The 72,089-nt window shown below is 31.0% G+C and overlaps 6 protein-coding genes and 4 long non-coding RNA genes across 11 annotated transcripts; 6 read left to right on the forward strand and 4 right to left on the reverse strand.

The window, feature by feature from the left end:
• Positions 1 to 2,368: 2,368 nt before the first annotated feature.
• Positions 2,369 to 4,366, forward strand: LOC114196335 (uncharacterized). The gene is made up of 2 exons (XM_028086946.2): positions 2,369 to 2,834; positions 3,732 to 4,366. The coding sequence occupies exons 1-2, from the start codon at positions 2,451 to 2,453 to the stop codon at positions 4,089 to 4,091; spliced, it is 744 nt and encodes a 247-aa protein (XP_027942747.1). The 5' UTR covers positions 2,369 to 2,450; the 3' UTR covers positions 4,092 to 4,366.
• A 2,582-nt stretch (positions 4,367 to 6,948) lies between these two features.
• LOC114163408 (protein RKD2-like) lies at positions 6,949 to 8,086 on the forward strand. The gene is made up of 4 exons (XM_028047726.2): positions 6,949 to 7,046; positions 7,140 to 7,294; positions 7,383 to 7,723; positions 7,841 to 8,086. Exons 1-4 carry the CDS (start codon positions 6,949 to 6,951, stop codon positions 8,084 to 8,086), a joined length of 840 nt encoding a protein of 279 aa, XP_027903527.2.
• Positions 8,087 to 9,976: 1,890 nt separating this feature from the next.
• Positions 9,977 to 15,729, reverse strand: LOC146883496 (uncharacterized). Of its 2 annotated transcripts, none has more exons than XR_014984485.1 (3): positions 15,588 to 15,729; positions 13,775 to 15,418; positions 9,977 to 12,381 (listed from the first exon to the last, which is right to left on the reverse strand). It is a non-coding gene; the product is annotated as an uncharacterized LOC146883496 (long non-coding RNA). The 2 variants fall into 2 exon arrangements; XR_014984486.1 differs by having other exon boundaries at positions 9,978 to 12,381; positions 14,832 to 15,418.
• LOC114162748 (GDSL esterase/lipase At1g74460-like) lies at positions 14,080 to 16,113 on the forward strand. Its single transcript, XM_028046713.2, has 5 exons — positions 14,080 to 14,388; positions 14,526 to 14,656; positions 14,890 to 15,129; positions 15,324 to 15,573; positions 15,684 to 16,113. Exons 1-5 carry the CDS (start codon positions 14,151 to 14,153, stop codon positions 15,926 to 15,928), a joined length of 1,104 nt encoding a protein of 367 aa, XP_027902514.1. The 5' UTR covers positions 14,080 to 14,150; the 3' UTR covers positions 15,929 to 16,113.
• A 9,263-nt stretch (positions 16,114 to 25,376) lies between these two features.
• Positions 25,377 to 26,175, forward strand: LOC146883497 (uncharacterized). Its single transcript, XM_085666063.1, has 3 exons — positions 25,377 to 25,567; positions 25,654 to 25,721; positions 25,876 to 26,175. Exons 1-3 carry the CDS (start codon positions 25,498 to 25,500, stop codon positions 25,999 to 26,001), a joined length of 264 nt encoding a protein of 87 aa, XP_085522189.1. The 5' UTR covers positions 25,377 to 25,497; the 3' UTR covers positions 26,002 to 26,175.
• A 4,077-nt stretch (positions 26,176 to 30,252) lies between these two features.
• Positions 30,253 to 31,666, reverse strand: LOC114162485 (uncharacterized). Its single transcript, XM_085666075.1, has 6 exons — positions 31,439 to 31,666; positions 31,190 to 31,357; positions 31,008 to 31,115; positions 30,836 to 30,911; positions 30,668 to 30,763; positions 30,253 to 30,590 (listed from the first exon to the last, which is right to left on the reverse strand). Exons 1-6 carry the CDS (start codon positions 31,597 to 31,599, stop codon positions 30,498 to 30,500), a joined length of 702 nt encoding a protein of 233 aa, XP_085522201.1. The 5' UTR covers positions 31,600 to 31,666; the 3' UTR covers positions 30,253 to 30,497.
• A 597-nt stretch (positions 31,667 to 32,263) lies between these two features.
• Positions 32,264 to 35,382, reverse strand: LOC146883498 (uncharacterized). Its single transcript, XR_014984313.1, has 4 exons — positions 34,172 to 35,382; positions 33,194 to 33,785; positions 32,879 to 33,109; positions 32,264 to 32,778 (listed from the first exon to the last, which is right to left on the reverse strand). It is a non-coding gene; the product is annotated as an uncharacterized LOC146883498 (long non-coding RNA).
• A 5,722-nt stretch (positions 35,383 to 41,104) lies between these two features.
• On the forward strand, positions 41,105 to 45,132 carry LOC146883499 (uncharacterized). The gene is made up of 2 exons (XR_014984450.1): positions 41,105 to 41,352; positions 44,785 to 45,132. It is a non-coding gene; the product is annotated as an uncharacterized LOC146883499 (long non-coding RNA).
• On the reverse strand, positions 41,446 to 42,626 carry LOC114162244 (uncharacterized). The gene is made up of 2 exons (XR_003599168.2): positions 41,827 to 42,626; positions 41,446 to 41,676 (listed from the first exon to the last, which is right to left on the reverse strand). It is a non-coding gene; the product is annotated as an uncharacterized LOC114162244 (long non-coding RNA).
• A 19,346-nt stretch (positions 45,133 to 64,478) lies between the features above and the next one.
• LOC114163860 (cyclic dof factor 1-like) lies at positions 64,479 to 67,679 on the forward strand. The gene is made up of 2 exons (XM_028048222.2): positions 64,479 to 64,901; positions 66,062 to 67,679. The coding sequence occupies exons 1-2, from the start codon at positions 64,692 to 64,694 to the stop codon at positions 67,295 to 67,297; spliced, it is 1,446 nt and encodes a 481-aa protein (XP_027904023.1). The 5' UTR covers positions 64,479 to 64,691; the 3' UTR covers positions 67,298 to 67,679.
• Positions 67,680 to 72,089: the final 4,410 nt, after the last annotated feature.

Consider the following 72,089-nt stretch of genomic DNA (forward strand, 5'->3'; position numbering starts at 1 on the left):
TGAATAAACTTCAATATTTTTGAACTAAATTGTACTATTTTTAAACCGGATTGCATTGATTTTGAACTGAATTGCACTATTTTTGAACTGAATTATACTATTTTGATCGAATTGCACTAATTACATATGATTGTACTATGCAATAATAATCTAAAGTTTATAATTTGAAACTGTTTAGGAAATAATACTTGAAATATGCATCATACTTCAATACACCAAAATCAAAATATTAATACATCTTAAAACATAGGTTCTCCCCTAAACAACATCAAAATATTCATATATCTTAATACATCTTCAATCATCTAAATTAATTGCACTTGAAGGGCCCACTTCTTCTTGACAAGTTATATCTACAAAAAAAATATTTCATCATTTTTGAAAACTTAAAATCAATTTAAAAATATCAACTATAAAAATATCATCATTTGTTGTAGCATTATCCATAGTGACACTAAGGACGCGCTTCAACTCCCAGTTATTCAAACAAGCCTCAACATGTTTAGCTATGAGCTCCCCTGAATGAGCTGTTGTTTGAGAAAAATTCAAAATTTAATTATTAGATAGCAAAGTGAAATTGAATCTTACGTCGTCAATGGAACAAAGAGCAGCAACGGAGAACAGAGAACGTGGTGAATAGCGAGACAATGGTCAATTGTGAATTGGGCAGAGTTTCTATTATTAGATAGCAGTTTCTAAACAGTTAACTGAACTTAATTTTTAGGGGTTCAATTTTTTAAAACTGAACAATATAATAGTTCAGTTCAGATTTTATTACATATGGTTCAATTATTTTAGTTTCACTTAGTACAAATAATCTAAAGTTCAGTACAATTTAATTAACTATGTCCAGCCCTATATACCATATGTTGAGTGGGTTTGTCATCTTTTGGTAAAAATTCACATTTAAATTTTCAGTTTCTAAATCCATTGCTATACATGATGGATCTACGTAGAAAAATTGTATCCTAATTATACATAAAATTGATTTTCACTATTAAAGTGTCCTTGTCTTTTCCTTCAATCATCAACCTGGATTTAGAAAAGATTATAATATAATATTTCATTTAATTAGAAATTTTCCGCTGAACTTTGGATTCCAATACACCAATACAGAGGAATAGTTAATATATTTAAAATGAACGAAGTTTAAGCGCAAGAATGAAATAAAAAATTGTATAACTAAAAAGATTAAATTAAAACTTGAAATTGAATATAAAATTATGTTGATTTTTATTATATATAAGTTATTTTGTGATGAAAAAATATATAATATATAGGGAAATGAAGCACCTGCAAGAGAAGATGAGAAAAAGAGAGTTCTAGACCAATGAGTTTGTGAGAGGCAATCAATTTGTAGAGGAACCGGTCTTTGAAGAGTTTTGGAGCACACTCAAAATAATATTCATTCAAAGCAGTTTCGAGAAGTGAACTAAACTGCACTATTAGTGGTTTAGCTTCTTAAAATTGAATTATTCAATAGTTTAGTTTAGTTTTTTTTTTTCAAATAGTTCAGTAAATTTAGTTTAAAGTAGTACGGAGCGGTTCAATTAATTCTGCCCGGTCCTACTCAATATACTACAAATTACTCTGTATGAGATCTATGTTCTACAAATTACTTAATAACTTTTATGTAGTTACTATTATTAATTTTAATTTCTTTAAAAGAATTATGAAAGACAAAGTATCTCTTCTATATACGTAATTATAAAATAGATTAGATTTTAAATAATTGCCGACAAAGTGGCAGTTCATTATAATTTTAAAAATCCATAGTAATTAATAAAAATGATATTTTTAACTGTTTTTTTTTTCACATTTTCTTATAATTATTGCAATTAATTGGTATATACATTTATTTTATAATTTTACCCGTAAAACTGTGATAAGTGTCTCACTTGTTAAAATAAAAGATAATCTATAATTCCTTGTACATTTTATATTTCCAGTAATTATATTTTCAAATTTCAATATTTATTATATTGTATCCAACAATAAATAGAAAAGATTGGGGAGATAAACTACACAACATTGCTCCACATTATAATTAAGTTTTCAACATTGCTCCACGTTATAATTAAGTTTGTTTTTTTCTCTTTCGTACAAATTCCTATTCTATATTACTCTCCAAATATCATGTTTATTGAAATTATAGATTATTATAATAATACTTCTTATTTTTGAGATTAAAACGATTGTTTATTCAATTAAAAATCAAATTCAAATTCAGTCTAAATACAAGAAACATAACTTTTTTTAAATTAGTTTTGAAAATTAGTCTAAAGTGGGAGGATTAGAAAGAAGCACTACTAGCACTATCGGGTCATGTACCCTTTCCACTCACACACACCTTGTTAACCTCCAAACTCAATCCCCTATAAATACAGAGTCATACTCTATTCTCAGTAACCATCTTCTAGGGTTTTAGAATTCACCCAAAAACCTCTCTCATGGCAGAAGGGGCTGCACCCGAAGTGGCCGATCCCAACGCCGCCGTAGACATGGATGTCGAGAACGCAGGTGACAACGGCGGTGAGACTAACCAGAAGCGTACCAGGGAGGACGAGGAGCCCCTGGCGGGTGAAGATTCGAAGAAGCAGAAGGTGGATGAGGAGAAGTCCGTAGAGGAACAACGACTGGAGAATAGCAGCGATCAAGAAGGAAAAGGGAAGGAAACAGAGGAAGATAAAATGGCCGAAGCAGAAGGAAAAGAAGAGAATGCAGCAAGTGTTTCCGTGAAGTTGGGATATAAGAGCTTCGGTTCTTCCTCGGAGATGTTCCATTACTTCTACAACATACTTCATACCTGGCCTCAATATGTCAATGTTAATAAGGTATTTTTAATAACCAATGCCTCTCCTTTTTTTCTTTTCTTCTCTTTTTTTTGAAATTTTTCTATGTCTATTAGGTACTTTTTGTGTCCCTTGAGTGCTAAGAATGCAACTAATTGAATTTCTGATTCCCCTTTTGTAACCTACCTAGTTTATACTAACTTATGTCGATTGTTGATTTTTGATTTTCTATGATTGTGATTTCATAACCCCTTGATCTCATTGTGTGTGCGAATGATTGACATTTCATTTTTTGTGATTATAATTTCACAAACCTGTCATCTCATTTGGGAATTATTGATACTTTGGTTTGATTATGATTTCATAAACCCCTTGTTTTGCACGGAAAATATTGATATTTGGGTTTTTATGATTATGGTTTCATGAATCCCCTGTCTGGAGATTATTGATATTTGATTTTTGTTATGATTTCAATAATCCCTTATCTAATGTGTATTGATTGACGTTTTCTTTTCTATGATCGTGAATTCATTTAAGTTTATAACTTTGGTGGTGCCTTCTTGTTGGGTGCAGAACATGTGCAGGCCATCTTAAGTGCAATACACATTGCTATCAATAATATATAGTTTTGTTGCAAAGGCTTTCAAAACTGCATTAAGATTAGCTGTTTTAATGTGGTTCTTAATCACTTTTCAGTGCCACCAAAGTATTTTATGACACTCTTTTGCTGCATATTGGCTTGCTCCGATTGAAGTATTGAATCGTGTAATAAAACTCACTGTTAATTGCAAAATGCCTTCAAATGTTTAAATGAGATTTGACACAGTTCTACCTTAGTATCTTTTCATTTTTCTGTAGCCTGTTTCTGTCTTGGTGTTGCAATAAGTGCAATCAGAATTTTCTTACTCTGAATCCGTATTGATTTGTGTTGTATCGCAGTATGAACATGTAATGTTGTTGGAGTTGCTTAAGAACGGCCATGCAGAGCCTGACAAAAAGATCGGTGGAGGGGTTCGCTCTTTCCAAGTTCGCAAGCATCCTACCTACAAAAGTAGGTGCTTTTTCCTCATCAGGGAAGATGACTCTGCTGATGATTTTAGCTTCAGGAAGTGTGTCGATCACATTCTTCCCTTACCAGATGAGAAGTATTTAAAATCTGGCGCGAATAAGGAATTTGGTGGTGATCGTGGTTATGGTGGTGGAGGAGGAAAGGGTGGCAGAGGTGGGCGTGGTGGAAAAGGGGGCAGAGGTGGGCGTGGTGGAAAGGGTGGGTTTGGCGGAAGAGGTGGGCGGCGGTAAAGGTGGAGATGGCGGAAAACGTGGGCCTGGCGGAAGAGGTGGGCCTGGTGGTCATGGGTGAGGAGGAGAGTGGAGATATTGAATATGATGGTTTTTAACCAAAATGTGGTTTTTTTTTGTATGCTTGGTCCGCGTAATTTCGTGTTTCTTGTTATTCAGATTTTGATGTTATTGAGCCATATCAGGCAGGACTTATCTTGGTTATGTACAGAACCAAAATAGAACTGAATGTTTAGTTTGGTTTGACTTACAAGAAAAAAAGTATATTTTTCATATGGAGACGGGTTTTAACTTGAACGTGTGTTGAATCAGTAGGTACCATTTTTAATAAGGATGTTTTATAAGAAATTGTTAAATAATCTGGTTCAGATCATTTTTAAGAAGTTTTATATTTAGTCATGTTCAATGATAACAAAATTTCCATAAATTTAAAAAATTCATTCTTATTTTGTTTAATCGTCTCAAATAAATGTTAGGAATATCTTTAGTTTTTACTTAAAATGTCTTTTTGTTCTGAATTAACTAACTAACGAAACCCTGTGCTGTCTAAGATCTCTTTTTGATAGTAGATTATTTTGAGATTTGATTTTGTTTCTTATTTAGCATTTACGGGGTTTGGTGCTGAAAATGGAGTATTAATTTACGGGGTTAGAATATTAATCGTTCAGTTTGCTAGTTTGGCATGTTATTATTGTATTCGATAAGTGGTGTGGGAGGTATATATACTCTTTGAATTGTAGTTATACCTTACATTTTCTTTATGGTTTTGAGTTTATATGAAATTCCTTGTGTAAGAAACAAGCGGAAAACTACTAAATTAAAAACATACTAATCGATGATCAAATTATTCTTGATGATGTTGATGGCTTATGAATATAAGAACAGGTCCTGCATTTTTACAATTATATCTCACTTGATTTTGATGCTGAGTACGCATGAGTTACAATTGGTTAAAAAAATGTAGTGATTATGTAAGGAGTATGTTCCTATGGCGAGTGAAAGAGATATGACAATCAACAATGCATAAGAAATTGTTGGAGCATCCAAGAAAATTTTAAAGGCAGTGAAATATTTGACTGCTAAGCTCATTGCAACAAACAAGGTCCCAAAGTTCTCATGAAAACTCTGAAGAAAAACAATAAAGATTAGAAGTTGTTGATGAAGAGACTCACAAATTTAGGTCTGGAACATAATCAACTGCAAGAGGAGCTCCAAAGATTTAATGATAAATTTTTGCGAGGCTTCTTAAATCTAAATTGGAATTAGCTGCCTCTTTAATACTTGATTTGAAAGTTGAAATGGCAACATGTATGGAATCAAAGGAGAATCAAAATTCTTGTAAATTTTCCTCTTGCTGAAGAATCACAAATTTTTTATTTTATGATATTTTCTTATGTTTAACATCCACCAAATCGACACAAATATTATACATAATAAAAATTAATTATAATACATTTACGGTTTTTAAGTTATTAAAAATAATTTTTAATCTCTTATGTCATTGTAAAGTTGACTAAACCGACATTAATTACATCCCATTCAAACTAAAATTTAGAAGTTAATTATTCTCTTCTTGTAGTGCTATGAGTTTTGGGCTATAAAAATGAACACTTTGTTTACCTTGGTTGCTCTAGAGTTCATATAAATACGATATGATAAGAATCAGGAATATAAACAAATCACCTATGAAAGAATTTTTAGAATGATTTATAAAGGAGTTTCATCAGTCATATTTTTAACGATTATTAACAGAAAAAAAAAAGTCTTATTACTAAAAACAAAGTTTACATTATTTATAATTATTTATATTGTTGTTAGAATCAATGTAGATGATATTAATGTAGTAAGATATCTTTAACATCCGTTTAGCAATGTAAAATCAAGTAATATTATATCGATTATAACTAAAATCGATGTAATATTTGTCCTATAACTCAATCAAATGTTTATTAAAGGACATACTACATCACGAATGTTCTAAAAAACCAATATAAAAACTATGTTTTTTAAGTGATATGGTTTATGTGTACATCAACCTACAACTACAAATAAATAACAGCCAACTATATTAGATAGTAAAAAAGTAGAATTCAATATTGGTCTAGCATGATAAATATTAAAATTTTGTTTAAACTTCAACATTTACTTAAATTCACCAAAAACATCATATAGCAAACTATATATGTAAAGTAGTCACTATTAGTAAAAACTAAATTATAATTAGATAAAAACACATTGTCTAAATAACACAATATTTCAAACACAACTGTAATTTGGTAAAATTTCTAAGGAATATCTTTGTAATTTGTTCTCTTGTTACTTTTATTATTTTAAAAAAATATCATAAACTTAACTATTATAAGAACTGAAGGATTAATAATATAGTTTATAGCTACCTTATTTTATGAGAACGAAATAACTGTCTTATCTCTTTGATAGTTTCAATAGTTATTTTAACAATTTTATCAAAAATATGAAAAGTAAATTTAAAGATAATTTACTCACTGTTTTAATAACATTAAATGCTACTTAATGTAATTAAGTTAATTAAATTTAATTAAGTCTGATCATATGGCTATAGAAGAATCACGTATCTACGAACGGTGATAAATTTTACAATATATAATAAATATAAGATTATGCAGAGTTAATAACCAGGTATATCTTGGTAATTGAATTCATCTTGTAACTCATAGTAGCGCACACGTTAAACAATAAATCATTCGGCGCGCACATTCTTCTAAAATTAATTACCACACTACTTTCATTCATTCATCATCATCATTACCATCAAATTCGAATATATATTTCCAATTTCTCTGCTCATTTCACACTGTACTATGGTGTCAACGAAGACATGGAGAATCAGCAACTCACGTTTTGGAATTCTAATTATGAAATTGATGAAAACTCATTTGCACCTACGTGCCAGTTTTCTTCATATGATTATTTAAGGTTAAGAAACTTCTCTGCTTTCCCTTAGTTTATTTCTCTACACATTTCGGTTTCCATGTACGAAAAAGTTACCATGTTAGCATCTTTATGCAGAGGTAATGCCATTGGCAGTGATGGGTTTCATTGGCCCTATGAATTTCCTCTGCAAGATAGCTATTTTGATGTTGTCCCATTCATGAAGTGTTATTATCCCCATGACATTTTATACGAAACTATGCCGCTTGAACCAACCCCACTAAGTTTTCAAGGTTGTAAGTATCAGCATCATGAGTTTTTTGAATCCTTTGTTCTTGTCCTTGTTTTTGATTTATTATATCTTCTGAGTTGCTGTTGCAGACTACGACTTCAGTGATGTTAAAAACGTGCTTTCTGCATGGAACGAAGTTGACGGTTCGGATCATAGACCTGCGTTTTCATCAAGCAACGATGGTGGAAGTGTGAATGAGATGAGGGATGAAGTGAAGGGTAAACAACGCAGAGAAGAGAGAATTAGTAGCAGTGCGAGAATGCTATCGAGGAAAACCGTTTCTCAGTACTTCTACATGCCTATATCACAGGCTGCGAAAGAGCTTAACGTTGGTCTCACACACTTGAAGAAAAGGTGCAGGGAATTAGGTATTCAAAGGTGGCCACATAGGAAGCTAATGAGTCTTCAAACCCTAATAAAGAACATGCAAGTAAGTTCTCAGTGTTTGAATTCCTAATAACTGCAAGGTTTTAAGCTATTTTTCTGCAATACTTGTTGATTATAAAGTCAAAGTTCGTTATTATAGTGAATTGGGGGGGTGATGCAGGAGCAAGGAGAGGCTGAAGGACCTGAAAATGATGAAAAAATAAGGATTGCTATTGAAATGTTGGAGAAAGAAAAGAGCATGGTGGAAGAAAGACCAGATTTGGAACTTGAAGATAAAACAAGAAGGCTTAGACAAGCTTGTTTCAAGGCTAACTACAAGAAGAGGAAACTCATGAGCATGAGGTTCATGGAACACAATCTTCCCTTGGTGCCCTATCCCACAAGTATTGACAAAAGGGGTGAATAAAATTATCATCAACCATATATATATATATATATATATATATATATATATATATATAAACTATAAAACAACTATAACTTTGGTTCCTCCTTCTTCTTTGGTACAACGTAGTATATATGTTTGATTTCAGCCATGTATGCTGTGACAGTTCATGCTATTTATTTTCTTTCTGTTTTTATTTCAGCCAGCTATCATTGCTGAGTATTTTTAGTATTACGTGCTTCCAGTACGATCAAATTTCTATAACTATTCAAAGTTTTTCTCCACAGAAGTAAGGTGGCTCAAACAGAAAAAGAAATAATGTTTTCAATATTTTTCGGTCTAAACCTATGATTTCATGGAACATATCCTCTCTGATTTTGAAGACGAGGAGGAATGAACTTTGCAGTGTTTTTAAAGAACTGTAGGTATTCTTAAGTTGCCTTAACGCAGCTGTTATGAAAATTTTTGAAAGATTAACGATTGAGTTGTGATCTGACTGTAGATATTGTAACCATAGTTTAAAAGTTTAAATGTTGTTTCAATGATCAGATTGATTGATATAATTAAAATCCCCAGAGACTCTTGCGTTGCCATGTAATGATTTCATTTTATCGTTACACAATACGTAGTTTTTTTATTTAAACTTTTCTATTATTTATGTCCAGTGCATTGATGACAGGTTGATAACCATTATGACCAGGATAACGATATTTTAATTTAATTATTTTTAGATATTTTTCTACATCAATAAAATAATTAAAGATGAATAAAATGGTAAATTAAAAAAAAATAAAAAAAATAAAATATCATTATTCTTTATTTACGTGCCTATACATCTCGATTGACCGAAACAACAAATAACAGTACTTATTAATTAACTAAATTAAGTAATAACCACTTATTTAGTATAGGTAATACGATCTTCTACTAATAAGGTCCATCATGCAGGGTTTGTGAGTTTTCTTTAATTTTATCTCACGACTTTCTCACACCTTTATCATTTTTGGGTTGGTAATCCAATCATAATTTGTTTATTTCTTTGGCACACCTGTAACCCAAACATCAAAATGTTTGGTCTATGTGAGATTTATCAGAAAAGTTGAAACATTGGGTTTATTTAAGCAAAAAGGTCAAATATTTGGGTAGTAGGAGTCATTGCAAGTAAGGAATGCGGTAAGAGTGATTGCAAGGTTGGGAGAATCAAGTTTTTTTAGTGTTGTTGTTGGAATCCTTCCTTCGTCGATGTTCATTCGTTGTGGGTTCTGTATGTGGGGAGTAGTGTTGGAATAAGTGGGGAATTTTTCTTAATATTATGAACAACACTAACCATTTTTTTAATGCAAAAATAAGAAACTTAATCCACAGGCAAAAAGTGCCTGAATACTACGATTTATTTGTTAAAAGTTAGTTGGTGCTGTAATTTGTTGACATTGTCAACCATTTTGAAGTGCAAAATTATGGATGGATTCAAGATATGTGAACTGAAAAGTTAATGCAATGCAAATTGGATGGCATTACTGACTTAAAATTGTTTTTCGTAGTCATTTGTATAAGTGCACAAAATTATATGGTAGATCCCTAGTAATTTTGATGGGTCCCCACTTCGACGTTAGACCTGATGTCGAAGTTGTCATGAAAAGAAAGTTACAACTCTGTTGTTTGTGTATATTAAGTGCAATGTTAAGTTATGCAGAATTATATGTTGACAATAGCAGGCCTTGTGTTTTGTGGAATGATTGAAATATGGATAGACAAGTTTATTTGATGCCTTATTAGATGAAAATGTAAGTCCAAATTTCTTGTGTTTATGCTTTAATAAGAAGAATTATTATGGACATTTAATTATTATCAATATGGAAGTAAGGTTCTTTATATATTACTTGTGATGAATATAGGGTTGTTAAAGGATGTGGTGATGTTGAATAAAACTCCCCAAATAATCCTGCAGTTGTTCCCAAAAACCTTGAAATAGTGGTTGAATAGTAAGCCAAATTTTCAACTCTTGACCTAAAAATCCAATATAACTCTCATAAGAAAATCCAATACAACATTACTACCCACAAACTTCATAAGAAAATGTTGGCGCTTTAATTTAACAACAACAGTAATGAACAAAATATCCTTTAGAACTGCCCACTTTAATCATCTGTACTACCCACTAACATTATAATTCAATTTTGGGACATTTTAAAAAAAGGTCACCCAAGCACGTAACCTAGTTCTGCAACTTTTTTGACATGAAAATTATTTTTAACTACATTTAGGTGAGTTTGAGGATTTTGTGTTCACAATTTACTTTGTCTTCCATTTAAAAATTGCAAAAAATGAACAAAATATTGATCATGACTACCCATTTATTTAATCCATACTCCCCACTTATGTAATGAGTCATTGATGAACCATTTTAAAAAATCACAACGAATATCATAATCCAATATTCTATGTTTTGGTAATTGAAATAATTTTTTAGAAAATCAGGGTCACACTGTAAGGATCATTTTCTGACACCTAATTTTTCACTTCAATGAAATACTGCGAAAAAGTCTAAATATTTATCACCACTCCCCACTTTTTTAGTCAGTAGTCCCCACTTATGTTATCAGTTATAGATGATTACTTTTACAATAAATCCAAGTAATGAACATAACTAAAAAGTGAGTATTTAGGTAGTGGAAATCAATTTGTAATACATTAAGGTCATAATGTTTTGTGGGCAATAAACTTTGAACCCCATTTTTGAAGTGGAAATTAGACAAAAATCTTCAACACCACTCTCCACCATTTTAGTCAGTACTACCCACTTATGGATTCAGTTATTGATGGTTACTTTTATTAAAAAAACCCAAGTAATGAAGATAACCGAATATTGAGTGTTTAGGTAGTGGAAATCAATTTCTTGTACATTAAGGTCATCATGTTGTGTAGACAATAAAGTTTGTACTCCATTTTTAAAGTGGAAATTATTAGACCAAAATATTCTTCACCACTCCCAATTTTTTAGTCAGTACTCCACACTTATGGATTCAGTTATTGATGGTTACTTTTATAAAAAAAAACCCAATTATAGAAGATAATCGAATATTGAGTATTTAGGTAGTGAAAATCAATTTGTAGTACATTAAGGTTATCAAGTTTGAATTCCATTTTTAAAGTGGAAATTATTAGACCAAAATATTCATCCTCACTCCCCACTTTTTTAGCCAATGCTCCCTAGTTATGTTATCAGTTATTGATGATTACTTTTATAAAAGACCAATGTCATGAAGATAACCGAATATTGAGTATTTAGGTTGTGAAAATCAATTTGTAGTACATTAAGTTCATCAAGTTTGAAGTCCATTTTTAAAGTGAAAATTATTAGACCAAAATATTCATCACCACTCCCCGTTAATAACTTTATACTCACCACTTATGGAATAATTCATGCATGGTACATTATGTACATAAAAAATTTAGCTAGTACGACAACATTCACTATTGGGTTATGTGGATGGTGGACCTTTTTGAAATTATGCTAATACTGATATTATTCGTAAGTGGGGAGTACATATGTAGTAAGTGAGGAGTTGTGGTGACTATTTTGGTCTTCATCACCCAATTTTTATATAAAAATCAAACTTCATTGTGAACATAATATCCTCACACTAACCTTAACATAATACAAATTCATTTCCATGACCATGACATTAAATACTGGGTAATGTGGCCACGAGGATTTTTTGGAATTTTTGAGTCACACTATGTTCGAAAGTGAGGAGTGGAGAACAATTAAGTGGGAAGTTATGTTGGATATTTTGGTCATTAGTACCAGTTTTTGTTTCATATTTTGAGTTAGTGCAACTAATAATAAAAAAATTTACAATAACTCCTCACTTATTCCAACACTATTCCCCACATACAGAACCCACAACGAATGAACATCGACGAAGGAAGGATTCCAACAACAACACTAAAAAAACTTGATTCTCCCAACCTTGCAATCACTCTTACCGCATTCCTTACTTGCAATGACTCCTACTACCCAAATATTTGACCTTTTTGCTTAAATAAACCCAATGTTTCAACTTTTCTGATGAATCTCACATAGACCAAACATTTTGATGTTTGGGTTACAGGTGTGCCAAAGAAATAAACAAATTATGATTGGATTACCAACCCAAAAATGATAAAGGTGTGAGAAAGTCGTGAGATAAAATTAAAGAAAACTCACAAACGACCGTGGGCATGGATGACGACAATGGAAACCCTTGTTCTCAATGATGTGTTTTCGTCACCTCTGTCTTCTCTCAGCAAAACAAAATGTCTTTGTCTTCTCTCTGCAAAACACAATGCTTATTTTCTTTTCCCTCCAAAAAATGTTCGCACGTGCAAGAAGGTAAAACCTTTTTAATGAAAATCAATTTAAAAAACTTAACTACTAGGCCACCTCATCTATGTCAAAACTGAGTCCAAAAATTTTGTTTAAATATCATTTTCGTAATCTAAAATACATCATAGTTAAATTTTATGATATATTAAATTTTGAATTGAACCTAATCATAGTTAATTTTAACCACAATGGTATGTTAAGACAAAAAGCAAGAATTCAAATTTAAACCATATTGATATAAAAAGGAAATCATCATAAAAAAATAAAAAATAAACAAGACACAGTCTAACAAAATACATAACACGGACATTCAAAATAAATTCTTCCACAGTAAAAATCATCTTGTACAATGGCCACATAGATAAAATAAAAAAGAACCACTAACACTGAAAAATATGATTGATTGCAGCATTTTACACACTGAAAAGTCTAAGATAAGATAAAAATAAGTGAAAACAGTTTAGTTTTACAATGAAAAATATGATTGTAACATTTTACAATTCTAAGAGTTAACTGAACTGTAACTATATAGATTCGGTTTTTTTCAACTAAACTAGAAAAATCGTCCAGTCCAATTTTTGTTAAAAGAGTTCAACTTTCTTTGTATATAATAGTATAAATAAAATGTAGTTCAGTACAGTTTCATAAACTATGTCCAGTCCTATACAAGAGGAGGCAGAGTCGAGACCCACAATGATAACTTTTTTTTAGTTTATTTATCATGTAATAGTCATATTACATTATTAAAAGGTTTTATGCTTAAGTGAATTTTAATGTGTTTTTAGGAGAGCACTTTTTGTTTTGTTTCAAATCTTATAATACTCATAGTTTACTAATTTTTATTTATATTACAAAATTTTAAATTTAAAAAACAATTTTTTATTACCTCTTATATCATAATCATGCTCCAATGTAGATTTTTTTTTTTAAATTTAAATATTAACCTTATAATGTTATTAGGTTGGAGATGTTTCTAAATTTGCATAAGTTGTGGGATTTTAATACCTCTTATTAATCCATCTTTAGGAAGAAACATCTCCAACCTTCACAGATTTCTTAGTAAAGATTGATGAATTAGAAGGACTAAAATATTTAATCTTTTATAGATTTACGGTTTCGGTGTTACAATTAAGATATAAAATGTGATAGGAAAGATGAAAAATAGATACAAAGAAAGAAAAAAGAGGGTGGAAATAATTTATAAAAAAAAAATGAAATATTTGTTTATTGAAGTGAAATACAATTTGAGCAAGCGATGGCATTGTTAGGTGTACTTACCACAACAATTCACTATAATAATATCATATATGTTCATTGAAAATTCGACTAATAAGAATCACCTGTTTGAGAAATTCATCATTCTGAAATACGCTTAAACTGCATTCAGCGAGAGTTCCACACCAATGGATTTCAAGTTGAAACATTCACCAAATCATGGTTTGATCACCCCAAAAATAACTAAAAACATGACTTCAGAGTCACAAAGTTGTACCCTGTAACAGACTAACGGGTAGTTGCAGTAGGTTTGAATCAGTAATAGTTGGTCCATCAAACGATCTACTTCACTCTGTTAACAATGCTACCAAACTAAAGCACAATCTCACCATTCTACACTTCAAAAATTCATAACTATAATGATATAAAACCAACTAAAGTGCTTCAAGCTACAAGAGAGGTGTGACTTAACTTGAAGAGATTATCACTTGATACTCAAACATGAAGTTCCATCTGTCTCTATTTGTTATAATAGGTATCATTTTTGGAATAAAACTTGAAGGGTGCCAATGCAGGGTTGTGCAGTTCATTTTTGGAGACTCTCTCTCAGATGTTGGAAATAACAAGTACCTTTCTAAAAGCCTTGCTCAGGCAAGTTTACCATGGTATGGTATTGATTTTGGTAATGGACTACCTAATGGTAGGTTCTCCAATGGTCGCACGGTTGCAGATATAATAGGTAAATCTTTCACTTTTTTATATGTAGACCCTAAATCAGTCCCTGATATTTGATCACTATAGTGAAAACTTAATGCAGATCCTAAAGCATTTATTTTTTTGTAATATTTCCCTCTGTAATGATGTTCATATGTTCAGGTGACAACATGGGACTTCCTAGGCCTCCAGCATTTCTTGATCCATCTTTAACTGAAGATGTTATATTGGAAAATGGGGTGAATTATGCTTCTGGGGGTGGCGGCATATTGAATGAAACTGGCAGTTATTTTGTAAGTTGCTTAGCGTAAACTTTCATGATAACTATTTAGCATATGAGCATAACAAAGCACAAATATATGTTATGAATAGGATCCTCTAAAGTAAACAATCTGAGAGTTATACTACACACTGCATAAATGTGTTAGAACATTTAATAAGAATTGAGATCATTCACTTGAAATTTACCTGCATCAGAGGAACAAATCCATGACATAGTTTGAATGAAAAACCAATCCTCTTGCAGATTCAAAGGTTCTCTCTGTACAAACAAATTGAGCTGTTTCAGGGGACACAGGAACTGATCAGAAGCAGAGTTGGAAAAGATGAGGCAGAAAAGTTTTTCCAGGGAGCTCGTTATGTTGTTGCTTTAGGCAGCAATGACTTCATCAACAACTATTTGATGCCTGTTTACAGCGATTCATGGACATACAATGACGAAACCTTTGTGGACTACTTGATAGGAACTCTTGGAGAACAATTGAAGGTTTATATACTAATCCACTCTAACACATATTAACAACATATTTAACATACTCTATCTGATCTGCTAGTAGAAGGTTGTTGGAAACTACAGAATTATGCTCTCTCAGTTCTTTTTTCATACATCTTACGTGTGTTATTTTTTACGCTTGATTTCAACTTCTAACAAATTTTCAATTATGACATTTTACTATTCAGCTACTTCATGGGCTTGGAGCCAGGCAGTTGATGGTGTTTGGGCTGGGCCCAATGGGCTGCATTCCCCTTCAAAGAGTGCTTAGTACATCTGGAGACTGTCAAGATAGAACAAACAAGTTGGCTATCAGGTTTAACAGAGCTTCAAGTAAGTTAATAGATGAGTTGCAAAAACAACTTCCCAATTCAAGCTACAGATTTGGAGATGCATATGATGTTGTTAATGATGTTATTAGCAACCCAAACAAATATGGTAAGCACAAATACCTGATACATAGAACATTATCTGAAACACAAATGTTGAGAGGAATTTGATTTGATACATTATTGTTGATTTCCTTTGTAATAACGTTTTGAATGTAGGATTCCAAAACTCAGACTCACCCTGTTGCTCCTTCGGGAACATTCGACCAGCTCTTACGTGTATTCCTGCATCAAAACTGTGCAAAGATAGAAGCAAGTACGTTTTCTGGGATGAGTACCATCCCTCAGACAGAGCCAATGAACTAATTGCGAATGAGTTAATCAAGAAATTTGGGTTCATGCGTGTTGACCAAACAAATCCTCCTTCACCATCACCTGCTATTGCCCCATCTTCAAACCATTAATCATGCATACCAAGGTTTTTAGGTTGGTTTCAACAAGTTTCTTTAGGATAGAGAAAATGGAAGTAAATTAATTTGTAGAAGTTCTTTTTTATAATTTTTCTAAATTACTTTTTCTTTTCTCTTATAGAAAGTCTTTGTGATAAATTTCATCCAATCTTCTAAATTTGTAATGGAAGTTCTGTTTATTGGTTGAACACAATTCTGACTAACGTAAACTAAAAATAATATGTATTGATTTTGATCAAAGAAATCATATTTGACATTAGCTAGAAATATTATTAATATTGATGAAAAGGTTTCTAACTAATTTAAGTTGAAATACAATATTAATTTGTATTAACAAAAAATAATTTTGGCAATGACAACGGAAAATATTGAGTTTATAACCATCTCACTTGAATTAATAATATTTCGATTTAAGATAGAATCAAAGAGATAATATAAAAGTAAATATAAATTTAAAAACAGATAAAATATTAACATTTTCAAATCATTACCTTTTATAAATAAAATTCAAAATTATTTATCTTTTAAAATAATTAAATTCATTTACTAAATTTTAAAAATTTTATATGGGATAACAAATTTTATCATAAAAAATTTCAAATTATTTATACAAATAAAGTATCTCTAAATAGTTTTTGTAGAAAGAGTATTAGTATTGCCAAATCATCCTATTTAAAAGGTTCCAAAGTTTGTTATTTTGGAATATACTTATTATACGGAAAATACAAAAAGGGTGCTAGATTTGAGAAAATATCTATTCTAGGAAATATAATATAAAAATGTTATGAAACGCTTTATGACGCACATAAACGCAATCTAGAACGTTTATTCTAGCATTCACATTCTACAAGACCTATTCCAAAATTTAAATAATCAACAAGATGAACAAACGGCGTTGATTACTCTATCTGTAACACACAAAAAGGGTCAAAATGTAAGTATCACAAATATGTTACTGCATTGCTTATCAAATTTTTTCTAACCATCATCATTATAATTTTTTCTTAAAACATTTTTGCAATCTTTAGTTTCTTCTAAATCGTAATTTACATATTTTATTTGTACGTTCAACAGATATTAATCTTCGTAAAATAAATAGGTTTCTGAATGAATGACCATCTCATATCTCATGTTAAATGATTTTTAGGAAAAATAATAAATCATTGTAACCACTAATTAAAAACAAAAATTATTATAGTAATTATAGAGTAGACGTTTGGAAATTAAGGATAACTTCCCCTAGTAAGTGCAATATTTAAAATGATAGTTTCCATTAGTAAGTAAACTGGTCATCTATTATTTAGATCTTATAAATAGATTCTTTTAAATGTAAAAGTAGAAAAATTATTATAGGTTTATAGAGAAGATAAATTAAGAATTACAAATTAAAAAATCACAAAAATTAACGTTCATCATAAAAGAATCAATTTGGTTTAATTTGATTTTTTTTATATTAAAAAATCTAATCATACTTTTAACTAGATCACTACAAAAAAATGTCTCATCAGTAACTAATTGTAGTGACCAAAAAATATTAGTTACTATAGTGACTAATTTAGATACCAATTCACAAAGTATAAAATATTGATCATTAAAATAGTCACTATTATGAATGCAAAATTGTAATTGGTCACTAAATTAGTTTTTAAAATTAGTTACTATAATTTTAGCTACCAAGGAATTGGTCAATAAAAATAAACTCAGTAAGGTTTTGGATCACAAAATAACTTAATTACTAAATTGGTCTCTAAGTAATAATTGACTAATTTAGTGAGCAATTATACTTTTTTATTTATATTAATGATTATTTTAATAATCAATAATTGTTACTTTTTTAAATTGACATTTAAATTCGTTATTATAGTGATTAACAACTTTTGATCACTAAAATTAGTTATCAATAAAATATTTTCTTGCAACGATGAAATTAGAATTCAACTAATAAATTAAAAAAAAAAACTATATTAAACATCTTTTATGAAACTTATAACTTTTTTTCTTCTTTTTTTGTTATACTTTTTGTTGTATCTTTCTAATATTGAGGAGTGAGTTGTACATTTATCTACTTATTCTAACATAGGGTTTCGGGTTCTAGATATGCAACTATGGAGGGAATCTTTGATCTAAGAAAGAAAGAAATAAATAAAGCATCAACTTTTTGTGAGGCATGATAAACAATCCCAAACTCCTAGGAATAAACCAAAACTTCTTCCGAGGTGATGGAAAATACCACTCTTGAACAATTACGTGTATGAATACGAATATTACTTGATTGCGTTCAGCAAAGATGAAAGCACGATTCATATACCACTACCTGTTTGAAACATTGACTATTTTAGCCTAATTTGTTGAAAAAGGCAAAGCATGTCAATGAAAAAATAATCAGACAGAACTTTAGTAAAAAAATTATATAAAATAAAGTAGTGTATATTATACACAATTTATATATGTTGAAAAAAAGGTGAAAAATAGTGCTTAAGGAACATAATTTCTTTCAAGATTAAATATGTTTTATCCCTTAGTTTTTACTGAAAATTAAAATTAGTCCATTTTCAAAAATTTTATCCATTTTAGTCTCACAATTTTAGAATTGTCTGAATTTAGTTATTTTAACTAATTTTTGTTATGTTTATTTGACGTTTCAAATGTGTTTTATAATAATATTTGAGTTGTTTACGCCGTTTAATACATTTTTGAAACTATCATGAAACACGTTTGAAACGTTAGATAAACTTAACAAAATCTGGTTAAAATGACTAAATTCATGCAGTTTTAAAGTTGGGGGACTAGACTGGATCAAAGTTTTGAAGAGAGATTAATTCCAATTTTCATTGACAGTTAAAGGACCAAAAATATATTTAATGATTTCTTTTAAGACAAAGCATACTATCTAAGCATGGTTTGTCCAATTTTAATTTTTTTTAGTCTATTCATTATAAAATTTACATTAGAATAGTAAATAATATTTACACTTCTTACTTTTTTTCATATTTTTTTAAATTATATATATAATCAGTGGCGAAACATGAACAAAAAATTCAAGGGTGCCAAATTAGATTTTTTTTAAAAAAAAATTCATTATATGTAATTCTAGGAATTTTAAAGAGTTGTTTTTCATTGTCTTTACTTATTTAATTATCATTCCCTGCTTCCCCTTATATCCTCCCTTTACCACATCATGGGGGTTTACAAGAGATCCTAGAGGCTCGCTAAAAAAGGTTGTTATACCATACCTTGTGACTCCACTCTACTCTAGTAGTCACTGAACTCATTATAGTAGTACTTCTGATTGCTCTTATTGAAATCATTACTCTTCATTCCCTGTGCTCTAAGAATTGCACTCCGTAGACCACTACCATGTAGTTAGGTATGGACATATATGCATTTTTTTCATCTTCATGACATGTCTTCCTTTTGAAAAAAGAAGAAGAATAAATTCTTTTACTTTTTATAAGAAACTTTCTAATATAAATTTATCACCTCTCACCTATTTAGAAAAAAATAAATTTATCATCGCCTAGTGATATACAATAGTGAATTAGACTTATGTCTTGTATCTCCCCAGTGATCCTCTCTCGAGAAACTTAGAGATGTGAACACGGGTAATCTAGCCCAGCCCTGCTCAACCCACCATGGGTTGGTTACTTAATGAGTCAACCCAATCCGACTCACTTATTAGCGAGGCAAAAAAAATTGAACCTGACCCGACCCACCACGGGTTGGTAGATTAAACAGGTTGGCTCACTAGTTCACTTAATAAAAAAAATACATCTTTTTTGTCAACTAAAATTATAATTCTGATTAAAATCTAAATAAACTTCAACACAATCCAAATACACAAAACTATAAATTATCGATGTGTTGACTAAAAAAACAACCTAATCTGACTAAAATGCAAAGCCCAACTTATAAAAGATACTTGTGTGACCTTTTATTTACGGGTTGGTGAGCCAATCTGACTCAACACGGGTTTAACCTCAGTGAGCCGAATTCTAGATGGGTCGGGTCAAAAGTCAACCCGCATTGAAATTTGTAAAAAATTTTCAACCCAACCCGAACCCGTGGTGGGCCGGGTTGACTCATGAGTTCCAACCATTTTGACACCTCTAGAAAAACCTAACAGGTTTCTCGCCACTTTACATTTTTAGCTTCTGAAACATTTCATCTTCAAAACACTTCTATTCACATGAAAGCAAATTTTTAATTTCAAAAATCTAAAGTTTATTCAAAGTTAGCTGAAAATTCTAATCATTGAAAATACATGAATTCTTAATTATTCACGTATGAATACAATTCAATGAATTATATATTTTTGTAAAATTGGTATGCAATATAAATGGTTTACACATGAGTTTTATGATAATTGTGGAATCTTGAATTAAAACATTGTAATTTAGATTGGAAAACAAGTTTGCTAGTCCTGCTATAAGAATCTACGTCAAGTTGATTTAATTCATCAAACCCACATGTTTATGTAGTTTGTCCCATGATAACTAATTAGGAAATTTGTATATTGTTGATTAGAGATCTAATGTTCGTTCAGATAAACCGAGTATAATTCTATTCTTTTATAATTTCTTTCTCCAAGAATCTATGATGGGAGGAAATATCTAGCTAAGATTAAGAAAGTCATTAAGTCATTTATACGTGTTGTGATGTCAAGAAGTAGTTCTCAACATATATATTAAAACAATTGTTATTATGCTAATATATTGTATGATATTTGAATTTCTCACATTATTAGACTTAATATCGAGTAAGTATCGTAGAAAAAACTAATTTTATTAAAATTGTTGAACACGTTACCTACGAATCAGATGAGTAGGTACATACAAATCATATTTGTGGGTATTACCTACGAATTATATTTATAGATAATTGCCTACTAATTTAATTTGTAAGTAAAATCTGAAGATAATATATTCGTAGATAAAATCTGTAGATCACAATTATCTATAAAGTATTTATTAACATATTTTTGCCATTAGTATTTCATCAGTAAATCATAATTACCTATAGATTTCAACTATTACCTATGAATTTTAATTGTAAATATATATATATATATATATATATATATATATATATATATATATATATATATATATATATATATATATATATATTCTTATCATACCTTATATTTTCTTCTGAGATAAGACATATCATTGTTGTATACCCAATACGTTTTATATCTAATTCCTGTACATGTCGTATCATATTTGTATAACGTAAAAGTACAATAGAAGAGGGTTAAAACTCATTTGTGTTGGAAAAAAAAATAAAGTTTTAGTGTAACCATAATGTCTTTATCATAGAAGATAAACTCTACATAAAACTATCAATAAATTCATTTGAATATAAGTTGTACTTGTGAATTTGAGTAATACATTCTCTAACAAACCATTAGCATATTTGATATTAAATTGTTTTTACATTGATAAATTGCGAATATGATTGGACTTTGATAATTGCTTTATTTGGATGAGTATAGAGGAGTATAACTTCTATAACAAGTCTTTGTAACAATATTTATACTTTAACATGTTTTTAGATTGAGATTTTGAAAGTTCGACAAAATTTGAGTATTTGTAAAAAAAGAAGAAATAGTACACTGTTAAACAAATAATATTTCGCTATTTTTTGTAAAAATAATGAATCAAGGTCCATTTTAGTTAGAAGAGGATATTCATCTATATTCAAGCAAGATTGATTTTTCTTTTTAAAAGATAATTAATTACGGAAAACACTTGAAATAAGAGAAAGCTGGAAAATTAACCATTTAATGAGAATTGATTGAGTCAAAATTGGTTAAGAATATTATTACCTTTTAGTTATTGTTTTAAGCATTGATACTTTTATCAAGAATTATATTTGTAGCTTCTTTAGAAATAATGTTTAACACGAGTTTTTTTATGGACAGAAGAGAAAATAAAATAAAAAAAGTCAGCAATCAACACCACGGAATAAAAGTTAACACGCAAATACAACTCTAATGTGTTTTTTGGATGGCTTTATTTATCTTTTGTTTCATCAGTTTAATAGGAGTAAATATCAATTTTGACAAAAGGTTTTTATAAAAAACTTTAAAAAGAGTACTACAAAATAGAATTAATTTTAATTTTCACATAAGATCATTTTAACTTCAAAAAAAAATTCGTTTATTTATATTTTTTTCTTCTAAACCATTTTTTAATTAGAGGTGTTCTGATCTCTTCACATTTTTTCAGTAGGAATTTCCTGGAAGTTGACTATTATTTTTCTTTCTAAAAGTAGGCAGACATAAAGCAGTGTGTTAACCTAGGTTGGTTTGATGCTGTTTTTGTCTTTCTAAAAGCAAGTGTGGATACAAGCAAAATCCACTTTCTTAATTTACTATCTTCCAATAAAGTACCCATGAATTTCTCAGAAGTTCATTATATTTATTTCCAAAGGTTATGGGTTTAGTACCTTAGCAACCATTTCACAAATGACAATTAAATTTCAATCCACAATGACAATGTTTCTATATAGATATATATATTTTTCTCTCTATGGTTCTAGGGTTGCAGCTTTTCTACGACGACTCTGTATAACATATATATCCTTTTATAGTGTTTTGAGATTAAAAATAATACAATTGTTTTTGGGATTAAAAATTGCCATAATTAACAAAAAGGTACAACATTAAACAGGAACACTACAAAAAATTACACTGATATCTAAAAGTATATACCATTTATTTATTATTTTTGGAAATTGTTCTTCTTATAATATATCTATTTCCCTAACACAAAAACAGCAAATCACATCACCAAAATTCACAAATTTACATATGACATATAAAAATCAGCCGTGAAAAATATGTGATAATATTTTTGTAAGTAATAATTGTCGACATTTACGTATGTAGAGAATTTTTTATTTTATTTGAGAACTAATTACTATGAATTTCCATACTTATGTGCGGATGATTAGATTCAAAATTAGTTATAATCATATACTTAGTTAAAATATGTCATATATTTAACTTCTAATTTTAACTCTGTACACAAGATTAAATATTCCATATAATCAGTGGCGAGATTAAATATTCCATATAATCAGTAGCGGAACTTAGACAAAAACTTTAGGAGGGCCAAATTAGATTTTTTATATATAAATTATTTTTTCTAATTAAATAAAAAAATTCTTCATTTTCTTTGTTTCAATCATTCTCAAAAAGTGATTCTCATATGCATTTTCCAATTTATAATCTTTCTAATTCATTAAATTAACATAATAGGGATATTCTAATATCTAATCCAATTCAAGGTTATTCAACTAATTCATTGTATACAACAAAATTCGTAGTTCAACCCAAGATTTTACCATATGCAATGGAAAACACAAAATTTCTAAATTTCATAATCTATGTCATACTAATTTCAGGAAAAATATAATTAGGATTAGTGCCAATTTTATAAAAGAATCCTTACCATCATAATTAGGCAAACTAATTTGAAAAAAAAACATAATTTAAGAAAATCATTGTAATAGGAGAGTCATAAACACATAAATTATAATAAGATACTAGCCTCGATTCATGAGTGATATTGTGCATTTTTTAATTTTTTGTTTCCTAATATCTCTTTACCTTTCTTTCTATTATCATTATTTCTTAATGATGTACCATAAAAGAATTCTATCACTAGTGATTAAATCTATTACCTTTCATTAATCCATGTCTATCAAGTTGATTTTTATTTTATTTTTTATATAATAAATATATATAAATTTTAATACATAAATAAAATAGGTGATAAAATAAAATATTTTATTAAATTTAATATAAATAAAATAATAATATATAAATACAATTTTAAAAAATATATAACATATATAAAAAATAGAATTAAAATTTTGTGGGAAGCCATGGCTCCCTTGTCATAACAATGGTTCGCCATTACATATAATTAAAGTTTAATAAGTAATAACAATTTTATATTATTAACCAATATGGAATCTTAGTATAAATTTTGAAATGGTTTTCATTTAATTAAGTGTTAATTCTCTGTTGTAACTAATGAAATTAAACTTTTGGAGTAGTATTCATCCTATCTCTAATGTTTGGTGCTGATGATTAGAGTTGCTAAATTGTCCTATATGCTATAATGGAGAAAAGTATTGTTCCCACTCGAAATAACATGCATGAGCTGAACTTGAATATTCAAGCTTTTTCATGTATTGAATATGACTTCCACCAACTCAGGTTAATGTGCAATTAGCACCAGTCACAGGTAGAACAACCTTTTTGTTTTATCAGCAACCTAAACCCTCTTTACCCTCATAATGTAATATTCTCAAACTTAGGCCACACGACAGGATCAGAAAAAATATATATATACCACACATCATGCAATTACCTAGAAAAACACATTATTATTAAAAAAATGCACTTGATATATAAAAAAATAAAAATTAGCCTTCTTGTTTCGTGATAGTTCTTCAAGAGAACTTACTAAGATAGTTGATACATACCGAATTGATTCGGTATTAGTAAAGCATAAACTAATTCCTACAAGAGATATCATCTTTAATTCAAAATCTTAAGATATTGAATTTATATATCTATTCTCGCACATTGTTTATCCTTCAAAGACTATTGTATTACGATAACTTTTATCTTAATTATTTATAAATTAAAATGTTCTCACGAGAAAATTTGATGTATTATTCGTTTTGAAATGTGTGTTTTATTACGATTTTGTCTTTAAAAATCGTCTTGACAATAATGGAATGAAAAGAAGTATTTAAATTATTTTACACCTAATCTTGTAAACATGTGTTCTGTTACGATTTTGTCTTTAAAAATAGTCTTGTGATAAAATGGGATGAGAAAGATGTATTTAAATTTTACACATCAACTTTTAAATGTGTAAAAACAATTTTGACGAGTTGAGACAACCCATATACATGATAATATTGCTTTTAACCTAAAATCGTAAATGTATGTTCTTTTGTTATATATTATTCATCTTGATCTAATGGAGACTATCCCCTCACGCTTGAATTTGGTGAAATCCCTGCCACATTTCGTGCAATAGGAGTGGACTTAATGTAGGTGCAAATCTGATGTGCTGAATCTTTTATTGATTTTCATGGATATATACCTATTTTTACTGTTCCACACTATTCACAATGGAATATAGGTCGATGACTATAAACATGTTCACATAACCTTGACTTGGATTAGTGTACCAGGTTGGTTTTCCCCACCGTGCCCCCCCCAAACATTTTTGTGTCATATTCCACTTCCATTGTGTGTGCTCTTCAACTTTTTGCTGTCATTTTGACTTAATATATTTACATTTAATAATTTCATCATGTCCACCAAAAAACACAATTCCGGCCCCCAGCACCCCGTATTAACTCATCAAAACTTTCCAAAGTGGAAACGCGTTGAAATTTTGCAGTACCATTGCCCCCTCCATCTAAAAGAATAATGTTCTAAAATATCTATAATCTACATGTATAAATAATGAGACCTGTGTGGTTCAAGTAACACAGCAAAGAGGTTGGGTATTACTATATACTAAGCAAGAATGAAGAACACTCTCTTTCAGCTCATGTTTTTACTCCTTTTAGGACTCTCTGAAGCAGTCCCTATTACAAGTAAAACTCTATCACCAATTTTTGTTCTTGTAGAGAAGCACTTCTTCTTTGTTCCTCATCTTCTTAACTCTTCTTTATAATAACAGGAACTGAAAGCCTTACGCAAGACCCTAAAGTTCTTGATCTTGCTGGGGGCAATATCCACAACCTCAAGGTATATTATTAAGATTTTTCGTTTGTAATGATTAGATTACACCTAACTATGATTATTATGTCGGAGTGACATTGTTTTAGAATTTTAGTAAGTATTAAGGATACAACTTAGCAGAGTTTAAAACGTTGTTTAAGACACATGCACATGTACACAGGTTATTAGTGGTAGAAAGTGGCACCTGGTAGAGGCAACTATTGGTGAGAGGATGGACATTGAACTCCATGACTACCCTCCATCTGGGGCTAATGGTCGTCACACTCCAAAACCACCATATCCATAGTACGTCAACAATCGTTAAACGTGATATCATCGTATACTGTCGAAGCTGTTATGAGTAACAAACTGTTTAACCATGTATATTATATCTAAGTACACATGATAAGTCGGTTTCAGAAGCACTTATGTGTATGATTATAATGTGAAAGCTTAGATCTTTTGTGTTTCTTATATTAAAGTCATTCTTATTAATTTTATCAACGTAAACTAAAACACTGAGCCACTTATGGGTATACTGTTAGAATTAAAAATGTGAGGAGTTACAAATGCAGAACCAACTCAGTCGATTGAATTCGATCTTTAATGGTAAAATGACAACGGATCCCTCATTAAACTAATAATATTACTTCTTTCAGAAACAGTATATATGATGGCAATTGCTTTCCTCCATCCCATCAATTTCTTCCGCACCCATCAATACATTGAAAATACCTAAATACCCTTCACCATTGCAATTCTATTGCCGCCACCACCACTGCCATCATCACCGGACCGGCAGAAGAAGAGAAAAAATGCTAAAAGAATCCATTAATTCCAAAAACGTTTTCTCTGAAAATTATTTCATATGTTCCAAAAAGTTCTTTCCGGAAACATTTCATCTAGGGGTAATCTGGAAAATTAATTATAAAGCATTATATGTGTTCTAGAAAACTGTTCTAAAAAATGTGTTCTCTAATGTATTTCACACATTTTCGGATAATTTATTTCGATATTCGTCCGAGAAAGTCTGTTCCAAAAGTCACTTTTATAAGAATAAAATTATTATTTTTGAAAATTAATGGAGTGTAGGAAGCAATTGAGGGGGTGCAGGAATCAATTAGCTATTATGGATATTATCTTTATCTATCTTCTTAATGAACAACTTACATTTTTACAAAATATATATATTTGTTTTACCATCATGTCACCACTAATTATTTATCTTTTTTTGGAAAAAGAGCCGATAATCGTGTCTCTCTTTTTATGGTTATAAGAATCAGGTTTATAATAGTTTTTACAACCACTAAAGCCACTTATACGTCCACACACATGTATATTTTAATGTATAATTTTAAAATTTTAGCAGTTAAATTATAACAATACTCTATAAATGAAACTTATTACAGAAATCATGAACTCATCTATAGAAGTTTATATAAATTTTTTCTGCTCGAAAGTTAGAGAATAAATTTCTAATAACTTTTCTATCATTAAATCTCAATAAATTAGGACTTCGTTTAATACTGGTATGGATGAGACCAATTGGGGGTTCATTCAGATATTAGACTTCTCTTTCCAAACCAAAACCTTCTATTAGCAAATAAGTTTGAAAACAGTTTGTCACTTCAACCCTGTTACTAACTGATTAATGTAATATCTTTTACTCCATTAACAAATCCCACCCAATTAATGGTTTCTCATCTCACAGATATTACCAAAATTATCAAGGATGCAACTGAATAGAAGCTAAAGTTTTCTTGACTTATTAAAAAATTAAATGATACGGATCATGAAAGGGAACTATAGGAAAAGATTGTCTTTGTAGGCGTCATTGTGCTAATAATTAAGGATGTGTGTCTTTTTGTCCCCATTATTTTTATTTGTATATATGAATGTGGGTTTACATAAATTATTCAAATAATAACCGATCTTGGGTTGCGTTCATAAAACTACCCAGAATAGAATTTAAACTAAGTTATGCCAAGTGCTGATCGAAGAAAAAGGATCCCAGAGTGAAAATTAGATTGAAGCCAAATAATGTACACCGCATTTAATATTAAAAGTTCCTACTATAATGGCTTTTTGACATTTCACGACCAAACTAAAACATAACTTCCTTGTCTACGTTGTTAACTACTAAATTGTAGACTGTTATTAAATGTCTCACATTAACCACAGGTAGTAAATATTAGAAATGAAATTTTAGTCTAACTCAAACTCACAAAATTAACTTATAATGTGAGGTTTGTATTCACTTATATACTATAAAATTGTTTTATCTTTAGTTGATACGTGACTTCCAACATGTAAACTTCCTTTATAAACCAATTTTATAAAATTGAGTTAGGTTTAAAATCCTCATCTTTATGAGTGAGGATTATAGTTCCCTTCTTAACAAATATCAAGTGAGGATTAAAGTTCACTTCTTTCTTAAAAGTATATCCTCATTTTTTAGATATAATAAAAGGGAAAGATATTTGAACCTTTTTCATTTTCGTTACACTCGTCCACGTTTATTTAATGAGTCGTTGAATAAAGAAAGGTTAAGACATGAACTTGTCTACGAAACGCAGATTACATGTGGCAATAAACCGGCAAATAGGCTTTTACCTTTTTGTTGTGTGTGACAAATAGGCTTTATAGCTCTTCTTTTTCCGTAGAAAGATACGAAAATATAACAATGGAAAACCATTTGGTGGTGCATCCACATAACCAATTTCGCAGGATATGAGTTGAATGAATCAACACTTTTTTATTTTTCGTAATCATATCACTTCTGAAAAGCCTTGAGAAATATCTCATATGGTGTATAATACAAACGTGCTTTTGTGATCGGTGGAGAAAGTGAAATGTAAAGTGGTGAGAATAGAGTTTTGTCTTTGTTTTCTCCATGCTATTATAATAATATTCATTGTTGAAGTATGAAGCTAGTGGGATTCTCTTAATAAAGGAAATAGGATCAAAGCTCGTTGTTTCTGAATGTATGTATATTATATTTTGCATGAGAAAACAATGATGCATGTATACAATTATGAGTGATGAACACAATGGTACACCTGTGAGCATGTAATAGCAACACCTCTTTCAGAGATTATTTAGATATTAATGATATCTTTGCACTCAATAATACCGTGTTCATTATAAAACAGATCCACATTGCACTTGCTTATTGATTTAATTAATTATCAAAACAGGAGTACTGGGATTTTAGTGCTAGATAGGTTAAGCTAAGCGTTATTGAAACTAATGTTAGCAAATAAGTTAATTTGCATGAAACATGGCACGTTTTGAATTGAGAACTGCCAATGAGTTTATCCCGAACTCTGTGCCACAATATACGAAGAGAATATACTACCACTTAGTTTTTTTACTTAGTTTTTTTAGGTTTAATTACTCGGATCATACCCATTTTGGTTCGAAAATTTTAAAATGGTACCCACTTTGAACTTTGTCTCAATTTAGTACCCAATTTTGATTATTGCATCAATGTAGTACCCTCCGTTAAGTTTTCACAAACGGCGTTAACTACCTTGCCACGTGTCAGCCTCTGGATTTTTTAATTTTTTAATTTTAATTTTTAATTTCTTTTTTGAATTTTTTTTTTTTAAAAAAAGTTGTCATGTGTCAAATCCTTGATGTGGCACGTGGCATTGTCAGTGACACGTGGCAAGGTATCGCTACGTGTCAAGGTACTTGGCAAGTTCAATGTGGGTACCATTTTGAAATTTTCGAACCAAAATGAGTATGATCCGAGTAATTAAGCTTTTTTTTTTTATTTGTCTTTGGGTAATACAAATGTTTGAAGTCTTATCTAGATTATGTTTCTTTTAGCCTTCTGAACGTTGGAGTCTTAGTTTGTAGGATCCTCGGCTTCCACGCATTGTCTCCATTTTTTTCATAACGCTTATAAAATACTATAAGAAAATCACAATCAATTTTAGTAACAAAAAATAATTATTATTATAATAATCCATTTATATACTAATTTGTAAAAATAAAAAATATTAGTTAATAAAAATAGTCACTATTATGAATAAAAAATTATAACTAGTTTGTAAATTGATCTCTAAATTTAGCTACCAAGATTTTTATCACCAAAGAAATTAGTTTCTAAATTAGTCTCTAATCAATTAATTATTTAAGGTTCAATTAGTCTCAAATATACTTTATTACTAGTGTAAAATGGGCTTTTTATACCAGTTAAAAAAAGGCCTTTTATACCGGTTCGAGCATCGGTATAGATGCAGGTGCTATAGAAGGTTTGATCTTTCTACATCGATTCCATGACAGGTATAAAGAAATTATTTTTTATACCATTTCTAAAACCGGTATAGAAAGTCCTCTTGCAAATGAAAAGTTATGTAAGAAAAAATGACTTACTATACCGATTATAGTTCCAACCGGTATAAAAAAGTACACATTTTACATCAAGTATGACCTCAACCAGTATAAAAAGTGATTTATTATTTTTTTTTTATGAAAAATTCGTTTGTGCTTCTTACCACATACAAAACCTGTATATAATTACCCAAAACATCCAGAAAACAAATCTCATTCAATCTAATATTTACATGAAACAGAATCTAATGTTTATATGAAATATAATACTACTCCAAAACGAATTACTATATAAGTCATAAAACACCTAACATCATCTTATATATTGTATATAATTACCCAAAACATCCAGAAAACAAATCTCATTCAATCTGATATTTACATGAAATAGAATCTAATGTTTATATGAAATATAATACTACTCCAAAATGAATTACTATATAAGTCATAAAACACCTAACATCATCTTATATAAACACTTAAAAGAAACAAAGCCCACTGCTCACGAACTTCCTTCAAGACTCCTTGATCCATTGGAGATGTGTCATTGGAAATCTACACAATGAATAATTGAGTCAACAATCTTTTAGTGATAAATACTTAAGATGTGATTTATAAATTGTACATATTACCATATCCCATGAGTCAACAATGTTTGCAGATATGATTCTATGCATGTTCCTCATGGTATAATATCCACACTCATAGCTTTCCGGTTGACGTGAGCACTACAAGTTAAATTCATATAATATCATAAATTTGATAATTGTATTTCAACAGTTTGAAGATTAACTACTTACAGTTGGCGTAATGAACTGCAACTTCTTTCTAGAAGTGATTTGTTGTCCCTGCAACCTAGAATGAGCCTCAACCGCTCTGTAAAATTTAATGTATATTGAAATTGTGCCTAATATGGAACTTAGTAAAATTAAATTATATAACACAAAAAATAAGTTAATAAAAAAAACTTACGCTTGTAAAGTACTTTTAATTTTCAAAGTGTTAGACTTCTTGTGTAATGAACACAAAAGAACCACAACAAACTTCTGAGGAAGAATTACCAGCAACTGCCAATGACCCCTACAGATTCAAATACCATTATATACAATTAAGTTTTACATAAATATAATTTAATGTATAAAAGACATTCTTACTGCTGCAAATAAGGCGCTAAGTACACTTCTTTTTTCCCAACATCAAATGCCTCTAATAGGTACTTTTGAACCTCTTCACTTTTATTCCCAACGCCTTGAATCGCAATAGGATCAATAAATCCATATATGTGATCATTCTTCTTCTCAGTGCATCTACTATGTAAATACCTTAAACATTGAAAATAAATAATATAAGAATAACATATTGAATATATTCAAACTTCATAAAAGTAATAAAAGTTTACTTACAACAACCAAAGTTGTATTACTGATATACATAACATATCAGTTCCAGAGAGAACTTCAAAAATATCCCTTTGACATATAAAAAAAGGGGTGTTCAAGGTCCTATTTGTGGCTTGGGGAGGCATTTCTAATTGTATAGGTTGCAAGGCGATAGTCGCTGCCATTGCACCAAGTCGTTCTAGAACTGTCTGTTGTGGTAATGATTCATTCACATCTTCCTTTTCTTGTACTCTAATCTGCTATACATATTTAAAGTATTAAATAACATTAGTATACACCGATGTAAATAAATACATAATTAAAACAAGTAAGGACAAATCCTTTGTAATTACCTTTGCTAATCTAACTGGCCAAAGGATAAAATTTCCAGGGGCCTCCCCACTGTCTTAACCTCTTGAGTGGGCACTAGGACTCGAGCAGTAGCATCTCGAACATCTACAAACACTACTCTCATCATATCATCCTGCCAATTTGTTTTGAAAGTTTTTTTATAGGAAATACTTATAAATTTTGTTATGAAAAAAAATTTGCAGGAAATTGCTGCCAATTTTTTTGCAAAATGTTTTTTATAAAACACTTTTCGCAAGAAATTTTGTAGGAAATACTTGCGAATTTTATAATTTTGTAGGATATAATTACCCACGAAGGAATTACCTGCCAATTAAAATTCTTAGAAAAAATAGCAGGAAAAAGCCTTTTCTTGCAAACTTTTTTAACAAATTTGCAAGAAAATTCCCATGTAATATGAGAATGTGTAGTAGTGATACATTTTACCTAAGGTAACCAAATAATATTTGTAAAATAAATAAGACAATATAATTAGGCTTAAACAAATACATGTAAAACAATATAATTAGACAAATTACTTAAAGCCACCAAGGACTGTAGGAGATCATCAATGAACAACTCGTAATCTGCATCAATAGTGAGAGAAGCTTCTTCAAGAAGAACATCACAACTCCCATTTGTGCTTACACAAATAAGAGAAGGTTGTTGAGGAGGATTACAAGGCTGGGCTGGGGGAGAGGCTAACTCTACTCTCATGTCTACTAACAATTGTGCCTTCATATCAAATACTTTTTCTTCATCTCCTTCTTAATCTCCTCCCTAATCTCCTCCCTCATTTGTTCTCTCATTTCTTTGATAGACATGATGACTTCCTCATTGATATTTACTTTATTATGATTAGTTGATGGAGGACTAAAGAATTGACGGATGCCTACAAATTTTCCAACACCACTAACACGTCCAGGATGCTCTAGACGACCAATGGCAACTGTCAATATGTCCTCACACCCCTGTGGAGTGAATGATCCTTGTGTGCTTTGCTCAACCAGCTCATCCTACAACACAAAAACTTTAAGTTAAGATTAAATATATATATATATATATATATATATATATTAATACACATCTAAAAATAAATTAGTTTAAGTTACTTACAATACGCCTAGCTACGCTTTCTGATTCTGCAGATATGTAATCCCCTATTGGTTTTTGACGAGCTTTTTTCCATTTATCATGGCGAGGAGGATGAGTAACAGTAGTCCCACTGGAATTAGAGGCAGATGCCTCTTTCATGATCTTCTGCTCCAATTTATCATAACCCCCACGAGACAATCTATGGGGGTGAACATTCCTTTTTGCTATCTCTTGTGCAGCTTTCCTCTTAGCCTATGAGCACCAAAGTATAAAAAATGATTTATGTTAGCAATATGTTCAATTAAATAGTTAAACCTACATATAATATGAATTTACCTAAAAGATAGGATTTAATCGCCTTTCCTTAAAAGCCTGCCATGTGTCTTCATCAAGGAATGAATACTTCTCACAAGGGTTTCTATCACTTAAGGGACCATAGATATAACGACTTGTAAGGTCCGTCTTAAAACCCTTCCATCATTCCCCAACAAATGAAATCCATTTCGTCCTCAACAGATTACTGTTTGGGACATCATATGTGACCTGTATAATAAGAATGGATTACATATGTTAAATATCAGTTATATATGTACGTAATAAATTATATAAGTTAAGATTTCATACTTGGACACTTAACCAAATATGATTCTTTACTGTCTCTAGAACATGGTCCTAATCATCTATAAGAATGGATGACTTGCTCCTACCAAGCAAGGCCACAGAGCTGGTGAATTTTGTGCTATTATCTCCCAAAACTTTACCAGTTTGCATATCAAATTGGATAGGCAATCTTTGATTTGCACTACGACTGACTGTTAACTCTCTCAACCTAGTTCCACGCCTACCATTTTTTTTGGTACATGTATGAATCTTGTCCCCACCTTGTGAAGGTGGAAGGTCACCAAATGGTGTGTCGCCAAACATTTTCCTATTCAAATAAATAATTGTTAGTGAGAATTAATAAATAATTTCTATCTAGTGAATTCGAAGGCTTTTATATCTCAACATATGATAATAAATCATTCTTCGGAGACTTCAAAACATACAAAACGATTTCATGTGGGACTCTCTCAAAACTAGCATTCAAAACTTTTTTCTTTACAGTTCATTTAATTCCTCTAGCTAAAGGGAGGAAGAAACAGAAATTGACCAAACTTTACTGTAAAGAAATCAACCCATGTTGTCTGTGTCTCTGACTACATATTATCATTATTTGATGTCTTGTTCTATCTTTGTACACAAACAACAAATGGTGCATTAGATTTATTATTTTGGAAACAAAATGCAACAGAGTAGCTAGAATATAAAAGTTACCTGAAAGCAATGGATATTAGGTTATCTTGTTTGTAATGGCTTCAGATCAAAACTTCGAACCTACCCACCTATGAAGAATATAAAAGAAATAAAGATGAAGTGAACCACATGAATCATAGTTTTTAAAACAATGAACAAGAAGGGATAAAATGTACCAATGAACTTGAGCTGAGAAAGATGAAGAGGGTGAAGAAAAAGCCACACACAAGTTTATGAGCACATAAATAAATGGGTCAAGTTAGAATGTTCTCCCAAAACCCTTCGTTGTGGTGATCACGTACGGCATGAACATCATCTACTTCATTGTCGACATTCAAGGTCGACATATTTGATGAGAAGGATGGAGCTTCGCTAATATAAAGTATCAATTCATCATTGTAATTAGTATAATGTATGGTTCTTCCTTGGAGAACCACTGACCATCTTTTGTTAGCGAGATCAGTGACATAAAACACTTGCTTTGCTTGAGATGCCATGATGAATGGCTCTTTAGTATAACCTTCCTTTTCTAGGTCAACCAAGGTAAAACCTAGATCATCAGTCTTCACGCCAATATTATCATCAACCCACTTACATTTAAAAATAGGTACTCTGAAACTTGTGTAATCTATTACTCAAATATCTTCAATTACACCAAAGTAGCACATTGATGCCATAATCGGATATTTATCCTTTGAACTTGAGAAATGCATTGATTCAACTACAACCATTACTCCACTATTTTGTGTGGTGCTTTTTTCATCTTTGTCTTTTGTATGAAATGTATAATTGTTTATATCATACCCTATAAAGGTGTATTTCAAATAATAGATTGTTTCTATAAGAGCGCTTGCCTGTTGTTCTCTAGAAGAGATAATGATTCAACTTGATTGAAAAAGTCCTTGGCATCACCTAGGATTCCAATACCCAGGAAAAATTTTGCTAAACCCAAAATTTTATCCCCTGGAAGCTGGAAATGCAAACCATAACATTAACAGAAAATTCTAAGAGGATAAAAATTTAAAATGTAATCCATACACTCTGCATACATTTATTTTTCCAGAAATTACAGAAGCAAATGTTGTGAGCCCTCAAACAACAGATGAAGTTGTGTAAAGAGAACCTTGATGCTCACGTCCACCAACAAATTTTTCATCAAAATAGAAGGTTCCATCATTTGAAAAAGAGATAATATTTTCATCTTAGATCAGAAGGATGAGGAATGTGGTATAAGGAACAACATAACCATTTAATGCAATAACGAACAATTAGGATCTATTTAGATGAATTAAAAGAACTAGGAATTTGAATTTGAATTAATATTATTTAAGAATTGAAATTGTTTCAGAATCATAAATTTACTATTTGTGTTGCACAAAGAATTAAGGTATATAATTTAAATTCCAAATATATTAATTGAATGTAAAATCTAGAATTAAAAAATGAAATAATAGAAATCTGACATTAAGAAGCATACATAATAATCAAATATTTAAATTTTAATAACATTATAAAATAAATGTTTAAAATTAAAAAAAGGCTTCCTACGCTAATAATTATCATAATATAACGATGAACCTAATAATTATCATAATATATACTTTTGTAAAATCTAGATCTGATTTTTATCTTTCAAAATGACCCTAATGTCATTAGCATACCAATATCGTATAACAAAGTGAAAAAGAAGTGTGAGTGAGAAACATCTTTTAATTTTGGGTTAAGCACATTTAAAACTCTAGACGTGGAATTGAAGATTTTAAGGTACCGGCTAAGAAATTAAAAGATCTTTCAATGGTTATTCTATAATTCCATGGAATTATGACTCTAATTCCAAATGAGTATCCAAACATAAAATAATTGATATACCAAATTCAAATTCAGTACTTAGTTCCAAATGCCAAATAAGCACTTAAGGTAATTTGCAGGGAGGGTGTCCAATTAGGGAAGACAGGGCATAAGTTTGTCTTTCAGAAGATTTTATAAATTATCGTTAAGTAGCACCATGTATGGTGTCTACACACTAAAGTAAACATTGAATTGCTATCCATATCCTCAGCCCTAAGGGATATATTGCTGCTAAAAATAGGACTTCAAGACTTAGGCATTCTGAAGAGGTGTATCTTCTATCTTTAGGTCATTTAGTTTATAAAATGGAACAAAAATTTATCAATGGTATAATTATTAATTACTAACAATGGCAGTCAACGCAACAAGTCAACCAGAAGAAATATGTATAGAAATAAATAAATAGAACTCAGTGCTATTAAAAATTTATAGTTTTTAGTTTAGAAAAGAGAAAAAAGAAATCCATGAGGATAAATTCCGCAGAGGTGACTGAAAATTTGCTAACAACCAACATTAGAACCTAAAGGACCAAAATGCAACAAAGAAGTGAAAGAACCAAAAGAAAGTCGCACTGCAGCATAACATGCAATGACATTGGGAGATACATAGTATCTACCTTCTATCAAAGAACAAACTTTTTAAAGGTGAAGATGCTGCTGCTACGTACATCCATTCTAGGGGAATCAAACTTCATAGATGAATATTAAGCCTTATGTTGAAATTTGAACAAGGTTAAGATCAGAGGTACACATACCATATTTCTCAATGCTGTCAAAAAGCTTCAGTATATCATTTTTCACTGTATTCACCTGACAAAATAGAATGACATTAGATATCAATAGAAGTGCCAGGATGCCCATGATAAAGTATGGACACAAGATGAACCATAAACAACAATGGTAAGTAAAACATAATCTAAAACAGATAAAATGTTTGAAAAATGCAACAATTATAAGTTTGACCTCAAATTCACAATATATGTCAAGAAAAGGCTAAGTTTCAAGTCTTTGAATAGATTTTTATCACTTTGCTCACCATTTAAATTCGTTCTCATTTATCAGTGCCCTGCTGGTGTTTAACTTGTAATTTAGTTCACAAATGTTCTGATGAAACTTTCTCGACACAAATTTTATTTGGCACAATGTATATACTTTCATCCACACTTATTTTAGAATTTAAACACAATAGAATCTTTTCAACCAAGCAAGAAGGTTAAAATCTGAAGAAAGATGAAGCATGTAAAGCAACGAATTTAAGACAAGATTTTACCCTAGAAAGATCAATTTCAGAAGATGCTAATGAGATCACTCCAGCCAGTGCTTCAAGTGCTAACCCTGTGAAATCTAACAATAGCTTAAGTTGTCATTATGGATAAACAACAATATTTCCTAGAATTCCATAAGGCTAGTTTCAGTGCAAACTGCAGAAAACATAAAATATCATTATATTTCCAATAAATCATTACCAGCAGCAAAGGTACTAGACTCTGGATTATCAGAACTATAGCGCCATCTTCCATCACTTTGGCTCAGAGCCTGCCAATAATGCATAATTTGAAATAATGTTACACATCATGACCGTCTAAATTGCACTTGCAGCAACAAAAACATAAGTAATTTGTGAAACAAAACAAATAAAACAGGGGAAATCCTTTCACTACGTTATATGAGACCAGAATGGTAGCTGTGGAGAAACAAAATAAGTTCACTCATTCACGTGCAACATCAATCACACTTAACTCCTGCAAAGGAACAAATCTATCAATTTCACTCATTTAACAAAACAAGAGTAATGTGTGGTTAGGGTTCAAATGTTTACCTTCAAATGGAGAAAACATATAAGAGATGGATGGTAAGGGTGACACAGACTAGGATACCAAGTATTTCGACAATGAAGATAACACAATGCGATAGAGATACTAGCAGACGAAGAGCACAAAAACAACACGCGACCGTGACGAGGCGACTTCGCACAGTGATGGCAACTTCGTACGGTGACGGCAACGGCGACTTCGCACGGTGACAGTGACTGTTGGGAAGCAGGAGCAACAAAGCAATGAACTATGCTGAAAACGAAACACCGTGTTAAGGAAAGGGAATAAACGAAAGAAATGGGAAATGGAAAACATACTGTGCTGGTTACGAGGTGAACAAGTATAATATCTCTTTTAAAAATTAAAAAATAACATATATATATATATATATATATATATATATATATATATATATTGTTATATATATATATATACGAAATTTATACCAATTCGAAATATAACCGATATAAAAAGTCTTTTTTAATATTGCAAAAATGCCACCGCATTAATTTTTATACCAGTTGAAAGTATAATTGGCATAAAAGATCTCACATTATTTACAAAATTGTCATCCGCCTCTTGTTTTATACCTGGTGGATTTGAACAGGTATAATAATGTAGGTATAAAAAGCTTATTTTGCACTAGTGATTATTATATATAATTTAATCTTTTTATTAATAAATTATATTTGTTATATTTAAAATTGTTCAAAACCTTATTTCCTAGTCCCACTAAACATAAAGATTTTGCATATGTTTATGTTTTTGTAGTTTTATATATTATTTTATTTTTAACTAGAGAATGTAAATACTTATACTTTAAATTTTATGTTATGTTGACTTATTTTTATTTGTATTCCTTCTTTTTCAAAATATTTGTAGCAGTTTTATATATATTATTTTATTTTTCACTAGAGAAATTAAAAATTAGTAATATGTGAAAAATTTATATCATTTTAATGTTTGAATTTTTGAAGCACCTGAAGTTTTTCTCGAAGCTTTTCTTTCTCCCCTTTCTTCTTTCCCTTCCTCTCTTATTTCTAATCGTTAATTTAGGTATCACAGAAACTACCAGTGCACCTCAATTCCATCTCCATACATTGCATCGCACTGGACCTGCATCGCATCGTTGGATTGCACTGCATCATTGGAATTGCACCGCTCCGCTCCACCGCAACTGCACTCCATCGTGGTGCTTGGAACTTCATCGTTAGGTTTGGTTTGTTTCAATGAAAAAGGTTAGGTTTCTTCTCCATTTCATGAGGATGACTTTCATCTAAATTGATTATTGTCTTTAAATGTGTTGGCTTAGGGATTGTATTGTTCAATTTTTTTTCTCACCCAAAATACTGTTAGTGAAAAACCAACACGGCAAGTGCACCGGTCGCACATAGCAAGTAATAAGTATTTTATCGTTCTCTCCCAAAGGACTTGTGCAACGCATGACAAATCTCGCAATTCACGACTCAATTAAACACAAAGTTCACAAAACACACTAAGAAACTCTTTTTGTATTTTATGACACAGTTGGTGTGCAACAAGAAATTAATTAACATAGTGTATTTATAATTTGTCAAGATTAAACTTCAACCACTTCATTCTCATGCATTCTAAATTATCTCAATTTCATATTCATGTTAGAATCAATTCACAAGAATACTCAAATCCTATTTCTAGAGCCTTTGAGCCTATGATCACTCATCAAGTTTCAATTCCTTGAACCTTCAATAAGTGAAATCATGCATTAGTTTCAAGAATCTAAGATTACTAATGAACCAAGTTCTATTTCTAGATACAAGCATCCATTAGGTATTTAATTTCAAATCTATATTCTAAAGATGTTTCCCAACACCTCAAGAATCACAAATCAAGCATGGGAACAATCCACATCAAGCATTAAGCATGAAATTCAAATACTAACATGAATTGGAAAAAAGAATATAACTTAAGAACACAAATTTACACGAGAATTCAATGTTTTACATCTAATCTCAACAAATAGAAATTGCTCTCCATGGTGGAGAACCCAGGGTTTTACAAAATTAAAGAATATGGAAGAAATTGGAACCATAAAGTAGAAAAAATCCCTCTCCCAAGGTTCTTGAATACTGCTCCATGCTCTAATTGCGCCTCCCATTCACATTTCCACCTTCAATTTCGTAAGCCATCATCCTCTCCAACCCAAAAGGGGTAAAACCTCCATGGATGAAGAAGGAAACCTAAGAAGGAGAAGGGAGAGTTTTCCAACACCCATAATAGTGATGTAGGATTATCTTGTTCCTTTTAGAATATTATTGAATATGGTGATGGTTGATTAAGAAAACTAAGGAAATCCCCATTGGACATTAAGATGTTAAGGTTCCTTTCCAAGGTTCTAGAGAAGAGAAGAATGAATTGATTCAAAACAAATAAGAGTGGACAACACATAAAAAGAGTAAAACCCAAGTCACACACACAAAGAAATACGAAAGCATAAAATGAAAAGGAAAGGAATGATAAAAATGTGAGAAGCACGCCACTACAAGGCTAGGCTAGAAGAAGTCATGGCAACCTTGAAGATGAGTGGATGTGTGCCGCCACTTGAATTAAGATTCAAGATAAGGCTTAAAAGAACTCCACTACCTAAGGAGGAAGACTCTCACAATGGTTGATACACAAAGGTGTTTAATTTCTCCAAAATGTTCAACCCCTTTACAAGTGTTAGAGGTCCCCTTAAATAGACAAGTCTAGGGGTCCCTTAACAAAACAACTAAGTTAAAGGATTACAAAAGAACCTAGCATGTTCTAGAAAGTAGGTCATCCTAGGATGCACATAGGTGAAATTTCAGTCCAAGCCATCTGTCAACACCCAATTTCGTCCGAGTAACAATGATAAAATAAAAAAAAATTAATTAATTAATTAAAGTTCAATTGAGAAGAATAAATAAATAAATAATTAAGAAAAGAAAAGAAAAAAATGTTTTAGTTTGAGGAAAAAATAATTATCTATTTATTTTATTATTATTATTTTTTATTTTAGTTTTGTTTTATTTATTTATTTGTTTATTTGGGCTTATTATTTTGATTATTACATTATTTTCCTTTCTATTATTACAACTCCATTCTTGTTTTATCTCTTTCATTCTAGTTTAATAAAAAGGAAAAAAAATAACAAAACAAGAAAACCAAAACAAAAAAAACAAAAAAAAAGAGTAAAAAAAAGAAAAAGGAAAAAGGGGAAAGAAAGAGGTAACATAAGGTCTCTCTGTTGTCAGACTCATGCATGCTATGCTATCATGGTTTTGTATTGGGAAGGGCCGGTAGCATGGTCATGATGGCTGAAGGAGCAGGAAGCAACATCTGCTCTCAGCCTTGTCCCAAATTTCGAAATTGGAATGTGCAAAGGGTTACATAATAAAAAGGGGAAGATTCATGAGAGGAGGGGTCTTTTTTTGGGATTACTACAGAGAGGGGAGATGGCACTAGAAATCAGTGAGGGAGAGAAGGAGTCAAATTTGAAAACGGAAGCAAAGTTGTTAGTACATCAAGTTTTATTTTCACGGTAAGTGTTCTTAACTCCTCCTTAGCTTATGTTACCGTGACTTGATGTTGCTGTTCATGGGTGTATGAATTAGAGCTTCTGTTAACACGGTGATTTGATATTGATGTTCATGAATGTATGATGAAAAATGGTTTGAGATGAACATAGTTACATCTGTTATTCATTTTGTTTATTCCCATCGCACCTGGGTACAGTAAAGAACAGAGCAGAATGTTTTTTTGATATGTTCTTGTTTGGGTGTTACTGCTGCCCGAATGAGTGTTAGAAAATAACCTCACCCTCAATCTCTCTCGCCACCATCATCTTTCCCTCATCACCTTCTACCTGCAAGAAATTGCCAAACCAGAACCCAAACACATTTCACCAAACACATTTCACCAACAGTTATATTCTGCAGAACACATTTTCACTAACTTTCTCGTCACATCTACATAAAAATAAAAAATAAAACATAGACCCGAAAGCAGTACTCACACGGTCATCCACACTGCATCCCATCATCCTTTGTAGTCCACTCATCCTTTCATTTTCACTCTACCCCCATTATTTCTGCGCAACACAAACTCTCCCATCATCACCCTCGTCATAAACCCGCAACGAACCTTCATCACCAAACAACAAATTTAATTTTGGACTCTTATTCTGCACCACAACCACACCCATTCTTCATCATCAATAGAACCCACCTTCTTTCTGTTACAACCCATCCTTACGATTCATCATCACAGCCCAACATCGAAACAGAGAAATCAAGGGTAAAAGGAACTGCTGGCGAGTCGGTCTTCACCGCGTCGCTGCGAGTCGTGTACGGGCTAGCGCTAAGGTTTGGCCACGTTGATGTGAGGAAAGAGGGAGCCAAACTTGTAACTCCGGCGGTGTCCCCAGTTCACGACGACGGCCCGGTATGGGATGGAGGTGATGGCAGCGACGTCGGTTGGCCGTCAGAGGTGCGAGAAATGCGGAAGCCGACGGGTTCGACGTGCGCGTGAGGACGAAGCGGTCAAGCCGCCGTGGAGGGCTCCGTCATCGATGGGTGTCGCCGGTGAGTCAGCTGCGTCGTGGCGTGGTGAAGCGGAGCGGGGACGCGCGGTGGCAGATTGGAGTCGTGGTGGTTCGAAGGGGAAAGGAGAAGAGGCTGCTGGAAGAAGAAGAAGCTTCATTTTTTTAAATTAGGTTTACTTTGAATGGAAATGGGGCTGACGCGCTTCTGCTCGTTGCACCTCCATCTTTATTCTTCGCACCCCCTCCATTACCACATGCATCCATGTTTTTTTTTCTCATCCACCCCCATATGCTATGTTATGTCTCCTCATTTCTTTTATTCGTGCACCCCCCATTTCTTATCCCTACACCCCTTCTTTGTATTTCAGTTGGGCCTGTCCCATATACTCTATGCACCCCTAAGTTTACTAACTCCCACACCCACTTTTTACTCCTATTTTGGGTTTGTTTTATACTTTATTTGCTGCATCCCGCCCTTAATAAACACACCTCATTTACTTCATGTACCTCCCACTAATTACTCATATACTCTCATATTTTGTTTTCTACTTTCTTTTTTTAATTAAATTGTCTTTTTTTATTATTAATTTCTTATTTATTTATTTATTTATTTTATTTATTTATTTATTTATTTATTTATTTTATTTTCTTTTTATTTATAAAAAAATATTTGAAAATTATCAAAAATTGCAAAAAAAAATAGAAGAAAATATAAAAAAATGAAAAATGTTCTTTTTGCTTTATTGTGTCTGTCCGACCGCTCGCGTCGTATGACACTTTCTTCCAAATAATTTTAAAAAATGCTAAAATAGTTTTTTTTATATTTTAGTGTCTGTCCGATCGCTCGCATCGTATGACACCTGTTTTCAAATGATTCAAAAACACCAAAAAATATATAAAATTTCAAAATATAAAAACATCAACATTTTTAAACAAAATATCTTTTTAAGAACTACGTGATCCGATTCTCCCTTGTGAGATACGGAGGAGCAAGGTCAGTCCTTGTCAGGTTCACCTCTAAAAAAATCAAATCTTTTTTCTCAATTGTTTTTCAAATATCTTTTTAAAGAACTACGTAACCCTGATTTCTCATTTCTAATGAGAATACGTAGGACCAAGGTCAAATCCTTGTCGGGCCCAGCGAGCCACCAGCTCACCCAACAAGTGACCCGGATGCCCAATGGTCATTTTTTGGCCTTCTAAGGGTGGTCCAAGGTAGTATATACATATGAGTGAGTCCTTTCTCCATGTTTGCAGTGCTGGACTTGATCTCAGTGCCCATTGATATGGGTATTTGTGTAAAAGTCAATCTTTCATGTCCAATCATGCTTCCTTGAGTTTCAGCTTGTTTTCCTCCACCAGAATTGCTTCCTATTATTTTATTTCACACACCCATAATAGATATTAGAAGTAAAAAAGTATAAAACAACTAAAATATGAAACAATGGAAAAACAACATAAATTAGATGATTAAACAAGATAAAAGCTATGTAGTAGTTGATTTTATTCACGAAACTTAACATCAATAAAATGTAGAAAAAAACATTATCAAATACTTGAATCGCTGTTGAAATAATTATATCTGGTGGACTATAACCTAATTATTAAGGGAAAAAGTACTTCAGTATGAAAACCAAAGTTTAGTGAATCGATGTTATGATTTAAGTGGATTCACTAGATAAAATTAAAATGTGGGATTCATTATTTCAGGAACAGTTTTATGTTCACTAATGGTATTGTCATGTTCATTAAAATGTGGGATTCATTCTTTAGTTTTTGACTTATGTGTTTGCATTAAAACTTGCTTTTCATTTAGTTCATTTATTTTGAAGTTTTCTGCATAATTTTTAAATATGTTATACCTGCTGTCAATTTACCAATTTTCATTACAAATGCTTGTTTGATCTTTTCTTACACTACAAAAAAATTAATATTTACTAGAGGTTATTTTGCAGAGGTAATATAAACCCTCTACAAATTAAAATTAATTAAATGATTACAATGAATTGTTTAAAAAGGTTTACAACATCTGGAAATTACAATGCATTTTTTACTCTTCCCTCATTCTTTTTTAGGTTTTCCCTCCCACAATTTTATATTCACTATACGTTTCCCAAATTTCTCAAACCTAAACAACTTCATCAAACCTTTATGTTTTCATTTTTTGTTTTTCTACTTCGTCTCGATTGATCTCACCATCAAACCTAGGGTTGTAGTTAGTTCATCTTCATCATCTCCATCATCACTTGTCGCCCACATCAAACCTAGGCGTTCTGGTGAATTCATCAAACTGGTTAGTTCATCTCCATCATCATGGCTCGTCTCCAATGCTCGTTATAATGATGTTTGGTTTATTCTTGTGTGTTATTGTGTTATGCGCACCAACTGTTCAATGAAAATCCTTAGTGTTATTAATTGTTGCTTTTGTAGGTAGAAATTTCCTAGAAGGTTGTTGTTGACATGAAGGTGAATCAAGCGCGTTGTATGCTGCATAACCTTACTATTATTGTTGCGAAGACCTGTAATTCTGAGGTTGATGTGTTTGATTTCAACATGCACTGTGGGAGCGAAGACCTGTAATTCTTGAGTTTTATTCTTTCTAATACATAGGCTTAAGTTCTTGAAATATGTTAATGCATGACCGTATATGAGTGTGATAGGGTTTAAATGTTAGACGTAGACAACCTCTCCCTTCACAATAAGATGATTTGTTTAAATATGGACAGTTCTATGCGGTATTTATGAATCCTTGTGTGTTTCACACGGGCCTTTTCGTCTTGTAGGTACATTCCTCCAACACCCTTACCATTTCATTGTGTACGGAATTGAAATATAACTCCAAATTTTCTTGAATTTTTCCCACATTTAAATCATTTTTTTAACTCTATAAAGATGCCATAAAAGAGCGGTACAAAGATTTTTTACATTAATACTAATGTGTATGATGTATTTATTAATTTCTATGATAATTATTAAGTTGAGTGTATTGTATGCTACTCTTAAGATTTGGTTTAGGAAATTCAACAAGTATTTTTGGTTTGTATGGCCTTAGTTAGTTCTTTATCTCATCCATTACGTCCTCTTTGAGGTACTCACACTTCAGTTTTTTACAAATTTCTGTCATTATTGCTTCCTATTTTTTAGTAGTTTAGTAAGAATTTCTATGATTTTGATGAATTTGATGGTACTTCATGATGGTATTAAAATCTTAATTAATTGTGGACTAAAATATTAATTGTGGACTAAAATCTTAAATGATGGTACTTCATGGATGTTCATTGGACAAGTTTGTTGTAGTCCTTATCCATTTAAGATTTTGATGGGTTTATTTATTTGGAATTAAATTAAACCTGCATGACTCAATATCATGAGACAAGGCCGTGTCAACTCAATTATTCATATAATATATTAATATTAACATTATGTTTAACTAAATAAATTATTATAGTGTAAAAATCATTAAGATATATTCAATATATATTTCAAAATATATGATATAAATATAATTATAATTTCATGTTATGCAAAGGTATATTCATTAGGTTTAAATGTTTTTGGTTGCTATTGCATAATTTTAAAGTATGGATTTTAAAAATACGTAGGGCACTTGGTAAGGTGTGGACGAACCTAAAATTTACAGGCTAGGAGCTCAAGTCATCTGCACCTCAAATTTAAAAATACTTAATATGATATTGTCATTTTGGCTTGATTAAATTTTTGCAATTTCACAATTTTTACAATCTGGACTTATTGCAATATCGGCTCATTTTTTAATTAGAAATTCAATATATAAGTTAATAGATAGAATAAAGCTGTAGAGCGAGAGAAGATGAAAATATAAAAGAAATGAAGGAAAATGAAATTGAAGGAATCAAGAAAACAAAAATTAAAGTTGTTGTTTTGGTTTTTGTCATGGTTTATAACTTTTGTAGCAAAGTAACAAAGATGAAAATGTGAGGAAGGAGAAGTAACTGTGTGTGGTGATTGAATTTGTTCCAGATGGGGTCGACGAGGAAGTCAAAATTTGATGACCAAACATCGAGGGCGCTGAAACAGTGGCATAAAAATGCTCTGAAGAAGAAAGTGTCAAAAGGATGCCACGAAACTCAAACGTTGGGTAGGAGTTTCTTGATTCCATGGTTTTATGCACGTTTCAAGTCTTGTATGGGCTAGTCTCCAGATTCTCAAAACTTTGTAATTATGTTTTCATATTTCTCTAATACAAGTTGGATGTTTCTTTCTAATTTGTCTTTCTTTCTCTGTTTATGAATTGTTCTAATCATTTCAATATTTGATTTGTTGTTTTCTGTCCAATTTTGTTTTCATTATAAATAGTTAAAAATAAAGGAGGTTTCAAACCTCCACAAAATAATAGTCACAGATAGAAGAGGTTAAAACCCTCCATAAAATGATCTCCGCAATATAATTTAGATACCAGGGGTTATCAAAAACCTCCGCAGATAGTTTGTGGCGACTCTAACTACAGAGGTTAAGAAAACCTCCGCAAATTAATTTGTAGAGGGTGAAAACCTCCACAGATTGAAAAAAAAAAACCTCCACTAATTATCAATTTTTTTGTAGTGTTATTGTGAGGCTCTGCTTTTTTTTGTCTTATTGTGAGGTTCTATATGGCAAATGTAAGTCCAACAAAAATCACCTCCAATACCAATTTCTAGTGAATCAGTGAGTATATGGCCATGGTGATTTAATAAGTGGTTGTTGAAAGCATTTAAAAAAATCAAGTAAGCGGTAGTTTTAGTTAATTAAATTTAGCATGATATATAACTTTTAAGTTTAAAGAACAAGGGTTGAAAATGATGGGTTGTAGAGTAAATTGGAGAGACGAAAAAGAAGGTATGAATCCAATCCAAAAACAAGAAAGAGGCATTAGGACTGAGATGTGGGATGGATTAGTAGACATATGGACAACAGAAGAATGGAAAAAAAGTTTATTGCAGGTAAGAGCAATAAGGCGGCCAAGCCTAATGCCACAAGAGGATCACAAAGCTTTAGACAACACTTGAAAAAAAATAGTATTCTTACTTTTCACATTTAATAATAATATTGCAAATATTATAGAATCTATAATTGGGCCAGAACTTAAGCTTTGGTTGATTAATTACTATGTTGCTCCACGTGCTTTGTTGCTAATGAGTTGAAAATGTTGCAGTTTCAAGCATATAACTCAATTCAACTTAGTGAGTTGTGCTCTCCTTTGTGTAGCTTTTTTTTTCTGATTAAAATGTCCCACCTTAGAGCAATTTAAAGCTTAAGCCACTCTACTACAACTTTATTTCTGAAAAAATATTTTGGAATTGGAATGGTTAGCTGATAACTTTTTGAAAGGAGATAAGAATGATACTGAGAGTTGGAGTTATGAGTTTTTATACATAAATTGCATTTTTTTATAGAAAGAAGAATACAAACGCTCAATTTCTTATGGTGAATTATACAACAAAGTTCACAAAAGAAAAGATTGTCAATATGTGTCCAATAAAGCAAAAAGCTTCATTGTAAGAATGTGTTTATTTTATAAATGTTAAACTACTTATTTATAATATTGCTAACATATTGATTTGATATAGGAATCGTATGAAAATGCTATGACTGGAAAATATGAGGAAGACATATCTAAGCATCCTATAGTTGACTCTGGTGTTTGGATAAAAATAGGTGGTGAAAATAAGAAAGGTAGAATCTATGGAATTGGTCACAGTTTGGATCTTGGCATTTGTCCACATGTATCATCCTCAACAATTGAAGGTCCCTCTTCCCAAAATCTAAATCCAAAAACTAAAGAAATCACTACATTGACTACATAAATATCTAATTTGCAGAAGCAAGTGAAAACACAGTTACAAGCACAGAATGATATGCAAGCATTAATGCAAGCACAAATGAAGGCACAAGCAGAAATGCAAGCAATTATGCAACAACAGATGCAAGAGCAAATGCAATCTTTTAAGAGAGAATTATTGTCTGCTTTCAAGAAACAAGAATGAAGACATGCCTCAAAGAATCTAAAACTTTGTTTGTATTTTAATTGTGTTGATGCATTACTTTTTATTGATACCCTCTAATGCTTTTGTGTCCTAAAACTGTTATACATTGGTGGAAACTTTTATGTTGTTTTGTACTGTTTGATGGATATACTTTGATCATTATAGGATTGATTATCTATCCTTTTTAAATAGGTATTGCAAATATTGGAGGTATTTAGACACTTTTTGTGAATCATTTATTTTCTTTGTCTTCTTCTTTTATTATGGACATGAACATGACTCATAATAGAGAGTGAATAACAATGAAGTAATTACAATTAACAAATAATATTTGTAGGAGATTAATAGAATTGTAATAGATTAGCTAATCAATTGTGATACAGATTAGTGATAAAAGAATTGCAACAAATTAACTACATAATAGCGAGAATAAAATTGCGACAGATTAGCTACAAATTAACTACGGATTAGCAAGAAAAAAATTGTAATAGATTAGCTACGGATTAGCGAGAAGAAAATTGCAACAGATTAGCTACGAATTAGCAAGAAGAGAATTGCGATAAATTAGCTACAAATTAGCTAGAAAGGAATTGCGACAAATTAGCTACAGATTAGCGAGAAAGGAATTGCGACATATTAGCTACGAATTAGCGAGAAAAGAATTGTGACAAATTACCTACGAATTAGCGTGAACAAAATTGCGACAGATTAGCTACGGATTAGCGATAACAAAATTGTGACAGATTAGCTATGGATTAGCGACAATGAAATTGTGATAAATTAGTTACGAATTAGCGACAACGAAATTGGGACAAATTAGTTACAGATTAGCGACAACGAAATTGCGACAGATTAACTATGAATTAACGACAATAGAATTGTGACAGATTAGCTACGAATTAGCTAGAAATTATAAAACTTTTTCACTTCAATTAGAGAGGGAATAGAGATGGATTAGATATGAATTAGCGACGGATTATATCCCTCTCTAATTAGCTACCTGTATTTAGCAATGAAAAATTCCCTAACAATTTGAAAGGTAATTTTTCGCAAAACATTTTAGCTACGGATTAGCTATAGATCAGCTACGAAATTTTCCGTAGCTAATATATAAAATTTTTGTAGTATGTTGTCATAAAGGTTAAGCCATTATTTCCTAAGGAAAATATGGTAGAAGACTAATCAATTCCGAAAGAAAAGGTAAGAGAAAAAACATGATCACTAGAAGAAAAGTAAATTTAAATTCTTTTATTTCAATGTATCTAATTTGACCTTCAAGAAGAAGAAAACTTTTTTTTTCAATATAAAGCAAGATCATCATGCACTTCAATACAAACCTAGAGTCAATAATGAAAATTCTCCTAAAGAAAATCATTACATAAAAACTGAAATTATCAATGTACAATTACCCACACAAAAAAAAAATCATATGTAAATATTTGTTATCTACGAAATTTACCCATTGATAAAAAATTAGACAAAAGTGGTCTGACTAAAGCACTTTGGATGAATGTTGCATAAGAAAATAAAGTCCAAGGATAGTATTATTTAATCCATGGACAAACTAAAAAAAAAAAAACATTAAACTACAATCATAAAAATTCGTTCATCTTTCCAAATATCCCCATTGTCTTATAACACATAAAATTTATTCCACAAAGTTGCTCTACTAAAACCTACACCCAACTCTACTAAAACTTGCACTAGTAGAAAATCCAGCGACACAATCTCTCGAACACCCATTCCGGAACCTTTAAATCTCATTCTAAAAAACCTCTAAAAAGGAGTCTCTACAACCTCAATCAATCCTTCAATCCTTCTGCGAGAGTTGTTTTTTAGGATGTGATTCGAGTGAGTTGGGCATTAATTTGAAGCCAACTGTCATTATTGTCATGATTTTGTGAGCTTTTTCGCAAATAGTTTTTTTTTTCATTCTCTATACTTTTTCCTCTATAGTTTCTTCTTTCTTGAAGAGAATTCAAGTCATGATCAAAATATTGTCACTAAAATGTTTATTTGTTACTTCTCTCTCTTCCTTTGACACATGCTTGCCTTTAGGGACATAACTCGTCACACATTCTTATCATTCCTAATGTCAAAAATGAGTTAATTGATTGGTCTATCCAAGATACTTATTGGTGGCACTTTTTGTGTAATATAGCAATATTTTGGTATTTCAGACTTTTGGAAAATCAATTGCATCCATGTATGATTATGATTGTTAGATTTACAAATTATTTATTTTAAAGAGAACATAAACTATTTTCCTCTTTAAATTCACTTTAGAAAGTAATAATGTAACTTAAATACCGATATTTGAAAACAAGTGATAAATTATATATTCCTTTAGAACAGTTAACTTCTATTGCCATTACTATAAATTTATGATTTAGTTACGAAATTTGTTGCAAAAAAATTTCATGAAAATTTCATGCAAAATTTATTAAAGATTTACTTATTATAGTATTTTTTTTTCCTTACTAATTTTGACCCTTAGAAAATTTCACATAAAATATTTATATTTGTTGTGATTTTTTTTACAAATTTCAATTAGTATGAACATGTTAAATATATTTTAAAATTTGGCAAGAAACTATTAACGAAAACACAATTTGGTAGGAACTTCATATAAAAATTGTTGAAGATTTATTTATTTTATAATTTTTTCCATACAAAATTTAAATTCACACCATGCTTATATTTTTTTTTTTGGAAAATTTCGGATAAATTTATATTTGTAGGGAAGTTAACATTATTATTTGAAATTTTGCAAGACAATTTTTCCTTATTTTTTTATATTTATAAAAATTTTAAAATTATTCGCCATCTCTCTCTTGTTGTTATTGTGTTCCTGATTAAAAGAACAAAGACTGTGAACTTTTAAAATCTTTATATGAGTTAAAATAGACATCAAAACAATGACATGAAAAAGTTGATAATATTTTATTTTGTGAAAGTGTCGTATGTTGATGATATGTTAATTTTTTGTATATGCAATTATATTTTGTTTAGAACAAAATTATTTTGGAATTGAAGTTTGAAATGAAAAACATGAGGGAAGTAAATATAATTTTCAAGTTAAAGACACGTGTAAGGGAGATATTATATTATTATTCAAAATAAATATACTTAGAAACTTCTTATTTGTTTTATGTGTGTTATCCATTAACAATACAATGCTAAATACAATGCTAAATGCATTCAACAATTTCAATGAATCAAGGTATGTCCAAAGAAGAAATTAAACATATTATATGGAATATACATGTCACACTCTAACAACATCATCAACTACTACATTTTAGTTTTGTGTTATCTTTGTAATCTCCTAAAAACATACATGACCTTGCACATTTTCTTGACTTTGGTCACATTATCCTCATTGTTCTCCTCCAAAATAAGTAAAATGTTTGTTGGCTTCCTAAACTTTTAGTTATCTCAATGAACATGGACTATCAACCTCCCTTTTTCATTAATAACTTGTTTACCACACAATTTAAATGGACAATCACATGTTATTTTACCAATTAAATATAACTTGTAATTTTTTTTTATCTTGGTTACCACCCCTTTTACATTTTGACAACACATGTTTTTCTTCTTTGTTGTTAATTTATTGTATTTGACCTCAAAATGATAATTATGGTAAAATAAAGAAAAACTCAAAATGAAACCACCAACGTCCTTTTGTTACTATCTTCACTTTCTTCACTTTCTTCACTTCACCACATATCCAAGAAGTCAATATTCACTTTACACTTCAAGTACCACTACAAACATGAACTATGCAAAATGCTCAAAAGAAGCCACAACATTACAAAAAAGGAATTTTAAAAACGTACGAGGGTCTATGATGGTGCACAATGAAATGGTTGGAGAAACTCCCTTAGTGACATTTGTGAGCCTAAAGCTTAGATAGCATATTAGGGAATTTCTTTCCGCACCCCTACATTTTCTTTCTATAGACATGAAATTTCCACTTTGTCCTTGAAAAAAATAATGTTTGCATTATACAATCTAAAAGTCATTTTCTAATATAAAGAAACTTCTAGATTCTGCATTTGGGAAGGTTTTTTACTTTTGGATTGTGCTTGAAAGTCATTTTTTACTTCTAGATTGAACCATCCAAAAGTCATTTCTTGTAAGATAAAAACTTCTAGATTACACAATTTAGAAGTCATTTTTACCTATGCATTTTGTAGTCCAAAAATATTTTTGACTTTCAAATTATACAATTTGATATTTTTTTTTTTACACAAAAAAAAAAAGATGATTTTTGAATTGTAAAATTTGGAACACTTTCTTCTGAAAATTCATCCATGATCCAAGACATAGACAAACGTACCAACTAGAAAGGACAACGATGATAAGGAAGTGGTGACGGCAACAACAATAACAAGACGGTGGTGAGGGTGACAACAATGGAGGACTATTTGATTTTTTTAACCACCACAATGGGGGTGCACATGAAAAGTAGGAGGGTGAAGGCCGATATATTAATGCTTGCTATGTAGGCCCAACATCCAGTATTCTTGGGATCAACTTCCTTCTGGGCCCAAAGTTGTGGGTATCAATGACCCATAATTTTGCATCTTGAGTACGATTTGTTCTGTTGTGTTTTTAAAACATTAATTTCTAAATGTGCTAAATAAATATTAACCAATAAAAAATTCTTTTAATTTTCTTAAATAATGCTTTTAATACACTAATCTATGAAACCCAAACTAAAATAAAAATTTTGTAAAGTTCCGAAGTAAATTGACTACTTACTCTTGCAATCACAGATTTTTTATACAAAAAGTGAATTAGATTCGACATTTTCTAGGCAATTGTCAAACTCTCATTGCTGCCTATCTTTTTTTGAGTATTTTTATTTTCTAGATACGTTTCTTTTGGGTCTTTGATGACAAAGGTAAATAGATATAATACTAAATCACTAATATTAAACTATAGATTTTGGTGTTTTCTACGTAAGAAAAAAACGAAAAAGGGAAGAATGAGGCAACTCCAGAGTAGGAATCATACTAGGTCGTAGTTTGATTCTCACACACAAAGTTGCATAGTTTGAACGTTGTGTTTTGTCGTTAATTTACTAATCTAAAAATAACTAAATTAGTGATAGATTGGAATATTAAAAGTTGTTGGTGAGCATCACATCAAAGTTTTGGCATATTCATAATATTAAATAGGATGTTAAGTGAGGCCCAACCGCCCACGAGGCCGCCCCAACCATTATCAAAACCCACTTTTAATCACACAAACTTACTACTCAATTAGACGTGTTAATCTTTGTTTAATTAATTTTAATTCTCCCTCACCTTAATATAATTTAATATTAACAAATCATTTATTCCGCTCTAACCAATAGATGATTTTTCTTATAAAATCAATTTTGAGTAGTTGAATGTCCTCCTTTTCAAACGGAAGTTCGAAACAATAATAAAAAAAAAAGTAATTTAGAAAAGAGATTAAAAAAAAGTAATAATCGATTAGGAGAAAAACAAATGCGAAACTGGTTGACCTATTGCACCCAAAGATTCCTAATTCCATGTTCGCACACTACCTTTGCTTTTCCTTACGTGTACCATTATTACTTTTCATTTATATTATATTTTCCCACTAAGAAGGACACGTGTCTCGTTTATGGAATGTACTTTGTTAAAGCCACCCTACGGTCAGCAGAAACTTCCACAAATGACCACCACGTGTCTTCTTTTGGACACGTGGCGCGAACCCAGGCGGCTTTCATGAGAAGAGTTGAAAAATGATGGAGCTGATGTGGCAAGAAGAGAAAGGCACATCAATCATTTTCCTTTTTTTTGTTCTTTCTATTCAGTTAAATGAAATATGAATAGTTTATTAGCCTCTAATCAAGTAATTATTTTTTATTTGTTTGCTTTTCCACTAATCTTCTAACGTGTAACTTTTCAAACTTTCTTTTTTCTCTTAACGATACAAATCATTTTGCTTTGTCAAACCCACGTCTGAGTTAATGGGAATCGGCACTTCACAGAACAAACAGGTTTGCGTGAAAGAAGACACCAATTTTTTAAGTAAAAAAATCTCCATGTATATACCATATACATAACAAAATTAACGTTCATAATAATATTTTAAAAGTTATATCTAAAGCAGTTTAATTAATTCACAATATAAAATTGTTTACCCTAACAATGTACTAAAAATAAATTTTATTACGTAGTATACATGTGTGCGTAATAATTATAGAGCAATATATCTTCAAGGAAGGAGAATAAAAAATACAATATCTTCCCTATTAGTAATTGATTGGTTTTATAATTTTACTCGTGAAAATACATAATTCCACATATGTATATTATAGCATTAAAATAATCTTATTTAAAAAATATATATTATTGTAAAAGCATATTAAGACCATTAAAATAATAAAAATTAAAATATATAATTTTGTAAGACTGATATATGTGATGATTACATTTAAATAAGAATTTATATAGTAACTTTTAGTAAAATAGATTATTAGTATGTTAGGATAAAGTTTTTAAATTTTTGATTAAGCATTTGTCACAACAAAGTATAAAATATGAAGATGTTTTTTTTCTTTCTAAAAGATGATCAATTATGAAAAAAAAAAGTCTTGTAAGACATTGTTACTTCGTCTCAAAGATAATACAATATCTTGTAGTCTTCCTTCATCTATTAAGTAAAAATTTTAACAAATAAGAAAACATATATAATACTTAAACTTATGTTGCACCTAACCAAAATATATTTTAAGCTTATCACTATTTTGAAAGAAATTTCTTGGTCTTCTTTCTATTTATCCGGATCAACAAAGTCTACATCAAAATCATTTGAGATATGGGTTAAAATTGTTTTGTTTCAACGATCATCCTGACAAAAGATTATATGTTTCTACTTATGTCATTTGTTTTATACAATCTTTGTTTTTACTTTTTTGAGTAAAAACTCATAGTGCTGATAAGTATGACTAACTATTAAGATGATACTTGAAGAAGAGATTAACATTTAATGTTGAATGAAGAGTATTTAATGCGTATTTACATCTACACTCATTCGATGTTGGAAGATGAAGCTATCTAAGTTCGAAAGCCCTATAAAGACTAGAAAGGAATTTGCAACAACTATTTTTTTCGAACGCTATATAAAGTTATCCTTTGATGAAAAAGATAAAGAAGAACATGAGTGTTAAGTACCAAAATGCAATTAAACTATTTTTTCATTCTTAAAGCTTTTTAGAGAACATTGTTATGTTCATATAGTAAACTAGAAGAGAGATCATATATTTATATATGTGATAAGATGCTAATACTCTAGTGAGCAAAAGCCTCTGATTTGCTTGATCAAATCTTTATGCAAACCTAGTTTGTTTACCTAAAAATAGTTGTTTTCCAAAAAATACTCAGTGTCTTAGTCATGAGTGACTATTGTCCAAACATTAATTTGTATTAGCCAAGAGTGGATGCATTCCAAACAATTTTCAATGGGTTAACCACAAAATACTTAGGTTTTAGAAAAGGATCGGCTGAATATTTAAATAATAATTGAATATTAGTCAAGAATTGTTTCATTACATATAATACTTGATTGTAACTTATAATACTAGTTTGCATAATAAAACCTAATAATATAACTAAGAAGTAGGCGTAATACATGTCATCAAACAGACAAACTAGTAAAAACTTATTACATGTTTATTATCTCACCTATATACCAAATAACTTGAATATCTTAATATCTCAAAACGCATTCACTAAGTGAAAACATTATACAAAAATATCACAATAATAATAATAATAATAATATTAACAAAATTATTATAAATTTACGAAGATTTTAACGTATAAATTGATGTGTTTATTACTTCATCTTTATACTAAATGACTTTAGCACACAAATATTGTTGTGACTTTACTTCATCTTTAACAAATCGTTTACTAAGTTTTGTCGGAAATTTAAAACTGAAAAAAAAGACCGTAAATTTGAAAGGTGAACCCAACGAGAATTTAAGCCTCGGCATGTTTGTTGGAAACCACGATCCCAAAAGAATCGGAATTTGACCCAAAATTTTTATGGAAACGGTTATATATATATATATATATATATATATATATATATATATAAATTTTTTAGAATGGATTATATTTACTTGCTTAAATGATAGAGGCAAAATGCAAATATAGTTGCATTAAATGGTTTAAATTATCATTTGTATAAAAGAAAAATGAAAGACTTGTTGTTTGTGAACAAGTTGCATCTTCCCGTATTTGATACACAGAAAGTTGAGAATCATATAAGGATGAAGACCCATAAACTCATCGTCTTAAGGTTTTAGGTTAAGAATAGTGTCAATCCCTTATGTGTGGGTTAGACTCATTTCTCATTGGTATTGTATCTCCCTAGTGATCCTCTCTCGAAAGACCCAACAATGGTATCAAGAGTAATGGTCTGATAGGATTTTTTTCTTAGTATGCTTTGTGGTTGTAACTTAGTCTGATCTTCCACATCAGAAAAGATTAATTTCTTGTTATTGGAGAATCATCTTGGTTTGTTGAAGTTGCAATGAGAAATTTAATGGAAGGATCATTGTCAGCGTTGTGTTAACGCGTGGAATCTGTTGTTGGGTTCGTGGAGGTGCAAGGATTGTGAGTCGTGTTAGATCTGCAGTGGAGTTCACGTGTGGTGAGATGCTCCTGGATTTGTAGAGGTGTTTCACTTTTCATGTGGTGGAAGTTTGATGTCTAGGGGTGGAGTTTCGTGCGGTGCTTTGTTGGCGGCGGGATGTCGTGGTGCCATGGTGGTGCTACATCAACCGATGTTACGTCGACAGGTAATGCGTCTCCGGTGAAGGAGTCAAACGACACGATGGCTACGAAATGCGAACGTTTGATCAGTGGCTTTTCACAATGTTCAGTGGTTTTGCGTTGTGAGTTGTGGTGTGGTTCCAACAAAGGGTGTATGGTGTTTAAACACGAGCGTTGGCTAATATTTATGCAAGGTGTGTGTGGTGATTATACATGACTATTAGTTAGCATTGATGTCGGGTGCATGGAAATTCTTGGGATGACTTAATTCGAAGTGAAAATTCTTGGGATGGTTTGATTCCAAGTGGAAATTTTTGGGATGGTTTAATCCCAAGTGGAAATTCTTGGGATGGTTTAATTTCAAGTGGAAATTCTTGGGATGGTTTGATTCCAAGTGGAAATTCTTAGGATGGTTTGATTCCAAGTGAAAATTCTTGGAATGGTTTAATTCCAAGTGGAAATTTTTGGGATGGTTTGATTCCGAGTGGAAATTCTTTGGATAGTTTGATTCTAGGTGAAAATTCTTGGGATAGTTTGATTCCAAGTGAAAATTCTTGGGATAGTTTGATTCCAAGTGGAAATTCTTGGGATAATTTAATTCCAAGTAAAAATTCTTGGGACGATTTGATTTCAAGTGATACACTTCATGGTGGAGTATGATGACTGATATAGGCAATAAAAATGTGTTTATTTTAATCGGTGTAAAGAATGTTGGGTTGATGAAAATAACATATCATAAAAAGTTTCACATCGCATAGGATAACCAAGGGGGTGAGTGTAAGACCCACGAAATTTAATTAATTAAATAAATAAACAATTAATAAATACGAGTACTGGGAGCCTTTATGGTGTAGAATAGTACTATCTCAAATGGTTGAAAATACTTGATTGTGAGAGGACTTGGGTTCAAGTTTTATGTATGACAATTGTGTGTTATTTAATTGATTTTTTTTTTATAATAAAGTGTTTGATCATGATGAGTGATAATATAATCCTAAAATTATAGGAATTATCACGAAACATGAATTTTTTGAATGGTTGTATATTGATTTTACATTGGCATAGGTATGGCTTAAAACTTTGGAACACGTGTGTTAAGCTTTCTTTTTGCCAAAATTTCTTTTGGTGTGAATGTGAAGAGGCAAAGGAACTCTAGATGTCAGAGAGGCAGTCAAGAGGGCTTGAAAATAACTCATAATGATCCTTGAATGGCCGTTACAATCACCATTAAGGTGATTTTCGTTTCCTTGCCATTAACCACCATTAAGGCTTAGTAATTGGCTAATTAAAAGGAAAATGAGAGAGGTTTAAAGGTTGTTGTTAGTGAGTATTGGGAGGAGAGGTTTTACAGAGTATCAACGTGCCAATTGAGTGAGAAGGAGAGTTGAACTGAGGAAGCACTCAGGAGACCATTGTTGATCAAGGAGGAAGCTCAAGAACTATTCATTTTGAGCAAGAAATCTAGGTTAGGGGAGTTGGACCACGTTGAATTTTATGTTTTGGATTAACTACATGATATATAGCATGTTTGTGTATAAATTTTTCTACCATTGCTTTAATTTCATGTTTTTGGAAATTTTCAAAACCGTCTAGCGGGCCTTCAAAGTCGCTAGGCGACTCATGCTTTTACTGTGTGATTTATGGGTTCATGTGAGGGACCGTCTAGCAACATGTGCTGGACCACTAGGCGACGCATGTCTGATTCACCCAGTTTTTGGGTTTTTCTATTAATTACCTGGCAATGATGAACACCCGCTAGGCGACGCGAGTTATATTGACACGATTTTGATGTTTTTGGTGTTCTATAACGATTCTAATCAGGGAATAAGGGAGTTTATATGTCCATTGTGTTCCTTGTCCTGAGTCAAAGACACTTCAAGCTTATATGTGACTCTTCTTATTCTTGTTTCTTATACTATTATAATAAGTGCGTTGTGAGGTGTTTGTTAAATTATTGCTTTGAAAAGTGTGGGTGTACTTGGGGTCAAAGGACATTGGAGAGTTATCTATGTGTTTCCTTGTGTTTATTTTATTTCTCTATTTATAAAGTGATCTTGAAGGTTTTTCCCAACATGTTAGTACAAAAACATGTTGGAAAGGGAAAATTCTCAAATCAATAATTATGCATCTATATTTTTAGAAAAAACACACGTAAAGTCACTTGACAACTATTTTTGATTCGTTCACGTGTGATTGTTGATTAACCATTTTGTAAAATGCAACGAAGGATGAAGAACACACCCTTAGCTTGATTTAACTGATGCGATGACAATACTTAAAATGGAATGCAATTTGGATTGCTTCAACAAAGCGATAATCTCCATGCACTAACGATCATTCAGGCATAGACCTTAGTCTTTACCTTTCATATCTTCTTGACTGCTCATCTTTTATCATAGGAAAAATTTATTATATAACTCATTGTTGAGAATATTTACTTAATATATTTTTTTATTTAAATTATATTTTAGGAAATATTTCTGTTACACTTTGTTTATATATATATATATATATATATATATATATATATATATATATATATATATATATATATATATATATAAAATTCGCATACTAACTTGTTGAAATTTGAAGTAAAAAAAAAGATAAAAAATATATGTTACATAAAAACATTGATCATCTTATTTTATTTATGTAATACATATAAATGTAACAAAATATTAAATATTAATAATATTTTTATCTTAATTTTATAAATCTAAATAATAAATAACTATACTTTTATTTTTATACAAATGATATTTTTAAAATTGAAAATTTTGCTGAAAAAATAATTCAAATAAAGAAAATATTAGGTAAATATTTTCTCTTCGGTTAATATATATGTTTAAATTTCAAATTTTAAATTTGACTGTTTTTTTATACTTGATTTTTTGTTCTTGCAATTATTGCTTTCTTTTTTCACATTTTTATCCAATTTGACAATTTTTATTGTATTTCTTCTTTTATTAGCATCATCTTTTTTGTTGATTGATTTTATGTAGTAACATTAGACCTTTGATGAATGTTAGAATTCATCTTGTACTCGTTTTGACCTTTCTTTTATATCTTTTTCATTTGTATGTAACTCCTCTTTCATGAAATCTAAAATAAATATTTTGTCTTTCATACAAACTTTGAATATTTCTAGGGTTTTTGTGTTGTAAAAGCTGATAACAACACGAACAAAACTTGATTCTTGAAGCTTGTAAATTCACCACCCTTAAGGACTTATTCGCGATGTGTTGTAGAAGTCTCCAAGGATATAACAAGAACTTCCCATATTTTTCGAAGATCCTAAAACTAGCAAGGAAATCTTTAAGAGTGAACAACTAAACCCAGGATAATAAAAGAAAGAGATAAGAGTAAGAAAAAGAGTAAAATTGAGAGAGATTGAAAGGCCAAGTTGTGTTGTGTTTTGTAGGAAGAAAAATGGTCAATTTATAGAAAAATGGAGTAGCTTGTTCTGCATGCTAACAAGCTAACCAATCACAATGGATTCAAGATGTCCACCCTGGTTTACAGATGAATCTTATGGCTTGTGGACCAAAAAACACAAAGGTCAACATATGAAGTTTTTGCCGAATATGAAGCAAAGTATCTCACACTACACTTTCTCTAAGATTTTAGATGCTTTTGCAACACTTAGATTTCTAGGAATCCCCCACGTATTGCAAAAAGGTAAAAGATAGAAAAAAGGAAAAAAGAAAATCATGGGTCTTATATAAGGTGTAATGCATCAGAGCTGGTATAACAAGTTGTATGAACCAGTAATATATATCTTGAGAAACTTAACACTTTGTGTAGTTGGTAAAGCAAGTTATATGAACCAAAGACACTTAATGTGTGTTAGATGTTTATCAATCACAATATACCCCACAATTATTGTTGTTATTGCTTTGTTGCATTTACTAGGCCATATGTGTGTCCGATATTCATGAGGGTTTTAGAAATCATGTCAAGATCTCATACAAGTGACCCCACTCGACACTTATATAGGTGATTTCATCAAGTGTATGATGCAAATCATACACCACCCCCTTAAGGGATATGAAAATCATTAAAAACTTTGTTTAAATTAAAATTCTTACTCCTCAGAATTTAAATTACAAAGTTTAACCTCCCAATAATGCAATCTTTAGCACTTTCACTCACATCATAGGAATAATCATAATTAATTTAAAATCAATTTAGTGCTATCATAACTAACAAATGGCTTGTTTTTATCCATTACCTTATTAATGAGATCTCCAATCACAAAGGTTGGGTTATTGTGACTTGTTTGTTTGCAAGTGGCTTAAGTCTCATTCTCCCTCGATGTTTCTAAAATCATATTTCTTCACAGGGGTTTTGCGAGAGGATTTGCTAGATTCCATTATGAATTCACATAATCAATGGAAGTAGTTTCACTCTTTAATTGTTGTTTCACCAAATTATATCTCAATTGTATATGTCTATTCTTTCCATTGTAGTTTTTGTTTTAACTATAGCTAATTCCAATTGGAAATCACAATGTATTGACACTGATGGAGTTGATTTCATTCACAGTAGAATGTTTGCTAATAAGTTTTCAACCACTCAGCCTCACTACCAACCATTTTGAGAGCAACAAACTCATATTCTTTTGTTGATCTTACAATAATTGCTTGCCTGACTGATCTTAATGTAATCGCACCACCTCCAAGTGTGAATACATAATCACTAGTGGATTTTGTCTCATCTAAATCATATATCCAGTTAGCATCATTGTACCCTTCTAGTACAGTAGGAAATCTACTATGTTCAATCGCATAATCCATTGAATCTCCTTTGTATCTCATAAGTCTTGCAAGTGCATCCCAATGTTCCTAATTAAGACATTGAGTGTACCTACTCAATCTACCTACTGCATAAGCAATATCAAGTCTAAAAAAGGTCATCAAATGCAGTAAGCTCCCGATTATCTAGGCTTACTAAGGTTGGGTTTGGAATATGAAAACTCTTTATCCAATAATTTTATCTTGTTAGCAATACACAATGATTTGCTTAAATATTCCTTAAATGTCTGAGACTTTTTCATTCATTACAACTCAAACTCCCATATCAAATTTAAATTTAGCACTTCTCATTCCCTTCGTATTCTCTTTTTAAACAATTTTAAGTTTCTTTATGTGACTTTAGGATCATGATCCTAATAAGGATCACCTGTGAAACATCAGTAAATAAACGTAATTTCACCTTTGCTTTCTTCATCTTTTTTTTTTTTTTTGTATTTTGATTTGGGTCATGGAATTTTCAAACAATGAATCAACTATGTCATCCTCCTCCACAACTTTCCATAAATCTAGTCCTTTTAAATAAGTTTGTGTTTTTAAAAATCATAACTTTTCTCATTAAATATAGAATAATGACTTCTGAAAAATTTTCCTTTATATTAGAACAGTCTCATAAGAACTTGACTCTACTGTTGATATTTTAGAATTTTAAAAAATATGAGAAATATAAAAAATATTTTATACTAAAGATCTTCTTATTTTATTTTATATATAATATGTAATAGAATATCAAATGTTAATAATATCTTAATCTTAATTTTCTATATCAAATTAATAAATAAATATATTTTTATATCTATATAAAAAATATTTTTAAAATTAAAAGATTTCTTGAAAAACAGATTTAAATAAAAAAACATCAAATAGATATTCTCCATAATTCTTTCCGGCAACACATATTAAGAATTTAAATTAGTAATTTAAAGAGCTTGAATACTTGTATTATATAACATTTTGGATTAAAAAGTGATAAGTAAGTGATTGTATACGCTACTTATATCAATAAATTAATTAGTGTTTTAGGCATGGCAAATAGAGCTTGGGGTTAGACAAGGAGATATAAGTTGAGACTTTTATTTGACACTTGTTGTGCATATAATATAACAACATATATACATTCTTTTGCTAAGTGAGTTATTGCAGGAATCTTTTTATTTTCAAGAAAAATAATGGACACAAATTATGATTACGCTTCTTTCAATATCATGGAATAATCTTATTTGTTCTTAATAGCGACATCTTATTGGCTTAGCAACAACATCAAATAGCCAACTCTATTAATTTATTTCACTTTTTCATTGGTTTTAACACTTTTTTGGGGTTTTGGATTCCCTCCTAATTGCCAACCCTATTAATTTAACTGCTGCTATAGAATCAGCATATACAATACCATAATATGCCACTATTTTTTTTTTCTCTCTTGTTGGGTTTAATTAAATATTATGAAACAAGCTAAAAAGTCTCAAAAGAGATTATTAGAATTAAAAAAGAGATAGAATGTAATCACTTTTTTTTTCTTTCTTTTAACCTTTTTAAATTTGCATCTGTATTGTATTTTTCATGAATAAAATTTAACTACAGTGTTACGACTTTTTTAGTATCATTTTTTAAGTAAAAGCAATTCTTTTCATCTCAACAGTTTCGGTAAAAACATATATCAAAGGTTAACATGCATTATTGAGATAAATAATTTACTTTTTACATACTAACACCGTCAATATAAAATTTTATCATTATCAATCAATTGAAAAACATTTGAAATATATTGTATTAATTATCATTAGCAATTTATACGGAAAAGATAAAAAGCCTTTACAACAACTTCCTACTATGGATAAAGTCAAACTAATTAGCATGAAGTTTTAGATTTTAGCTCCAACGCTGCCAATGTTGAACAAAAAAAATACTAAATTCTAAATAAACCTTATTTTAATACATTCTAAAGTAAAAATTCAATTTTTTTTATTAAAACTGATAGTATATATTCTTTTACTATTCTAAAACATTTAAATTTTGATTTAATCGTCTTTTTTTTATTTAATTTTAAAGTGTGTAGTTTTTGTTCTCCAAATGTTAACTAAAACCATTTTTGGCTTCTCTACACAAAGTATTATCCAAATTCTTTTTCTGAAGGAAAGATGTATTTCAAAATTAAAAAGGTTAAAAGTAAAAGAATAAAATAGGAGTGAAATAATAATTTATTAAAAGTAATAATACCATCATGTTTAATTTCTTTATTAAATTTTTTATAGAAGAAGTCGAAGAAGTCCATGTAGAGTAATTTGGTTGGACAGTATTATCAACAAAGCAACCAATAAAAGTGTTCCACGAAGGCTAAAATTGCAGTACCCTCGATGAAGACGCTGACGTGGCGGCGAGTGCGGTGCACAGAAAGAGTGTGCAACTCAGAGAATCAAACACTTGAAAAGAAAATCTATTCCAAGCCACAAAAACTTGTGGCCATGAATCCAAACCCCTCTGTGACGTGGCACCCTGCACTCGTTTAAACGGATCAAAATCCACCTCGTCCTGCTTCCATCGCCAACTTTCACCAAAACCCAAACCTCAAAAAAACCGAACACACTATAACAGACACAACACCTGCAGTAGTAGTAGTAACCAACTACCCTGCTTCGATCATAAAACACGTAACCCTAACACAGACCACCTCGCGTGTTTTTCCTTCGTGTCGTTGCCGTTTCCATTCCCAGAAAATGCTCGAAAATAAGGACCCTGAAATTAGGCTCTTCGGTCAGAAGATTGCCTTTTCCGGAGAACCCGACGCTCCAACCATTGCCGCCGCTGACACCGCCTCGCCGCCGTCGCCGGTGGATGTTGTCAGAGATGCAGAAGGGGAAGGAGAAGAAGAAGTAGATGACGACGTTGCTGACTCAGAGGCTGAAGATGATGAGAACAAAGACAAGGTAACGTGATTAACAGCACTTAGGTTCCAACAATTCATGGGTCGGTTGCTTTTTCCGTTCCGGTGCCAAAACTTACCTCTTTTCAAATTCTTCCCCAGTAATTATTTTCTGCATCAAGTTTTTCTGTATTGGTTTTCGAATGTAAAACGGTTTTGTGTGCGTTTTTTTTTTTTTTTTTTTTAGTTTTGAAAATCATTAGTCCATAATTTCTTTTTTTTTTTGGATTTTGAAATTTAGGATTATTATATTTTGTCGGGCGTTGCTTACTTTTCGGGTTTTGTGTATGGGATCTGGAACTTCAGAAACAGAGTGCTCGAAGAAGAGTCGATTATAAAATACATAAAGTTTTTGTATTTAGTTGCAAAAACGAGCTAATTTCAGGTTTTGTACATCCTTCCCTTGTTTAGAAGGGAAGTGAAGTTTTTTTTACCTGTAATTTCTGAGTTTTTTTTTTTTTTTTTTTCATTTTAGTACTGATTCAAATGCCTGAGGAACCTGGGTATTTAATTTTAGGTCAAATTGTTTTTCTTGTTGAGTAAACTGACTGGGGGAGCAGTATTTTTGTGAACACGATTCACTTTTAGTCCACTAATACTTCTAGTCAAATATTTCTGCTAATGATCTAGCATCTGAGTTCAAAGCACCAATTTTCACTTTAGACTTTTCTTAGCGATGAAATAGAACGTTTTTCGCTTGTAATAATCTACCAAGGTAGCTTCTTCAGTTCCAGAATTTAAATTTGCTTAACCCTTAGGATTGTTGCTTTCACCATCTTGGTACATCTCGTGTTCTAGAAAATATGTGTTTACATCGTGAAATAGAACAACTTTCAATGGGTAATTTCATTGGTCTTGCTCGAACTACATGTTTTTCTTCGTCAGTGAAAAAAACCTACTCTGTACACCAAACGCAGATACCTCTTTCTTTTTTAAAAAAATGGAGCAACTGAATGATTTTACTTCTCTCCAACCTTCTTGATCTTGTGGTTCGAGTTATATGATGTCTTTTGCTAGTGAGTACATATTAGTAAAACGGTATGAACATGACAAAAACAAAATCTTTCTCTCATAACTCTGTGAATCAGCTTGTGTATGCCTGTGTTATTCGTTATCCCAAAGTTTGCATTTCATTAATTAAGAAAAACACTGGCAAATTATTAGGATCCTGCAGAAGAAGTTAGTGAGAAAACGAAAGAAGCTGATCTTCCTCCAAATGCTGCAGACTCTAAGAACACCCCAGAGGGTATTCAGAATCCAAACACACCTTCCATTGACGAAGAATCTGCAAAGTCAAAATCCAACAAGTCAGAAAACGATCCAACCACAACAGTTGCTGCTACTGCAACCAACAACTCACAAGACAACAACAATAAAACGCTGAAAAAACCAGACAAAATTCTTCCATGTCCTCGCTGCAATAGCATGGACACCAAGTTCTGTTACTACAACAACTACAATGTGAACCAGCCACGTTACTTCTGCAAAGCGTGCCAAAGGTACTGGACCGCCGGGGGCACCATGCGAAACGTGCCGGTGGGTGCAGGGAGGAGAAAGAACAAAAACTCAGCCTCTCACTATCGCCATATCACAATCTCTGAAGCACTTCAAGCTGCGAGAATCGATTCCCCAAACGGAACTCATCTTTTGAAGCCCAATGGGAAAGTCCTCAGCTTTGGTTTAGACCCTCCAATTTGCGATTCCATGGCATCAGTCCTCAACCTCGCAGAGAAGAAAACAAGAAACGCGTTTCAGTCCATGGAGGATCAAAGAAACAAAGACGATGACCGCTCAAGTGGATCATCCATCACCGTTTCCAATGAAGAAAGTGGGAAAAGCACGTCACAAGAATCACTGGTCCCTAACAACAACAACAACGGTTTCATACATCATCATCATCACCATGTTCCGTGCATCTCCACTGTTCCTTGGGCTTATCCTTGGAACTCCGGGGTTCCCTCAGCACCTGCTCTGTGCCCTCCTGGGTTTCCCATGTCATTCTACCCTCATGCATTTTGGAACATTCCATGGTTTCCCACACACCATGCTGCACCAGCTCCAAGATCTCCGGGTTCCGGTCCAAATTCTCCCACTCTTGGGAAACACTCGAGGGACGATGACTTGGCGAAGCAAGAGCACGTCCACGAAGAACCCTCGAGGCAGAGAAACGGGTCTGTTTTGGTGCCCAAAACTTTGAGAATCGATGACCCCAGTGAGGCAGCCAAGAGTTCTATATGGGCAACTTTAGGGATCAAGAACGAGTGTGTGAGTGGGGGTGGCATGTTCAAAGGGTTCCAATCAAAGAAAGATGAGAAAGAGCGTGTGGTTGAAACCTCTCCTGTGTTGAGGGCCAACCCTGCAGCCTTGTCTAGATCCCTTAACTTTCACGAGAACTCTTGATTGAGTCAGCACTTACAATAGAACAGAACAGAACAAGAACAACCTTGGTAAGAGACGGTGACCATCTTCCAGCAATGGGTGTTTGGACACGAAGTGAAGGTTGGTAGTCTCTGATTTGGTAAGCATAGGTACAGGGAACTAATCTACTAGGTTGGAACTCGCAACTAATTTCTGTCTTTCATGTCAGTAACCTTATATTTTGTTTCCTTTTTATGTACTTAGTTTGGTGAGTTTTGAGTTGATGTACATATATATATATATAAATATATGTGAAAATACTTGCTAGAGATGGAAAAAGGTCTTTACCATGTATAAAAATTCAGAGCTACTGTATTTTGATCTTTGATATGAAAATGGAAAATGAGACTGCCTTTGTTTTTCATGTTTGGTTGTTTGTGGAAAAATTGTGGAGGGTTTGGTATATCTGTGAGTCTGAAATAACATGAGTGTATTATTATGAGTTTCAAAAGAGGTAAAAAATAAAATGTATAGAAGAAGAATATAAATAAGGACATAAGACGGCAATATGCGAAGGTAGTGGATAGTGTTATCAGAGTCATAATGGCATGTGGGTTGTTAGAAAGCTAAAAAAAGATTAAAGTTGGGAATTTATAAGAAGTGAAGAAAAAGAAAGCATTGGTTGTTTTGTGGTGAGAGTTGCATGGTGATGAAGTGTGGGAGTATAATGGAATGAGAATGAAGATCTTTTCACTTAAACCCTCCTTTGGAGTGTTGAGGATAAACTTGCATCTAAAATATGCCAGCTAGCTGTACTTTTTCTGCACCAAGGATCTTAACAACTAGCACAAGAGATGGACCACTAGAATAGTTTTTCACAATCTTTTCAACCCCTCTCTCTCTCTCTCTCTCTATATATATATATATATATATGTATATATATAGTTTGGATAATACAACTATGTAATAAAGATGGAAAAAAAGGTTATTTCTTTCGGTTGCTGTTACTGTGTTACATGGAAAGATTTCGGACAATAAGAAATTTTGTTTCTTTATAAAATTAGCTTTTAAAGATGTTATATATTTTTAGAAAGTATAATGATATTTTCATTTATTTTTTTGGACTCATTTTTAATCTATCACTCTGATCATCATTAAATTATCATATCACGTTATTAAAAAAAATCAAAATAGATAATTGAAGGGTGATTGAAGTGATGAGTTAAAAATGGGTTAAAAAAGTATTGGCAGATAAAATTCATAATGGGTAGAAAATTGATATTGTAAATAGATATTTGCGGATAACCGATACAAGTACTTTTTATACCCGCATGTTAACATGGCATGTACGAGTATTATAGTATTCGTACCCGTAGATAATCATACCCATTATACTCTAATTTAAATTAAAAAGAACATGATTAAAATATTAACACATTGATTTTAAATGAGTTAATTTTTATCAATTGGTTTTAAACAATTTTCATTTTTTTAAAACTATTATTCAATATTATTTAAATGTGTTATTTAAATTTTGTTTGAAATTTATTAATGTTATATATTATATATTATTTGAATTTACAATTAAAATATGTTGTTAAATATTTTAATTTCTTTTTTATAAATATCTGTAAGTACTCGTGGATATCCGTGGATATCTGTTGATATTAAAAAATATGTGGGTATCTACATAAAGGATATGAAGACGAGTATGAGACGAATATTTATCTAACGGGTACAAAAGAGTTGTTATCCATACATTACTTACCGCATTGACATCCCTAGTTGAGTCGGATCGTTTAATTCGTAAATGTTTCATTTAAAATAAATTCAATTCTTTACATGTTTCTTTATTAGGTGGGTATTTATGGGTGAAAAAAAATTACAATTTTTTTAATATTCACGTATATTTTTTATATGTATTTTATATTTTTTTAAATAAATTATTTAAAACAAAGTTTTTAAAATATAAACTTAGATTAAAAATTAATTTTAAGTTAAATTCAAGTAAAATTACTTAGTGAGATATTAATGTAAATAAATTTAATTTTTAAAAAAATAAATTTAAATAAGTTATTCAAAATATAAATTTTAAAAAATAACTTCAAATTAATATATATATATATATATATATATATATATATATATATATATTTAAATTATAAATATTTATTCTATGATTACTATTTTTCATTAATAATTGTATTTTAATCATTAAATTTAAAAAAAATACTCAAATAAAATTTATTGACAATAATTAAAAAATAACAAATATTCAAATATCATGATATCCTTACATATTCTATTAATAAACAAATACTAAATATACATATTTACTATCACATCGGTCCATTAAAAATATTCATTTACTTTTCATCACATATTTTATCAATAAAAATAAATTTACCTTTTGGTAACGGAAGAATACATCCGATTCTCGTAACAAAGGATAAAAAATTTGGTTTAATTATTATTTTGGTATTTGCTTAAAAGTTTCAAATTAATCTTTTAGTTTTTTAAAGTATTAATTTGGTCTTTATTTTTAAAAATCGGTATAATTTAGTTCTTTTTATTAAATTTTTTGAAGTAAATTAATGATTATTTATTAAAATTGATATTATGATTATGTTGATTACATCAATAAAACAAATTATTCATATTAACAATTTTAATTTTGATGAAAAATCTTTGATCTATTTTGAAAATTTTGACATAAAGGAACAAATTACATTAATTTTTTTAAAATTTATCAAATTAAAAAAATTGAAAGACCAATTTGATATTTAAAAAAAAACAGAGAAAAAAAATAATTAAACAAAAAAATTAATAAAACAAAAATTTTAGCACAAATTAATTAAGAAGAATAATGACAAAAGCCCAGAACATTCTCTCTCCAATGACCCATGCGGAAATTGGGATTTACACTATTTAAAAAAAAGAATATCATACAATCATCTTTTCTATCCAAAATTTTATAAACTTTGATTAGAGCATTGTGGTGGATATTATGAATGAATAAGTGTTAAGACATGAAAACTGACCCAACTTGTGCACATAAAAACAGAGAGATATTTTGTGAGGTTGAATGTAACAGAAGCCACAGTTTGCGAATAAGATGAGTTGGGATGGGACCCTTAAATGCCAAAAAATGAGACAGTGGCTATATCTTCTTCCCCTTGGCATTGCACTCTTTGTTACTTTTGGCTTTTCCTATCTTTTCCTTTTTGCCCTTTCCCTTTTCTCAAGGAAAGCAATTCTTCATTCCTTTTCCTCCATATAATCTCTGCCCAATTTTCAATTATTACATCCAAAACTACACAGACACATCATTGCAAGTAACCATCATCATTAATTTTTAGCCATTGCTAATTCATAACTTTCCCATCAATTTCCTCCTTCCACACTACTATAATCACACCTTTAGGATATTCGCCATTTTTCCTTTCCAATTTTCCTCGCACTCTCCAATGAAAATGACACTTATATTTTTCTTTAACTCCCCTAACATTTTGCCAACCAATACCCACATATCTCCCTATTTCTTCTTATAAGTTTGTGTGGTGATTTGGGAGGATCAGAAGAAAAGAAAAATAAAATTACTTCAGCAATTATTAATGATAAAGTTGTTTACCAATTCTGTAGATGTATTCTTGCAATCCACAAAATGCAATGCATATCTCATCCAAATTATACATGGATGCATAATTATTTAACCAAATCACATGTTTCATTTTCAAAAATTGATTAAATGTCACATTTGAAGGTTTGTGTCACTATTGATTATCCAATGCTCATTTTTATTCACATCATTGTAATTAAAAAAATGGATGTAAAGTACAAGAACCAATATTGTGTGTGCGCGCACATGTGTGTGTGGGTGCGTGTGTGCATATGTATGTCTAATAATAAAGTATGTGTGTCTAATAATAAAGTTCTCAAGATGTAGTCAAATAATTTTAAATAAAATACACTAAATAATTTTTTTTATCTAAAATATACGGATTTTTTTTTTAACTTCAATTGAAATTTGTAATGTCCCATTTAATTAATATGCGTAATTAAAGAAACGTCACACAATTATAATATAACTATGCAGTCCTGGAGTTTAAACATAACGTCGTACAAGCCAAGGCACACCAAGATGCCACCAAAAAAATAAAATAAAAGAAACATGTTAAACAGTTTACTAGAATCCTAGAAAGATGTAAAAGCGAACAAGTACATGGGTTGTAGCCTTAAGGATAGCCCAAGAAGGACAGAAAGTCCGGCCCAAGAAGACTAAGCAGCGGGTTCGCCTCTTCCTTGTTGACCACGGTTACCTCTCGTGTCTGCTCCCATCACTAGAATTGATGATCATCGCGAAGATAGAAGAACAACATACAAAGCAACCAACAAGAACGGGTAAGCTAGAGCCAACAACAATTTCATCATGCAATCAAATGTACCTTCATAGCCAATATACACATATACAACATACACATATCACTCAAACATGTTATGACCCTTCAATCAATACACTAAGACTCGACTCATCCGGATACATATAGCCTGGTCGGATTCAGCGGATGCTTGCACTTGTGGTGGATACCTCTGCTCACCCCCGAGCTGCTCACCCCCGAGCTAAGTGTTACAAGTGTTATAATGAATCAAATTTCCCTCACACACAAGGTTAGCCCTTAATAAATTTCGGACCTCCTGCTACTCTCACCATAGGAGTCAGTCCACTCTAAGTGAGACTAACTAACTCCTTAGAGTGTCAGGATGCAACCTTACCTTGAATCCTTACCAGACCATATAGATGGGGCACCACCATGGACACCCACTAACAAGGGCC

The sequence above is a fragment of the Vigna unguiculata genome, chromosome 9 (genome assembly GCF_037176805.1).
Source record: "Vigna unguiculata cultivar grain cowpea cultivar isolate G323 ecotype 2 chromosome 9, ASM3717680v1, whole genome shotgun sequence".
Classification (NCBI taxonomy): Eukaryota; Viridiplantae; Streptophyta; class Magnoliopsida; order Fabales; family Fabaceae; genus Vigna; species Vigna unguiculata.

Bases quoted from the DNA above. Each gene is read 5' to 3' on its own strand.
- LOC114196335 (XM_028086946.2), top strand. From the start codon at position 2,451: ATGGCAGAAGGGGCTGCACCCGAAGTGGCCGATCCCAACGCCGCCGTA. The intron at 2,835-3,731 runs GTATTTTTAATA...GTTGTATCGCAG, and splicing joins AATATGTCAATGTTAATAAG to TATGAACATGTAATGTTGTT.
- LOC114163408 (XM_028047726.2), top strand. From the start codon at position 6,949: ATGGAGAATCAGCAACTCACGTTTTGGAATTCTAATTATGAAATTGAT. The intron at 7,047-7,139 runs GTTAAGAAACTT...ATCTTTATGCAG, and splicing joins TCTTCATATGATTATTTAAG to AGGTAATGCCATTGGCAGTG. The intron at 7,724-7,840 runs GTAAGTTCTCAG...GGGGTGATGCAG, and splicing joins CCCTAATAAAGAACATGCAA to GAGCAAGGAGAGGCTGAAGG.
- LOC114162748 (XM_028046713.2), top strand. From the start codon at position 14,151: ATGAAGTTCCATCTGTCTCTATTTGTTATAATAGGTATCATTTTTGGA. The intron at 14,389-14,525 runs GTAAATCTTTCA...TCATATGTTCAG, and splicing joins CACGGTTGCAGATATAATAG to GTGACAACATGGGACTTCCT. The intron at 14,657-14,889 runs GTAAGTTGCTTA...ATCCTCTTGCAG, and splicing joins ATGAAACTGGCAGTTATTTT to ATTCAAAGGTTCTCTCTGTA.
- LOC146883497 (XM_085666063.1), top strand. From the start codon at position 25,498: ATGAAGAACACTCTCTTTCAGCTCATGTTTTTACTCCTTTTAGGACTC. The intron at 25,568-25,653 runs GTAAAACTCTAT...TTATAATAACAG, and splicing joins TGAAGCAGTCCCTATTACAA to GAACTGAAAGCCTTACGCAA. The intron at 25,722-25,875 runs GTATATTATTAA...ACATGTACACAG, and splicing joins GCAATATCCACAACCTCAAG to GTTATTAGTGGTAGAAAGTG.
- LOC114162485 (XM_085666075.1), bottom strand. From the start codon at position 31,599: ATGGCAGCGACTATCGCCTTGCAACCTATACAATTAGAAATGCCTCCC. The intron at 31,116-31,189 runs GTAAGAATGTCT...TTGAATCTGTAG, and splicing joins TTAGCGCCTTATTTGCAGCA to GGGTCATTGGCAGTTGCTGG. The intron at 30,912-31,007 runs GTAAGTTTTTTT...TAAATTTTACAG, and splicing joins ATTAAAAGTACTTTACAAGC to AGCGGTTGAGGCTCATTCTA.
- LOC114163860 (XM_028048222.2), top strand. From the start codon at position 64,692: ATGCTCGAAAATAAGGACCCTGAAATTAGGCTCTTCGGTCAGAAGATT. The intron at 64,902-66,061 runs GTAACGTGATTA...GCAAATTATTAG, and splicing joins ATGATGAGAACAAAGACAAG to GATCCTGCAGAAGAAGTTAG.